Source organism: Mustela erminea, chromosome 7, assembly GCF_009829155.1.
Source record: "Mustela erminea isolate mMusErm1 chromosome 7, mMusErm1.Pri, whole genome shotgun sequence".
In the NCBI taxonomy this organism is placed as follows: Eukaryota; Metazoa; Chordata; class Mammalia; order Carnivora; family Mustelidae; genus Mustela; species Mustela erminea.
In genome coordinates, this window is record NC_045620.1 from 8,166,428 (window position 1) to 8,237,202 (window position 70,775).

The 70,775-nt window shown below is 46.8% G+C and overlaps 1 protein-coding gene across 9 annotated transcripts; it reads left to right on the forward strand.

The window, feature by feature from the left end:
• Positions 1-6,444: 6,444 nt before the first annotated feature.
• On the forward strand, positions 6,445-46,529 carry ZNF217 (zinc finger protein 217). 9 transcript variants are annotated; one of them, XM_032350308.1, is made up of 8 exons: positions 6,445-6,464; positions 9,940-10,032; positions 18,576-18,651; positions 33,101-34,878; positions 38,492-38,608; positions 39,375-40,793; positions 42,254-42,385; positions 44,327-46,529. In XM_032350308.1, exons 4-7 carry the CDS (start codon positions 33,483-33,485, stop codon positions 42,361-42,363), a joined length of 3,042 nt encoding a protein of 1,013 aa, XP_032206199.1. In that variant the 5' UTR covers positions 6,445-6,464; positions 9,940-10,032; positions 18,576-18,651; positions 33,101-33,482; the 3' UTR covers positions 42,364-42,385; positions 44,327-46,529. The 9 variants fall into 9 exon arrangements, with proteins under 9 accessions (XP_032206199.1, XP_032206198.1, XP_032206203.1 ...); XM_032350307.1 differs by lacking the exon at positions 6,445-6,464 and adding an exon at positions 8,404-8,498; XM_032350312.1 differs by lacking the exons at positions 6,445-6,464; positions 18,576-18,651 and adding an exon at positions 8,404-8,498.
• Positions 46,530-70,775: the final 24,246 nt, after the last annotated feature.

Here is a 70,775-nt window from a genome sequence, read left to right on the forward strand (position 1 = left end):
TATGTAATGCCTCCCTGGAACACGGGCCTGCCTATCTGCGGGCCCACGCCCACTTGTTGTTGCACAGGAAACTTGGAGGCAGGCCAGGGGTATGGGCAAAGAGCTGCTGTGCTAGAACTGGTTAATCACAGCCTCCCCCCAACCCCCCACCCCAGCCGGGGCGGGGGACAGAGGCCCCTCGGGCGCTCAGGCCTCAGGCTGCACGCCGCCACTTTCTCGCCTGCCTTTCTGGTGAGACAGTCACCCTCTGGGGCATCGGAGTCTTTGTTAAATTAGTCCCTTCTTCAGCTCCTTTGGCCGGCTCCCCGGATTTAGGCCACGGTTACTGGTTGGCTTTTCTGAGTCTGCTTTTGGCACAGGTAGGAAAGGAGGAGAGAGAGAAAAAAAAAATGGTGTAAGCAAGTTTCGAAATCTTAGATCATTTCATGAATGACTCAGTGTTTCCTTTTGGAAAAGCGCAATAATTGGCTTTCATTAGTAACTTCGCTTTAAAAAAAAGGTTCTAAATATTGAGAAGCCTTTTGTGCTACCTGAATACAGCCACCTTCCAATTTTCATTTTTATAGCTTCCAGAGGGATTTCATTCACTTGATAATGCAGGCTCCTTGAAAAATAAACTGTCACATACTTCCTCCTTCTGGCTTCCTGTTCTTTCTGAGAAAAGCATTGGGGTTGTCTCTTTCTCTCTCTCTCTCTCTGTCTTTCCCTTTTTTTTTTTTTTTTTTCCATTTGAGAAGTATTTCAGAGTATAATGTATCAAATCAACAGGTTGTACACCTTCACTGACACAATGTTGTATGTCAGTTACGTCTGGGGTGGGGATATTTACAGTATAAAGTAATTCCTCTGCTTAGACTAGTTACACTGGCCTCAAAAAGAGAAGTCTTCCATTCGCCTCTTCCCAGAACGACATTTTCATTTGCACAGAATATTCTGTTCTGAATATAGGAAGTATGTAACTGAATGTATTTCTAATATTATCTTTAATTCACTCGAGCACATTTCCATCTTCGAATTCAAAAGAAGGAAAAAAAAAAAAAAAACAACTAACAAACCCAAAAGCCAAATGAAACCTCTTTTCCTCTCTGTCTCCCTCTGCACGTAAACAATCCTGAGGTTTTCATACAGAAGATATCCATTCTTCCGGCGTCGTCCATGCTGTTGAATACAGCTTCCGAGCTATAGACCCAGAAGATGTCCCAAATGACTCATTACTGGAATAAATGTTTCTAATGTTAAAGGTATGCAAATAGAGCATAATGGGGGAAGGAAGGCTCTGTGATATGATAAATAAAGCTGAGACTAGGACTGTGGTCACTGTGGACTCTATTTGCATACAGGCTTATCTTGTTTTTAAGGCAGGAGGGGAAAAAAAAAAAAAAAGAGGAGGAAGAGAAAAATCCCGACTTTCACCACAAGGCTTTCAAATACAACTTCATAATAAGGCACAACAGGCCAAGCCATGTTAACGAGCAAAAAAGTGCTTAGTGCGGAAGAATCCCAAACCCATTAAAAACATTTTCTAGAATGTAGAAAGCAAACACGGGACTAGCCTCAGGTCATCTTACTGAGAAAATTGCACAATCAAACTTTTTGTCGCTGGAGTTGGCGGTGTTAGGTCAGGACTGATTCTGTTACGACTCGGGTTTCAGGAGTGGCCCCTGCTCGGGTGGTTGGGCTCATCCCTACCTCGGTCCCTGCCTGGTTCTCCAAGCCAGACAGGCCCTCCGATTAAAGGAGAGAAAGACAAAAAAGAGAGACGCCCCACAGTGGATTCTCTCGCTACATATCAAATTACAAATCTTGCAACATTTATACAAGCCAGAAGCACCTGTCATCATTTTGGAAGGGAAGCTCAAACTGTATTTTTTTTTTTCCTGTTTCACTTTTCAGAGATACTCTGTATGATCCTGCTTGACCAGGAGGAGTTGGGGATGGGGGGAGTGAATGGGTGACCAGGATGGGCGTACAGCATTCTTATTCTGTAAATTTTAAAAGAGGAAGAAAACAAAACGTGATTTAAGAATCTGACATTATTTTAACACCTGAGAGGAATCATCACTGTGGAAGAAAAGCAGGATACTACCAATACTGGGCCATTTTTAAAAAACTGCACGGAAACACACTGACATAGGAACCATGACTGTTATGTGTTATGTGAGTGTTGTGTGTTAACTTTAGGTGTGTTTTCTGCAGTTTTTAAAATTTTCTACAAAGAACAGGGAGGGGTGGCTCAGTTGGCTGGGCTTCTAACTCTTGATTTTGACTCAAGTCCTGATCTTAGGGTCGTTAGATCAAGCCCCGAATCAGGGTCAACGCTCAGCACAGAAATGCTTAAGATTCTCTTTATCTCTCGTTCACAAAACAAAACAAAACACCAAGCACTAAAAAACAAAACCAAAAAAACTACAATGAACAATAAGGTTTCTAATCATAAAAATAAAGAAGCATTTTTAAAGAATTGTCCACAGCATACTAAGAGTGTACCCTGTAATCTTCCCTAGGCGATATTGTGAAATTTGAGTATGCTTATATTGTAAAATAAGGCACGTAACTAGACCTAGTGATATTCTTTTAATTCATTGTGGAGTTATCCTGAATGATTCTAATTCATCAACTGTGGCTACTACTGTGTTCTATTTACATGTGTTCAACACACATTTATATGTAGTTTAATCATAGAGCTCACTGTCTTATCTATCTATCTGGAAGATTTTTTTTTTTAAGATTTAATTTATTATTTGACAGGAAGAGACACAGTGAGAGAGGGAACACAAGCAGGGGGAGTGTGAGAGGGAGAAGCAGGCTTCCCACTGAACAGAAAGCCCAATGTGGGGCTCGATCTCAGGACCCCAGGATCCCAGGTGGGATCAGGACCTGAGCCGAAGGCAGATGCTTAAGGACTCAGCTACCCAGGCGCCCCATGGAAGATGGTATTTTTAACACTATGCAGGACATTCTGTATCAGGTCAAAAACTATAAATTTGAATATTGAGAAGCTGATCAGTTTTTCTTAAAGGGCTGGTCCTGACCCCTCCAATAAGCCTGAGATAGACATTCTACCTAATATTCTACAAAGACCCCTGGCAGTAGGTTCCTGGCTTGATCACCTTAATGATTCAATTTATACTTGTAATATTATTTTTCAGTTGTATGCCTCTGTGTGCTTAAAGTAAAAAGGACAAAAATAAGTCTGAGGGGAAAAAAAACATTTTAATTGCTTTCAAATGTTCCAATAAACTCAAACCCATATATTCTTGCTCAAGAATTTCCTTGCCAGATTATTACACACTTGCTTGCCAACTCTCTAGCTTTCTCTTATTTTCCTAATCTTTGGAACTATAGACGATATTAAGTGTTATAAGCTGGTCGGAAAATATAAATATTTTCAAAAGACTTAAACATTCAAATGTCATAGGAAAGATTAAAAAAAGAAAATCAGATCTCTGCTCTTAGAAGGAACTAAAAGTTTAAGCGTCAGAAAATAACAGAAACAATCTTAAGCCCCCAAGAAGAAAGAGGTATTGTTGTTTTGTTTTTCACATGCATGTTTAAATAACCATTCTGTTATCGTCAACTGTAGTTCCTACTAAGAACGTCCCAACAAACGGCCAGTCTCTATGACTAAGGAAATACTCCAGCTCATGATCTCCTGATAGGCCAAGAAATATCAACCAGGCCAGGAGGCCTTGAAGGTCACTATCTAACAGACGGTGGCACCAGCAGTGGGCCCAGCGAGATGACGAGGTAGCAGTGACTGTACCCAAACCATCCCACAGTTTGCTAAGATTATTTCGGTCCAACCAACTCCAGGTGGTACATTCCCCTGGCTTCCCTGTAAACAGAATACGGTGGGATACCTTGTACGTGGTGGTTGTGCCTGCATGCAAAGCAGAAGCTTGGAATTGTTACCAGTTAAAATTCCAGTGTTTCTCTGATATATTTACAGTGTTTTGCTGCACACTTAGAAACATACTAAATATACTAAAAAAGGGATAAAATCTTTAATAACCGGGAAAAGTAAAGAGGAGGGAGGAAATGGTTTTCAAATGTACAGAAATGGGAGGAGACAGAATGTTTTAGAGTGAGTGCAGATATCTCTTTTTCACAAGCAAAATTCTTATGTTGATATGAATACTTTCCTCCAAATATTAATACAAAATTTTATCTCAATCTTGACTTCTTTGGAAATGAAAGAAGACTCAACCTCTTGAGTTCATGATCCTGTTTTACAATGTACTGTTTTTATAAACGTTTTTTCCCCTTTTTTTTTTAAGATTTTATTTTTAGGTAATCTCCACCCAGTATGGGGCTCAAACTCACAACCCAGAGATCAAGAGTCAATTTTTCCTTTGACCGAGTCAGCCGGGTGTCCCTATAAATCATCTTTTTAAAAAAAAATTTTCTTAAAAAAAAGATTATTTTAGGGGCGCCTGGGTGGCTCAGTGGTTTAAGCCTCTGCCTTCGGCTCGGGTCATGATCTCAGGGTCCTGGGATCGGGTCCCGCATCGGGCTCTCTGCTCAGCGGGGAGCCTGCTTCCCTCTCTCTCTCTGCCTGCCTCTCCACCTACTTGTGATCTCTCTCTGTCTATCAAATAAATAAATAAATAAAAATCTTAAAAAAAAAAAAGATTATTTTAGAGAGAGAGAGTGTGCGCAAATGGGGGGAGGGAGAGTCATGACCCCAGGACCCAGATATCATGGCCCAGATCCAGAATCAAGAGTAGGATGTTCAACTGACTGGGCTACCCAGGTACCCCTATAAACTTTATTTTCAAGAAAAAATATACATGACATCTTCAGGTCTCCAAAAAGACAATATCATCATCATCACAGGGCCCTTTTATGTCCCTCATAGTGTCTTCTGATGTAAGAAGGGAGTAGAGAAACTGAGTCAGGGATCAGTTCCAACCAAGATTTTACATGACCCAAGAATGCCATAAGGCCATTAAATCAATTTAATTTAAGCCAGTGCCCTTGACTCTGAATTCCACTTAACATATTTGTTAAACTACATTAATTTTAAAATATATTTTTCATCGTAATTATCGTGTTAAGTGTTATAAGTACACATTACTCTCTGGGGCCAGAAGGAAAGGCTTTTTGTTCTTAAAAGAACCTGTCAGTGGTTGGTTTATCCCACTAAACAACATCAGATGTCCTCAAATGACAGAAAATGTCTTCAGAAGAAACAGAATTCCCAAGTGGGTCTTCTTGGCTCTCTCTTAAACCCCCAAGAAGGCAGGTTTGCCACTGAGGCAAACATTTGCTTTCGCTTGGGGTGTAAGACTATGGGCTTTTCTATTCCCTACTTACACTTAAGGTCCTTAACTAAAAAACAAATATAAATCTCTCAACCTCGTGGTCAAAGAGGAGATGCATTCTCTGAAAAGACATAGTTTAAGGAAGAGAAGACTGAAAGGAAAAAAATGGAATAATGCCTCATAGAACAGATTTTTAAAATCCCTCAAAGGGCAAAAACCGTGTTTCCCAAATAGTATTTTTTAAGTACCCGTCAAATCTGTCATTCACCTGCTTAGGATTATATATTTTTTTTAAGATTTTATTTATTTATTTAACAGACAGCGATCACAAGTAGGCAGAGAGAGAGAGGAAGGGAAGCAGGCTCCCCACTGAGCAGAGAGCCCGATGCGGGACTCGATCCCAGGATCCTGGAATCATGACCTGAGCCAAAAGCAGAGGCTTTAACCCACTGAGCCACCCAGGCACCCCTGCTAAGGATTATTTTACATTTCTTCAAAACCTCTAAAGTTCAAAGTAAATAATTGTTACAACAATTAAATCCAATGTTTACAAGGAGAATGTTTCCCACGAATTTGACATTTCAATTAAGATGGCAGTAGTGTTGCCCCTGCCTTTTCAAAGATGATCAAATATATCGCATTGGAAAACCGTGTAATCTTGTTTGGAAATCTTCCTCATGCTCTTGTGTCCTGTATGAGCTCTGCCAGAGAACTTTAATACAAGTCAGAAAGTTAATTTAAGTCATTGGTACTAAAAAAGAAACTTCTGGCCCAGTACTTTGAATCTTTTGACTATTACTAACCGAGAGAATTGTATTTTCAAGTTGGTGAAGTATTCATTTGTTCTGCTCCCAACTGTGATCTCCGTATACACAGGGTGTCCATAAAAGTCTGGAGACAAAGAAGAAAATGCATCGTGTTATCATGGACATCATCGATCTGCAAAAATTAGAATACAATAGAATAGAGTACCAGAGAATAAAACAGGACAAAGGGAACAAAGGAAATTGTTAAAGTGCATTAAATAAATAACATCGTGTCTGTTTCCAGGCTTGATGGAACTCCTCTGTGGGAACCTGTGGGGGTGTGTGGAGCCTATGAGTAGCTGGCTGAAAAGGGAAACTCGGCTGCAGGAAGAGCAGCTTTTCTGATGCTTCTAATTAAGGAATGTGGAACCCTTCCTTCTGAGTCAGCTGGGAGGTATGTGGACCTCTGCTGCTTGCTACTTACATGATTATTGCATGAAACTTTGGAAGTAAAACCAGAGCATCTTGCCACTTAACATTTAAGAGGCAAGAGGTGATGTGTGTGTGTGTGTGTGTGTGTGTTTAAATGGTTCCTAATCTTTAAAATGGCCCATGGCAGCTGGGCTTTTTATCAGCAGATCATATTTACAGCATAGTCTCAGATGGCAGGGTGCTAGCCCAGAGAGAGGATTTGGACCATTTATGAGCTCACGTTAAGGTTCACGGGCTTATCACGGCATTCTGGGGATTCACTACTATTACACAGCAATAAAAACATCTCTGTGGACTGTCAACTCTTCTTATTTTTAATGTCTTTTTGGTAAGATAAAGGTTAATTTGTTTTATTTCAAGGGTAATTCAAGCATGTTATAGAAAATGATCTGAGAAAAATAGGAGGTGGAAAAAGGTCATCCGTATGCCATTATCAAAAACTGTTTAATTTTTTTAATTTAAAATTTTTATTTTTTAAAGATTTTACTTATTTATTTGATAGAGAGAGAGAGACAGTAAGAGAGGGAACACAACCAGGGCGAGTGTGAGAGAGAGAAGCAGGCTTCCCACTGAGCAGGGAGCCTGATGTGGGGGGCTTGATCCCAGGTCCCTGGGATCATGACCCAAGCCAAAGGCAGATACTTAACAACGGAGCACCCAGGCACACCTTAATTAAAAAAAAAAAAAATTTTTTTTTAAGATTTTATTTATTTAGTTGACAGATAGGGATCACAAGTAGGCAGAGAGGCAGGCAGAGAGAGAGGAGGAAGCAGGCTCCCTGCTGAGCAGAGAGCCCGATGAGGGGCTCGATCTCAGGACTCTGGGATCATGACCTGAGCCCAAGGCAGAGGCTTTAACCCACTGAGCCACCCAGGCACCCCAATTTAAGAATTTTTAATAAACACTTTGCAATGTACACAAAGGTAGAGAGGATAGTAAGATGACCCCTTCCATACCCAACACCCAGTTTTGCAGTTTCGAGTGAACCACATTGTCTCAATTCTCCTGTTTTTTAAATTTGCTGAAGTCTTATACATTCTAACATGTCATTCTCCTCCTATATGTTTCAGGATCTATCTCTAAAAAGTATATACTTTTTTTTTTTCCCCCCACATACTCTGCAGTGCCTTTATCACAGTTAGGGAATTAACAGTAAGTTCCTGGTATCACGTGATACCCAGTCCATACTAAAATGTCCCTTGATAAGAAAAGCAATTTAAACAATTTTGCATATACCTGTATCTTCCCTTTTGTCTCACTAATAAAAAGATTCCTAGTTTATTAAAACTGTGATTTTGTATCTTGATTTTTTCCATCGCTGTTATAACTATTTCCCAATGGCATATTTTCAAAACTTTTAAATTTCGAAATGGGCTGTGTGTGCAAGAGCCAGAGATCACTTGGAAGATTAACTATTTCTTTATTTGTACGTTTCCCCACATACATGGAGAGAGCATGTGTGTGTTTTTCTTCCCCTTTAGAGTAAATCCCATTGCCATGAATATCTTTGTTCCCAATACCTTTTCCTTTATTAGGGCTGTTTCCTTAGGACCGATTCCAGGAACATTACTGCTTCACCCAAATGTATGAACATTTGTAAGGCCCTCAACTTGTCTCGCTGAGTTGTTTACAAAAGGACTGTACCAATTTACACTTCCACTTACAAAGGATGAGAGAGCCTCTATTAAAATGCTTAAAGGCAGTGCTTTTCCCGAGCTCTTGTAAATCACTGGCTAAGGCTGGCTTGTGTTTGTCATATAGTCACAGCCGTCACAAAATAAATAAATACACATTTCTATAGCTGTAAAAATATGGCAAGCGCAGACTGCCAAACAACCACAGACTAACTTTGATTAAACGAGGAAACCGGTCTACTTGTTGAAAATGTGGTAATGAGATAGTTTCCACCCAGACGGGAAGCCCGGTTCTGGCGGGGGAGGGGCGCCTGCATTTCTTTTGGTCTCTGTCTGCCCACCGGGAAGGTAGAAATGACCAGGTCAGCATGCTCTCCCTTTACTTTACCTTCTTCTTCTTCTTCTTCTTTTTTTTTTAAAGGCTGAGGATCTTATTTGTTTCTATACGGCTGGGCTGATGATGCAGAAATACTGCTGAAAACTAGCAGAAACTTCTGGTGGCAAGCTCTTCCTGTCAGGGCAGCCCCAGAGCACTGGGGAACCGGGGATTAGGGGCCGAGCCATTTTAGTTTGGTCCAAATTCTACTTTGTTTCCTTGGGGACACGTTGTTCTTATTTGTTGATTCCCAATAAAACGGCTTCAGAAAGGGCTCATTTCTGTTCATAACATTCTTAGTTTCTTAAAAGAATAGAGCATGTCAGTTGCAAATCCTTGTAGAAAATTTAGTTGTATTGGTTTAGAGATATTTATGTGACAGGTTTTTTTTGGTTGGGCTTTTTTTTTTTTTTTTTTTTTTGAGACAGGGAGAAAGAAAAACTATTTCATTACTGTCCTGTTTATGGGGGGGGGAGAATAAAACAAGAAGGAAACTTGATAAGAAAACACTTAGCAAGATGGTCCTTAAAAGCCCAGAGTCTGAATCTTTAAGTCTTTCTTTCTTTCTTTTTTTTTTTTTTTTTAAAGTTCAGGAAAAAGGTTTTATTATCCTAGTTGGCTTCTCACTGTTTTCATCGCACTCAGTGGTGCAGAAGTAGTTCCTCAAAGTGACTGGGAACAAAATAAAATCTCTTAAAATATTTTTAAGAGGACATGCAGTCTTGGTATTTGTAAAAATATGTCAACAAAATGTGCTAACCACTTTTTTTTTTTTTTAAAGTTGTCAAAGAAGCCAAGGGATTAGTTAAGCTGAAGGGCTGTTTTAGAGCAAGGGACTTTCGGAGAGAATAATGACTCAGGTCATTTTGGCTGGTGTTTACTGGGCGATCGCTGTGTGCCAGGCACCGTTTTGAGGTTTGGTTGTGATTAGCTCCTGTGACCCTCCGAATCGCCCGATGCGGTGGGTGGCACTGTTACTCCCGTTGTACAGGTGAGGCAGGCGGGTCAAGTCCCGAGGCTGAGGTTTCCCACCGGCTGAGTCATGGAGCTGGGGTCTGGGTCCGCGCAGGTCGTAAAGACCATGTTCGGCTCCGGTCGGGTTTTCTCAGAAAACGTGCGCGTTCGTTTTGGGGGCCGCCGAGCCGCAGCCCACCTGCTCAAAGTCCGCGGGGAGGTACCCGGCTCTCCATCCGCTGTACCACTGGGCACCAGGGCAGTGTCTGACCTTCAGTCGAGACTCAGGATTTCTTGGTCACTCTACACCTCTCAGGAGAGTGACCTTCCGGGTCCTGTCCAGCATTTTCCCCAAACCCCAGCATCCTGTGGGAGGCTGTGGCTGGCGAGGGTACCCCTAGAGTCAGGAAGACCGGAGCTCAGCTTCCTCAAATCCTTCCCAGTGGCCACTCACCTCTGACTCTCTCCTTCAGGTGCCTCGCTTGACCTCCAGGTTTGGAGAAGATGCCCAAGGAACTCCGAAGGGCAGGTATCTCCCAGCATCTGTGACGGTCGCTCGGATTGAGGTATCTTTCTTCCAGGATTTCCGCTCGCTTTGTCCACGTTGGGCGGTCTTGCTGAGGATGCAGCTCTGGTTCTGGAGAGGACAGTCTTGGGTCCAGCTCCGCCGGGCTCTCTCCCTTCACGTACACATTCTTGTTTTCTTCTCTGACCCAGAATACGTACCCTGGCAAGGCCCCGCAGGGGTTGAGCACAGCACACAGACCTGATTCTGAGCGCTGGCAAGCTTCTGCGGCCGCGGGCGATGGTCTTTCTGAGACTGGCGTGTCCTGATTTGGTGTTTACTATGTGCCACATTCTCCCCACAGCATTTTACTAGTGAGGACTAATTTATTCCTCCGAATACACCTGTTAGTGAGTACTCGTACCTCCCTCTGTAAAAGGGGGCCGGGGGCAAGAGAGCTCCAGTAGGTGGCAAAGGCAAGAGCTATGTAGCCCAGGGTCTTGGTTTGAACCTGGAATCCAGTCTCAAGGGCTCAGTCCTTTACTCAGGACCCATGTTCTCACTCGGAGATGCAGTTTCTAATCTGGACGACAGGGATGGGGGTGGGTTGGGGGGGGAGTGGGGGTACCAACTCTGCCTGGTATCCAGAAAGGGTGCAAACAATGTACTCGGCCCATCATAAATACTTAATCAATGATTACTACTATTATTTTCTATTCTCCTGAGGCCAAAGTCAACCACTTACTTCAAAAAAAAGAATGGCATGAGTCAGCATGGGCCTTGGAATTCGTCCGGGCTAGAGTTCTGCTTCATTCTTATTGTAGAATCTCAAGTAAGTTAAAGAAGTTAGTAAGTCAGAGAATGAGTTAACCTCTGATGGCTACGGTGTCCTCATCTGCCAGACGAATTCAAGTATACAGCTTATCAGGACAATGAGATAGCACCACGATTTGATAAGTCGGGTGTGGAATTAAGACTATGGCACATAACAGGGGCTCAATAAATTGTTTTCTTTTTCTCTTTTTGTTCCTCTTTTTCTTCTCTTCTTACTGTAACTATTATCATTGTGGTGGTGGTTGTTGTGCTAAAAATATGGACACACTTAAATGTCTGAGTGATTTCAGCAAGGGAGACTATCTGGGTGATTATTTTAGGGGGACTCTTGGTTTTATCAATTTATCGGTTTGTTATCGAGACTCTTAGTGCCTCGGACAGGTTGTTTTTCCTCTGCTCGTACTTCACCAGCTCTCAGGTTCATTCAGGGTAATAGCCAGTCTTTACAATGCCCCCAAATTGTGTGTACCTCCTCCACCCTAATTTTCTGACTTGTGTCTTCTTACTCCGTGCCAGCCACAACACTGCTCTGCCTTCCTCACTGTTCCTCGAACCATGGGGCACATGGCTTCAAGGTCTTTCTGTGCCAATCCCTTAGCCGGGAATGCTCTCTCCCCAGAATACCACATGGCTCCCACTGTCACCTCTTCAGATCTTTACCAGGATGTGTCCACCTGGGATTCTCCGTACCTAGCCTGTTGAACATCACTGCTGGCAACTCCCTCTAATCCCTGGCCCCTTGCCCCACCCCTCATTTTTTCTCCATAGCACTTAACATTTTTTTTTTTTTAAGATTTTATTTATTTATTTGACAGAGAGAGATCACAAGTAGGCAGAGAGGCAGGCAGAGAGAGAGAGGAGGAAGCAGGCTCCCTGCTGAGCAGAGAGCCTGATGTGGGACTCGATCCCAGGACCCTGAGATCATGACCTGAGCCAAAGGCAGCGGCTTAACCCACTGAGCCACCCAGGCGCCCAACATTTTTTTTTTTTTTAAAGATTTTATTTATTCATTTGGGAGAGAGAGAAACAGAAAGAGCACAAGCAGGGGGAGAGACAGAGGGAGAGAGAGAAGCAGACTCCCCACCAAGCAGGGAGCCTGATGCAGGCCTTAAGCCCAGAACCCTGAGATCATGACCTGAGCTGAAGGCAGGCTTTTAATCATCTGAGCCACCCAGGTGCCCCAACATTTAATTTGAAAAAAAAAAAAAAAAGAATTTATTTTTAAGTAATCTGTACACCCACTGTGGGGATCGAACCTACAACCCTGAGACCAAGAGTCACAAGCTCTACCTACTGAGCCAGCCAGGTGTCCCGTGGCAATTACCATTTAATACATGACAGCATTAAGTGTGAACTCCACATGGATGGGCATTTTGATGGCTTGCTTTCCTGTGGTATTTCCAGGACCTAGAACAGTGCCTGGTATACAGTAGTTGCTTAATAAATACTTGTTGCGTGAGAGAGTAAGTGAATGAGTGAATGGAGGAACCCAGGGAGCACATTTACTTAATTCAATAGAGCAGCTAAATAATGGGATACTTTTCCTGGGTGCCAGCCACTGTGGGGTGACGTGGAGGAAACTGGCCTTACCTTTCCGTGAGGAGCCTGCTGGCCATTCGGACACACACACACAGCCAGGCAGGGCTAGGCATAACCCAGCAAATGTCATAAAGGAGGCGTCGAACAGAGAGAGTGACTGAACAAAGAGCATGGTGGCATTTGAGTGGACCGCGGGGGATGGGCAGGATGGCTGCAGATTGATTGTCGGACAGATGTGGCATGTGGGTTTGGGGAGGTTCAAAATGAAGGTGGGACAGGCAGTGGGCACAGAGTAAGGAGATGGGTAAGTAGAGTTCATTAAAAAGTTCATTAAAAAGCAGTATATGAAAATGCTAAGCATTTTACTCCCCATTTAAAAAATTTCTCAGGGTATTTAATATAGTTTGGAATTCTATGTTAATAGGCAGCTAATTTTTAGTAATACAGGCTGAATATGCTTATGTTTTACAAGTTAAAAGGTTAAAATATTTAGAGCTACCAGTAAAGGGTCCTGGATCCTTACCCATATTTGAGTATTAACCAATTTTTACTCATGCATTTGCATACGTATTTTGTATCATATTAGTATCAGTAGCACAATATAATCATTCAATATTTGGATATATTGTGAAATGAACGGCCTCTGTCTTTCTTAAGGTATGTGTGTAGCTTAAACATGTGTGTGTATTACATATACATATATACGCATATGTGTAGATTATGTCCATATACATATATTTCTTTTAGAAAGTATGTTATCGTATATGTGTGTCTAAACAAAAATGGCACATCTTTTGTGGCTTTATTTACATATTTACTCCACAGTGTCCTGGTGTTCTAGCCACACGAGCTTGCGACACTATTTTGACATTTTGATATCGTAGCTTAGGTGGCCATTTTCCTCCTGATGAACACACAGGTTGGGCTTATTTTTCACTCCTATAAACAATGCTACCATGAATATCCTTGTGTAGGCTTCTTTGAGCCCCTGAGTGATTATTTCTTTAAGGTGGTTACTGTAATTATATGCTTATCTATGTTTTCTAATGTTTTAATTTGTTTAATGTCTGTTTCTCCTACGAAAACATAAACTCCACGAGGGCAGGAATCCCAATTTGTTTTGTACCTCACTCTTTAATTGCTACCTAGCCAGGGCCCGAGACAAAGGAGTGGTCAGTAAATATGTATGGAATGAAGCCGGCTGAAAGTTTGGCTGGGGCCCACGTGTGGCTTTGCATCCTCAGAGGGGGGAGCTATGATTTATTTCGGTAAATTGAAGATTTTTGTACAGGAGTAGCAGGATGATTATTTGTCGGGTTTAGGAGAAAGTCTTTTAGGCTGGGGCGAAGACAGGCACTGGGCCTGGTTACGAGGTTATTACAAAGATCAGAAGGGAACGAGAGGCAGGATGGTAGGAATCGAAAGGAGAGGGTGTGCGTTTGAGAGCTGCCAGGTGATAGATCTGTAAGACTGACTGATCAGCTGTGAGGGGCTGTGTAAAAAGCATGGACAGTGGAGACCCAGTTCAAGACATATTTATCTCACAAATGTTTATTACCTCCCAGCTCTGTGCAAAACAAAACCAAAAACAAACTCTCTGTTAATTGCTGTTGGGACATAAATTTGCAGGACCTCTCTTCCCCACCTTGGAAGGAGGTTTGGATGGGGATGATGAGGGATGGCGGAGGACGAGTAAGCAGGTACATCAAGAATGCCCGGGAGGGACTGAGGTGGAAGGGACTAGCCCCAGGGCAACCAAGTGAAATATTGTTGTTCCAGAATGGGGGGCGGGGAAAAGGAGAATGCTGGGTGAGGGTGTTCAACCCTGCCCCAGAGACTCACAGGGCTGGCTGGTAGACATTCAGGAAATAGGATGTCGAGAAATGTGCATCAGTGGAGCTTTTTGGAAGGGAGGAAATGTACATGGGTGACGGAGCTGGGCTTTGACATGGGGCTTCAAGCGGCCCACTGGCCTCAGTGCAGTCTGGAAGGTAGGGAAACAGGGGGTTAGCTGTGTGACCTTGGGTGGGCTACTTAACCATCCTGAGCCTCAGTTTCCTCTTTTTAGAGAAAAGGCAGTACAAAGTAAAGGGGTGAAGACGGGTAAGGTTATGGCGAGTCCTGTGCCAGATGGGCTTATCAGTGACAACTCTCTCTGATCGTGCCCTCCACAAGGGAGAGTAAGTAGAGGACAGCAGTGGCCTCCGATTTGCCGTGTCTCCTTTGTTTAACCGGGATGAGATCTTGGGGGAGATAATCTCTCAAGGAAGAAATACTTACTCGAAGTTCAGTGGGTCAGTTTCGCTTGCATTTCTTCCCAGTGGCATCCCAGGGTCCCCGTGGCATTAAAAAAAAAAAAAAAATCCAAAGTCGTCAGGAGTCCCCCCCAACCCCCAAATCCTGCCTGCCACATTATCAGGGATTTTTGTTCTTATTCTAAGAGACATGGGGAGTCGTAGGCAGGGCCCTGATGTAATCAGATTTGACTTTTGAAAAGATCAGTGTGACTTTGAGAAGATCGATGTGACAGAGATGGAACTGCCTACGTTTCTGCTGGAATGGTAGCTCTGTAAACAGAGTCCCCTCTCCGTCCAGTTGGGTCCCAGGCCTGTGGCAAACAAAGCCAGGCACACGCTATTGGTTGGATGCATAGTTGGGCTCTCCATATTTAAAGCAAGACTAAAAATAGCCATTGTGTTTCTCGGAGGATATAATGAGATAATGGATGTAAAGTGCCTGGCACACAGTATCTATTTACGCATTTCTCATTCAGTCTTTAATGAGCATCTACTATATGACAGGCATGGTTCAAGGTCCTGGGGTGCACTGGTGAGGTGTGGGGGTGGGGGTTGGCCAGGTCTGCTCAGTAGAGGAGGCTGCGGCTTATTGCTTGTGGACCTTGGGAGAGCTACTTAATTCCTCTTTGCCTAGGTTCTTCCTCTAACAAATGGGAGAATATAAATCCTACCTCCCAAGGTCATTAGGGGGATTCAGTGAGCTATAAAGTGAAAAGCACACATTGAGAACTCAGCCAATGTTAGTGCTTACCAGCTAGCCTCTTGGCGTGCTGCGCCTGCTCTGGGCATGGGATCTTCCGGAACGATCGTGTTCTAGTCCACGTGACCCATCCCCGGCAGAGAAATGCGGGAGGCATTGCTGGGTGTGGGTTTGGACAAGTCCCTGCTTTTCATGGAATGAACAGTTTGATTCAGACCAGAAATAAATAAATAAAATAAAATGACATTTTTTTTAAACCAACTACTACACAGACACCTCACTGGACCCTTCCTCTCATCCAGTGGGGAGAGATGGGAGGAAAAGGACAGACGGGAGGCCAGAGACTCTGCGGGCTCCTCCCAGAACAATGAGGAACCTCAGGTTTCGGACCCGTGTAAAATGTGTCGGGGGAACTGAGGCTAGAGTTACCAGGTGTGCTTCCAAGACAGTCGCACGTAGAAGTAGAGCCCTTTGGGGAGTTGCTGCTCTGTATCTACAAGAGTCATCATAAAAACCACCCTTTGGTTTTGAATGACACCGGGCTCCCCTGTGCTTTGACATGGGCAACCTGACCATCTAATGAGGCGGCCAAGCAGAGGTTATAAGCCCTATTTTACAGATAAGCAAACTGAGTCAAGAGCCTGGTGCCTGGGCTCAAGACCCAAACCTCAGTTCCCTTCCCACTGGACCGCTCTGTGGCTGGGCTTTGTGTTTCACTGTTCACTTCTATGTGCATCTGCTGTGAGCACAGCTACTGGTCATGGCTGTGGCCGGCCATCTGAGAGGAGGTGGCCTAAGCAGCGGGAAATATGTTTGAAGGGTTCGGGGGAGAGGTCTGGGTGCAAGATGGATGTTTGGGAGTCCGAAACATCTAGATGGCCTATTGAGCCATCGGACTGGATGAAATCATCTAGGGAATGAGCAGGAAAGAGAAGACAAGGCGACATCCCTGGGCCTTGGGTGCTTCAAAGTCTGGAGGACAGGGAGAGGAGAAAAACCCAGGATATGGACTGAGAAGCAGCGTCCGGTGAGGATGGGGGTGGGGAGGTGGAAATCGGTAGAACGTGGGGTCCAAAGCAAGGAAAACAACGTTTCCAGATGAGGAAGGGGTCCCTTCTACGAAGTGCGGCAGGTGCAGTGAGTGACACGGGGACATGGAACTGGCCGTATGACATGTTGTCGAGACTGGACTCAACACCAGCCCTTGCCACTGTCTTTACGAGGTCCTGCCTTATTGCCTGACTCTCCCTTCACTCGCTGGACACGCCGGCCTCCTTGGCAGTTCTCTGCCCAAGCCAGCCTTTCTCCTGCCCTGAGCCTCTCCCCTTCTGCACCCCGCCCCCCCCGTATTAGTATGCTTTGCCACATAATGTCCTGGGCTTCTCTGCTCCTCAGGGAGACCTGATTTACAACCACACACTTCTTCCGCTCTCCAGGGACCCTTATGTTGCAAATATACTCTCTATGTGTTGTTTGTCTTCCTCTAAAGGGGCAAAGACTTTATTTTGCTTATGGCAAGCTTTGTCTCCCATGCCTAGAACAGTGCCAGGCTCTCCATACCCCACTGCAAAACTCTGGGTTTACAGCTCCGCAGTGTGCCTCATTTAATTCTCCAGTCTTGGGGCGCCCGGGTGGCTCAGTGGGTTAAGCCTCTGCCTTCGGCTCAGGTCATGACCCCAGGGTCCTGGGATCAAGCCCCACATCGGGCTCTCTGCTCAGTGGGGAGCCTGCTTCCCCCCTCTGCCTACTTGTCATCTCTGTCTGTCCAATAAATAAATAAAATCTTTAAAAAATAATAATTCTCCAGTCTTACAGACAAAATATTATTTACACAGATAATAATTATAGATACTACTTTTCCTAGTTTTATTGAGATACAGTTGACGTAGGACATTGTATAAGCGTAAGGCGTACAACATAATGATTTGATATGTCTGTGTTGTAAAATGATGATGAGAAGTTTAGTTGGCAACCATCACCTCTTATAGTTAGTTTTTTTTTTCCCTGTGATGAGAAGTTTTAAGGTCTTCCTCCTCCTCTCTTCTTTATTATCACCCCATTTTGTGGATGAGAAAACTGAAACCCAGAGAGATTAAGTAATATTCTAAGGCTAAGGCAGCTTTCAGAAGATGGAACTGGAGTATTTGAGGCAGGGCAGTTGGAGAGAAGACATGACTACACATTTTCAGAGGGGACCCACTCTCTCTCTCCTCTCGGAGGCAGATACTTGTGAAATTTAAACCAATTTCAGGAGGGACAGAAGCTGATATCTTGAAAGAACGGGAAGGGGAGCCTAGCAAAGGGAGCCACAGGTCTGAAAGCTCTAGGTCAGAGGGAAGGCCTAAAGGCTGAAGCTCAGAATCCCAGGGAAGGGCTTGCCAAAACTTGAGGCTGCAGAGGCAGGGGCCAGGTCTACAGAACTGGGGAGGCAAGCTCTGGAGTTTGTTCTTTTTTCCCCCTGGGGCCATAGGAAGCCATTAAGCTGGGCGGTGACAGGATCTGATTTACTCTGTAAAAAGATCTCTTGGACGTCGGGTGGAGCTTGTATTAAGGCAAACCTAGAAAGGAAGAACCTGGAAGAGAACTTAGTCCATATATTTGGAGGAGAGAATGAGAGGTCATGGTGCTGTGTTAGAGATGGAGGTAAGTGGACAAAGTTGAAATACATTGAGCTAGAAATTGCAGGACTTGATGGATTAAAGGTGCAGGTGGGGTGATGGGGATGAAATACCATTTGACTTCTGGGTTGTGGCTTGAGTGAGTGGGTGGATGGTCGATGGGTCCACTTACTGAGATGAGAACAGGAGTCAGACTTCAATAAACATGAGTTGCCTTTCCTTTCTACCGCCCCCCCTTCTCCCAGAGCTCCCCATCTGGGATATGGGGTGTGTGCCAAAAGCTTTCCAGAGGTGCTCCAAAAGTTCTGTGACACATGTGATTTTGAAAGAAAGCTTACATTTGCAACGTGAGTGAAGCCAACCTTGGAAAACCAGCCAGAATGTTGGCGGAAGACAAAAGTTGCCCTCGAAGAAGGCGGAGGACACTCGGCCACAAGTCGGACTTGCCGATGGGACCTATACAGTTAAAAAGGAACTACCCTCTTTGCGCATTAGCGAGGTCGATTAATTTAATCAAGTCGTGATTGTATCAAAACCTCGGATTTAAATTGAGCCTTCTGCTTGGCCCCTCCCTTTTCAGTTTGCTTGTGAAAACCAGCAATCTCGTCTCTTACAGTATTGTTCTGAGCAAGGTGGACTGGCAAACTGAGGGAGACTCTCCAGGCTCCAGACCCTGCCTCCGCTTCTAAAAGGTGACTTCTGCAATTTATTTTTATCATGCAGTAGGATGATGTTTTATAGAGGGCTTAAAATTTCGAGATGACTCGAGTGGGGATCAAGAAACTTAATAGAAAAGGGAGGAGTGGAGCGTTCCCTGGAGTTGTTGGTGATCCCTACTTAATTTAGTGCATTCAGTCGTGTTAAAAGGGCTGTCCCGGTTTCCTTCTCAAATGTCCTTTGTAGTTAGCAAGAGCTGGCAGGTTTGCCTAACTTTCTCATTTTCTTTTCCTGCTGACTCCTCACTGCAGTTTTTCGGGTTTTCCTGCTCTGCTCTGAACACTGGATTCTTTTAAGTCGAGTATCTATGTTGGCTCCATTTCCGCTCCAGGGGTTTATTTCCGTGCAGTTTCCAAATTGTTTCTCTGTAATAGTTCCACAGTAAAATAAATACTTGTGAAATAGGTAGATCCTATCACATTGTTCTTCTAATTAAGGCTAAGTCTCCAAAGATGATTCCAATACATGTTAAATGTAGCAAATTAGGAAGGTTTTTTGTTTTGTTTTGTTTTGTTTTGTTTTGTTATAATGATCTGAGAAGGCTGTGACAGGCAGCATCTGGAGAGAAAACCAGAAGTTAGCAAACGGAGAGGATTGAATCACGAGGATTGAATCAGAGATAATGGTGCGATTTTCTAAGCATACACTGGGAAATATATCTTAAGGAGGGCCGGTCTGTTTGGATAATAGTGAAAAACGAGCTGTAGCTGATGTTTGTCGCATGGAGGAGAGGTGAAGTGGGGCTTTTTCCGCCCTTTCTCTGAGTAACATGTACAGAGCATCGGTTTCCATTTGAAGGGACATCTCTGGTTCTATTCTTTCTTTGTTGCCAGTGTCTCTGCAGCACCTGACTCCTTTAGAGACAGTCTAGCTGGGGGGGGGGGGGGGAATTGGTGATGGCAAAACAGGATTATTCATGGGTGGAGCTAAGTAGATATAGACTATAACGCTTTGTTTTCAATTTTCATTTCATAGAATAATCATGAGTTCTGAGCTTTTACTACAAAACTACACGTTCCTCGTGTTCTCCCTTACTTTCGGAGTTTCCCTGTTTAATTGTTTTAACTGTGCATGGCTTCCCAAATAAATCTTAAGTAGGAGTCGTCACATACAAAGGGGAGAGTGTGTGTCTCAGGGATGCCCTGAACAGCAAATTCAGATCACTGTATGTCCATTTAAAAACACAGTATGTGTTTGCAACCCAGCACTCAGTCACTGGCAGAATTTTTGCAACCGACTTCCCAGTTTTATTGGCACACCTCCAGGAATAAGGTTCTTTGTAATTCTTTGCTCAAACCTAAGGATCACGTATAAAACTCTCAGCAGCCAGATCAGTTAATACAATTATCTTTCAATTTTAAAAGCTACAACATAATAAGGTTTTTTTGGGGGGTGGAGGAGAGAGAAATGGTAGCTAACCATACGATGCTCTTAGGGAGAAAAGCACAACCGTTTTTTTTTTTTGCTCAGAAAATAATTCAGTGGCAACAAGGTCTGAGAGCCAGAAGCCTCATTGTTCTTAGTGAAACGATTATTTGTCAAAACATTTGATTGTTTCCCTATCCCTACGGAAAACTTTGGACTTTTCTTTTTGCCCAATTTTGACACTAGAATTTTTAACTATCAGTGCTATTGTGTTTACAGCTTTCAAGGTTTCAGAGTTCAAAGGTTATCCATTAACATGTAGAGTCAGGCTACACTTAATGTTACAACTCAGCCTGGTCCCACTCCCTCATAGTATGTTTTGTAGCAATGCCCTAAGTCATTTGTTTTGATAAGTTAAATCAAGTTTCTTGTTTATGAAGAATGTCTTCGGATTGTGTTTTGGGATGTGACTATAAGGGTTTAAAAAAAAATATTTTAAAGAAAGATAGTCTCTTCCCTGAGAAAAGGAACCCTAATAATACTAGAAATAAAAATGATCAACATCAGTGTATTTGAGTGGGGGAAAAAACAAGTTCTGGCCAAAGAATTTACTTCTGGCACTGCTAATTAATTGTAAGTAATTGGTTCACTTCCTTTTTATAAAAAGACTAACCAGACCATATGTGGGGTTAGTAGTTCTATATAAAATGACAGCAAAACATCACACTTGGCAAATTCTTCACCTCTGCTAAGAAGCTGTCTCTCAAATTCCATTTTCTATTAAGAATTGCGCTGCTCACCAGGAGAGCATTTTAAATAGCCCCACCCCCGCCCCCTTTCATTAAATATATACTTTAAGTGCCTTTCTTGTATGTTTTAAGGTTTTTCCATTTTGGATACACCCATATCCCATTAAAACAAAACAAAACACTTGTTTTGTTTGTGGGGAGTTGCTTAGCGCTGTGTACATTTGCATTCGTTTGCATTTTGGGGCAGAAAACTTGGTGGTTTTGATTCTAGCTTCTAGGGCCCTCCCGGGGCCTACCTAAAATGAGGGAACGCAGGCCTTCGGAACCAAGCCCCCTTTCTTTTTGTGAGCAGGCCGGAGGAGGAAAGGCGCTAACTGCGTTGGTGGTGGGAAGGGGAGGGGGCGAGGCTAGCTGGATTCTCCCCGCCCCCCCCCCCCCCCCCAGTTTTTAGTTCAGTTTCATCCACGTGGATTTCTATCAAAGCCAAGTGGATTCTTGGAACCGAGGCCAAGTTTAGAAATCTCGAGTTATAAAGCGGCGCATGTCGGGCTCTTGTAGAAAAACAACCATTATTACAGGATAGCTTTATGCAGACTCCTTAAACCATTTTAATCGTGTCATCTGCTCGACCCCGCTCACGCTGGACGAGACTCTCAAAAACTGCGCACCGCCGCCTTCTAACCCACTCAAATGGGTGTGGAGGCTTTTTGCTGGTAATTCGGGGTGACCCGGGAGTTCGGCTGCCGGCCCCTCCCTCTCCTGGGCACACCTTGCAAGGGACGGGGAGGCGGCAAGGCCGAGGCGTACATCTGCGCCTGCGCGCTGCCCCCGCGGCCCCCTCCCCGCGTACCTGTCACTGGAACCGCCGGAGCGCGCGCGGGCCACGTTTAGCCGGATGGCGGGAGGCGGGGGATGTGGGGGCGGTGAAAGGCGCGCGTGCGCGGGAATCGCGGGCGAGAACGGGAGGGCGCGCGCTCCTCCGCGCGCTCGTCCGCTCGCTCGCATGCCGGAGGCGGAGTCCGCGGCGGTGGGCGGGGCAGGGGCGCGCCTGCGCGGACCACGTGCCCCGGGGGCGGGGCCTGGGGGCGGGGCCGCGTGGCCGGTGAAGACGGGAGGCGGGGCGTCTCCGAGCGGCGGGGCCGAGGGAGGGCGCAACAGCTGCTCCCTGAGCACTTTCTGACCCAACAGTCCCCCGGCGCCGGACGCGCCGCGCCCCGGCGGCTCTAGGGACCCCCCGCGCCTGCACTGTCCCCGCGCGGACGAGTAGGGGGCGCCCGCGCCTTTGCCCCCTGTGCGCACCCCCGCCCCGCTCACCTTAGCCCCGCGCCCGAGGTGAGCCCGGCCCCCAAATCCCCCGGGCGGGGGTGGGGTGGGGGCGGGGGGGCGCTCCCTCGGGGGGGGGGGGGCTTCAAGGCGCGGGGTCCCGAGGCGCCCTGGGAGATGGATTCGCCCGGCGGCCAGTGGCCCCCCGTCTCTTTTGGGGGGCCGGTGCGGGCGCGGAACCCGGGAGGTGTCCGCACAAAAGGCCGAGAGAAACTCCCCGTCGCCTCCCCTCCCTCCTGCCTTCCCCGCCCCCTCCCCTCCTGCTCCCTCCTCATTCAAACCTCGGCTCGCTCGTGTGGTGTCAGTTCAGTCCCGGCCGCCGCCGAGCGAGGAAATGGCCGAGGAGCCGGAGCCGCAGGTAAAGGGGGCGCGCCCCCCGCCCGCGCCGGGCCCAGGGGCCCCTCGCCTCGCCCTCCGGAGTCCCCCCGAGCCGCCCTCGAGTCTCCCGTGCTCGTTAGCTCGCCCCCCTCCCCGGAGGACCCCCGCCCCGCCCGGCCCCCGCTCCAGCTCTCTGTTCCGCTCCTCTAGGGCGCCCCCTCCCCACCCGGCTTCGGAGCGATTCCAGCGGCGAGGAGGTGCCGGGCGAGCCCCCGGTGTGTACAGTGTTTGACCATCACACTCACTCTTGGGGATAGTCAGGATGGCTTGGGGGCGGGGAGTCCCCCTTCTCCGGCAGGGACCGAGGGGCTGGCCGGAGGGAGCCGGGGGCTGCGTGCGTGCGTGGGTGGGTGGGGGGCTGTTCCGGAAAAGTTGGGTGGCTCCGCCGGGCGGCTCTCCGGGTTTGCCGGCTGGGCCGTGGGGGGCGGGCGGAGAGGAGGGGGCCGGTGCGGGGTCCCCCGCGATGGCCCGGGAGGGGCCGGGGCAACTTGGGAACAGCCAAAACAATGCGTCCTAACAGGCGTCCCCCGCAAACAATGGCCGGGACCGTCCACACGGGCCGGGCGGAGGGCGCGTCTACAGGGACCGAGGGAGGGGCTTGGCGTCGCCGCGGACCCCAAAGCGCACCCCAGCAAACCCCCCGGCGCCCCCAAAATCCGTCCCCGGGAGTCCTGTCTCCTGCCCATCCCTGAGCTGGCGGTGCACGGGCTGCGTTTCCTAGATGTGTGTGATAAGGTGTATTCCCCCTCCCCCTTTAATTTTAAAGATTTTTTGAAACTTTTTAAATAGCCCTTAAACGCTTAAAGAGTATCTGTGTAACTCTCGCTTCTAGTTGGCGTCCCGAAGCCAACTGGAAGCAGAACTAGTAACTAAAGGGCAGGAAGGATTGAAATGTTCGCCTCTAAGTGTTTCTTTCTTTCTTTCTTTCTTTTTTTTAAAAGGGAAGTTTCTGCCAGGAGGCGCTGAGTGGCGAAACGGCGCAGTTTCAGATGTAGAGCCCTCTTCTCTCTTGCTTTGGCCCCAAAATGCGAGCGGCACGGGATGGGGAGGGGGAGAGGAGGACGCGCTGCTGGGGGCCCTGGAGGCCGGATTTGGGGCGGCCTGGGCTGTCCTGCACGGGTGGGGGCAAGACCTGGCCTGTGGGGTGTGCAGGCAGGTACCTGCGCCTATGATCCGGACAGACGTTCAGGTCTGGGTTGGAACCCACATTTTTTGGGATTCAGGGAAGGGCCACCGAGGACGGGAAGCCGCATTCTTGGGCGGGTGGGATGGGGGTGGGGTAGGGTGGGGTGGGCAGGCGGGGACTTTTCCTAAAGGTTTAGTTACAGGAACAGGAAAGAGCCACCAGTGGCCACTTCTGGGACCCCCAGTGGCTTGCTTACACTTGGAGTAGAAACTTTATTTTCTCTCCCCCCCCCCCCCAAGAAAAGAGTAGTCACTTAAAAGTTTAAGTCTTTGGTGTGTTCTTCTTTGAAATTCCGTGAGTCCCAATTTATCTTTCTGAATCAGCCTATAGGGCTTGAGGCATCGGCAGGAACATTCCTAAACCTATATTAGATGCAAGTCTGTTGCGGTGGTCCTTGGGCCAGTTTGGGGTCGTGTAGTACTGACCACTACATGCTACATATTAGCTGGTTTCCTAGCTTTCTAGATCGTTTGGAACCATTAAGCTGTGTGTTTTAAGAAGCCTAGGTCTGATTTAGTTCAGGTTGATTCAATTATGTCTTCATCGCTTTTGAGTTGGTTGAATGAGTTGACATGAGATTAAGCTCAACAAAAGAAAAGGCAGGGTAACAACAGCTGCCTGCCAGGCCTGGCAACTAGGTAGGGGTCTTGGGAGGCCTCGCACCTTCTCTTTTGTATGTGTTAAAGAAGTACATTTAAAAATGTTCTTTTACTGTACTCCCCTCCTACCCCAGGATGGATGCCTTGATTGATACCAAATAAGAGTTGAAATGCTAAATTCTATAATACTTTGAGAATGAATAATCTAGAGTTTCTAAAAAGCCTTCAGTGTTTGCAGTGACAAGTGCAGAGTAATAATCTAATTGCTTTTTGTCTGAAAAATACAGCAGTCAAACCACTAGTTTGTGCTTGCTTAGTTAATGTGTGCTAAGAACTTTTAAGGTGTGTCCTTAATGGTAGATGACTTTTTCTGAGAAGTCATGTTTATTTTAGATACTGTTTTTGTTCAGTGTCCCAAAGACTCTAGTAGTGTGTGTTTTTAATCCTGGTGTTTCAGTGAGGTCAAACCCCTCCCACCCCAAATTGCTGCCACCCCCCCCCCCCATCAGTTATATAAGTATTAAGTTCAAAGAGGCAGAGTGATTTATTTAAAAATCCTGTTGTCAGTAGGCACGACACAAATTTACAATTTATTTGGCTTGTTTGTTGGAATAGGGTTAATAATCTGATTGTTTGGAATTTTAATTATTTGGTGTGAGGAGGAAGGCTGCTCCTTCAGACCCCACCTTGGTTTGCGTGCTGGAGGAGGAAGTGGAGGAGGATTATGACTTTTCCAGTTGAAGGACACAGACTTTTCTTTAGTATACAGCTTCATTCAGTCCTTTTTTATCTTCACAGCACCTTCTAACACTTTGCAGTTTGACCTTTGCTGTTTTTAATAACTTGTAAGAGTGAAGTTTAGCAGTTGTCTTGGGTTCATATTATTCCCTTTCACTTCCTAATCAAAAAAAGGAACTAATACACCACTTCGATAAAATTTGTAGAAAATACTTTGCCCCCTTCACCCTGAAAAATCTGTTGAGATAACAGCTTGTCCCCCCCCCCCCCCCCGCCCCCACCAGGTAGCGGAGGGAAGAGGAGGGAGGCGGGAAGCGAGGAGGGTTTGACTTTGCCTTTACTTTGAAGGTGGAGGTAGATTTGCATTCTCTTTGTAAGCCTCCATTTTTGGCAGAGGAACTTCTGGGAGGAATAGCAGCCCCTGGTTCCCTTCCAGTGGACCTTTAAAGAGGAAATCAGAAAATAAGACTTAATCATCAAGTCACTTACAAACTGATGAAATAATTAAGGGGTATAATGGCCTGGCAGTGACGGAGTCCCTCTCTCCTCATTTCAGATAATCACTTTTCTCTCTTTTAACAACGTTTATGATGAAATGGCATGTTTTTGCCACAGCAGGGCTGCCTTTTCCCAACCCTGGAGCACTCTTAATTCTGAGACTCTTGATTAGAGCCTTGGGGGTCCCAAAAGATGGGCTGTTTTCCCACTTTATAAAATTACATGCTTTTCTCACAGTTGTCACAAACATGATATTGGTGCATAAGAACTTTGGAGTAGTACTAATGACTCTTGACTGTGTACTGTCTACTACTTGAAAAAAAGAGATACTTTTATCGGACTCTCTGAGGACTGTAAATGATTGGGCCATTTTTATGTTCCAAGTGAAGCTTTGTTTCCATTTGCTCAAAGACCAAGTTCAGTTGAGAATGTTCCATCTCAACGTATGCTAAGTCTGGCCTGCATGTCAGGGTTTCTGAGGTTGCTGGGGATGACTTATTTTAAATGGTTCATTGCTAATTTCCTATTTGAGTGTAACCTCGTAGCCGTATGCTTAGCAAATGAATTGGAAAGTGGAAGCCAAAGTCCTGAACAATGGCTATATATTTTCAAGCTTCAGAATTGTACAGTAGGAACGGGACATCTGAGACCGTTGGATAAGCTGAGGTGTATTCCACTAGAATAAAATCAGTGTAATGAGATTTGAATTGAAACGACTACCTTTGGAACACACAGAACCGTTTTCAGGTTGCTGAGGTGTTACAAATAAAAACCTGGAAGGTGTTTACAGAACAGCTACTGAGCTGAAAGGAAAGAAATCCCAGTCACATTAAACGCTCTAAATAGGGAAGGGTTTAGTTACAGCATGTAAACTAAACTTGAGGCTGTGGGGGAGTCTCGATTTGTACACCCCATCTCCCGATGCGTGGAGGGGGGGCGGGCGGGGGAGGGGTGTTAACCAGTTTAAATGCACGTGGAAGAAAGAAGGAATTACACAAAGACAGCAGGAAATTTCTGAAATCCGGGAGAGGGAAGCTTGATCATTACAACCAAAAGGCCTCCTTTTTGGGGGGCAGTGTAGTCTGCTTCTCAAGTGTTGGCTTTTAGGAAAAAGGTGATCTGGAGTGTTTTTCTCCAGCCGGCAGCAGAGTTAGGCAAATTTAGAGTGGCCTGTGGGGCATGGGATTTTGAACTGAGACCGTGAGGGCAGAGAGAAGTCCGGATTCTGAGGAAGTGGGACAGGGACCATCTTTTCCCAAAATCTGCCCTTCATGATGAGCGAGCTCAATTCTTGTATAAAGTTATCTTCCAGATAAACAGTGGGGCAGCCCCTGGCAGCCAGCTGCCGCCACAAACTGCCCTTTTATGCTTAACATTGGAATGCTCATTAACAACTTTACATTTGAACATTTGTTGACTGACTGTTCTTAACATCCCCATTACTTCCTGCCCAGGGTAACTACATAACTGAGTTACTGGAAATTAGGGGCCAGTTTGGTAATTTTATGATAAAGTTGAGAAATAAAATTACTAAACCCGAAGAGACAGCTGGGTAAGTTAAATTGACAGAATCAGTTTAAATTCCTCAGCTTTTGTTCTTCAGGCTTTACCTAAGTTGTTTTTACCACATTCCTTCACTCGGTGCAGAGGAGCCCCAGGACCCTGGAGTCGGGTGCCAGTTCTGTAATGGCTTCGTTAGGGGTTTGTGTATTGTTTGTCCATTAGTTTCTTGCGTGTCAGGAAGCCTCGTGGACTTAAAATGCAGTTCTGGTTGGACTGGAGGTTGGGAGTCTGGATCTCTTTTGTTCTTGTATCAGCATTAGGAGAACTACGTGTTTTTCTTTCTCCTACCTGTGTCCAATCAGGATAACCTCAGAACAGGTCAGTTACACCAGAAGAAGTGTTTTGGGTTTTTTTTTTTTTTTTTTTTAAATCTGCAGATAAGCTGTGTTTTCAGTTGAGTATATAAGTCTCCTTAACGGTGATTATATGGATGAATTGAAAGGAGAGTTTTCCCCCTTAATTTTGAAAGCAAACAGGTGGCTTAAAACAGCCAGACCTACAACTAGAGTTATTTACTCAACAGAGATAGTGAGGGCAATATTTAAATGTTGCTAAAGAAAGAGCTCCTGCCGAAAAAGGCAGTGCCCATGTTTATATTTAATCTGGTTAGTTAAATGGGGTATAATTAAGAACACTCCCCATTGGGCCCTGTGGAGAAGGAGCTGTAGGTATGTAGGTTGGTGGTGTAGCAAGCTGCTTAAAAGTGTTTATCTGTATGTACAGTTATCCGCGCGTGTGCGCTCCCTCCTTGTGGAGGGCGAGAGAATACAGGTAAAGAAAGAAGAGTTTTCTGTTTCAGTTTGTGAAATCCCTCTTTGGTGCAGTTGTCCTGTGTGAAATCTTTTCAAAGCTTTAAAGGTAGTCCTGGTTAAGGAGCAGTAGTGGAACCTCAGAGAGAGCCGGGCTTCATCTTGCTTAATGAAAAGTCTTTTTTTATTCATTTCCCTTAGACTTCTCTTTTTCCGGTCAGGATGGAATTTTGAAAAGCCAGTTTACAGACCACAGTATCTGTTAGTATTGATAATACCGAAACTAAAACTAATATGTGGTGCTTCAAGTTCACATTAAGATCATTTAACTGACCTTAATTGATTTGGAATGAATCAGGCAGCGTTTTTAATGAGGACAATCAAATATACAAATGTGATTACATTTTTTTACAGTACTTTGGTCTCTAATCGTTTTTAGGACTGAGCTCTTTCTAAGTTTCAAGAAAATGAGTCTGTTCGGTAGGATCTGCCCCCAAGCTTTGCCTTTGAACAGTCATTTGCTTTTGGGTAGTTGAGATTGTGATGTTGAATGTAAACTTCTGAGTATTTTAATCTTTTTCTCTCACTGAACTTTTCAGCATCTTTCCACAGCTATATTAGGAAAGTTGGGTTGACCATTTAGTTCATGGGTGTGACCTTGGTGATTTCCTTGAAATAGGGTTGAAGGATTTAAAGTTACAGGTTTGGATTGCGCTGTGGCTTTCTATGTGCAGTTCTCTCCACTTGTTGGATTAAGACAAAAAAGGGTATGTGTGACCTTCAGAAGGAACATTTATAGAAAAACTAAGTTTCCTGACCAGATCTTGGAGATAATTTTGCTGCTTAAAGGGTACAAATGAATTGGCCAGAGACCAGCAGTTCGTTTGGGTTAAATATTTTAATGATCATTTATTTGGACACTTAAGTAACTCAGAGGGAGAATGTAGATTTGCAGGAATGCAGCAAATGACTTGATTATAAATGGGATTTTTACGTCTTTTTGTCAGTTTTTGAGGCCTTTGAATTCCTATGGCTCTATAATAGGGTAATAAATATGCCATATCAGAAAGATGTGAGATGACCTGTTCAGCTAAGTAGAGCCTGTGCAGTCTCTGAAGGTTAACCGCGTGAGTACATGTGGACGAAAGAACTGTTCCCAAGTCACAGCAGTCGTCAGCAAGGTGGCATTGACTTCTCATTTGTTGTGCTCCAGCACAAAGTGTGAGTTTTTCATTAAGCATTGTATAATGTATACTATTTCCTAATTTCAGAATCTAGAGGTGGTGCAGAATTCACAGGAGCTTTTACTTAAAAACGAGTATCTGCCTTAAAAAACAAAACAAAACAAAACAAAAACCACCACCACCAGGAGACATGGCCTAGAGAGCATTAGACTTCTGTTTCAGGCACTGATAATATGGTTCCTACCTTTTTTCAAAGATTGTGGTTGTCAATTTTTCTTTAAAAAGTCTCTTTTGAAGTGATCACAATATCAAGTCAGCCCTCGCATTCTTTCAGAATATGAGGCTATACTGGTTATTGCCTCTGGTGCCTGGAGCTTATGCCTGAAGGTTAAGTGCTATCATTTACCTGAGTAAAGGTTTAAGAGCATTTTTTTAAACATTGAAAAACATTGCTGCCAGCTGCTTTTCAGTTAGCCTAGTGTGTTTCCGCACGCTGACTTTTCTGCACTCTAAACGCATTTAGATTGTAGGGGTTGGATTATGATCTCGCCCTGCTCCCTCCTGTTCTTCCGCGAAGACAACTTCCCTGCCAGCATCGTCTTGCTGTGTGGTTGGCTTCTGTGGGCTCCCCCTGGAGACGCCGAGGGCTCAGGGACGGCTGTGTGGGTGCTCACTTGACTCGCCTGGCATGGTTGTTATTAACCGTAATTAGATCAGAATGTCTATTTTTTGGTAAGTTTTGTTAGTATTAAAGTCTTTGTTATTGCAATCACTCTAAAAGATTTTAGATTTTGTTAGCAGATTGGTTTTAAGTGATGTAGATAATTGGTTTATAGGTTAAGGAAGTGTTTAGTCTGCATTCAGTTTCTAAAGTTAAGAGTTGAAGGCGTTTGCTCTCAGAGATTTCCCCAGCTTGTCCTGCATTTCTGTTCCGGTGGGTCAGGAAGGAGAGCAGTTTTAAATCCGAATGATGCGGTGTTGCTTGTGCGGGTCAACTTCGTGGTGTGATTAAATACGATTATTTTTTATTATACCCTTGAAACTGCAGAGAATGGCGTATTAGATGGCACCAATAGAGAGCAAGCCAGGTGGTAGAAGGTCTGATGAACCCTCGAGTTAATTTTAATATCAGCCGAGTTATGGTTGGTGACTGTGGCCAGAGATGGGCAATATTGACTCTACCCCTGTGCTGACCACGTACACTGTTTGTTCATTTAGTCACTAGGGGCTTCTTGAGGGCCTGACCCCGTGCAGAGACCCCTTCTAGGCAGGAGGGGCTAGCAGCGAACATGGTCCACAGGGTCTCTCCTCCTGGGCTCTTACTCCAAAGGACTGGCCCAGGGTTTTCCTGTCTTTTTTTTTTTTTTTTTTTTAATTTTTTTTAAAAATTTTTAATTTTTTAATTTTTTTAAGATTTTATTTATTTATTTGTCAGAGAGCGAGAGCGAGCACAGGCAGACAGAGTGGCAGGCAGAGTCAGAGGGAGAAGCAGGCGCCCCGCAGAGAAAGGAGCCCGATGTGGGACTCGATCCCATGACGCCGGGATGATGACCTGAGCTGAAGGCAGCTGCCTAACCAACTGAGCCACCCAGGTGTCCCCAGGATTTTCCTGTCTTGAGCGAGCAGTAAAGATGGCTTTGACCCAATGCAGTCTAGTGCCCAGGACAGTTGTGTGCACACTTAATGACCATCAGAATCTGTGCCAGAAGCTTCCCTTGAGGGAGAAGTGCTTCCGTGGTGCCTGGCGCAGGGCGTCCTCTCCTCAGCTCCGGGCCTTCACCCGTCCCTCACCCACACAATGAAGGGCAAACTGAAGCTCTTCTTTCTGTGATTTTTTTTTTTCTTTTTTTTTCCCCTCACTGTGCCTCCTTTACTAATCTTTCAGGTCTTGTGCTAGAAGCTGATGATGACTTCCTTTTTACTCAGATATTGGAGCATTTCAGAGATAAAAATGGAAACTGAACTGTTTATCGAAGTCAGGCATTTCCAGTTACATGGCATTACCCTGGGTGGGAAATACATAATAGGGATGTACCCACATCATGTTTCTCATTCAGAGACTGAGTTTAGGATCGGTGTCTTTTTGGGAAAGATTATCTGTAGAAAACTGGAGTTCCCCCAAATTTAAAATACACAGAGTAGTAGAATTTCTTAAAAGAAAAAGATTATACTGAGGACTGACTTGGATTTTGGCAAATTAGGGTAGTAAAAAAACCCAAAAAACAAAAACTTGACTGCTCCCTATTGCCATTGTTTCATTTTTTAAAGAGCTATTTTGCAACCAAAAAATAGAAAGCGCCTCAAATGGAGGACAGCCTTTATTCAAATTGAAATTTATATGTGTACTTGGTGGAGAACTTGTTGAGCTGTTTCTGTTTTTCATATAGCTGTCAGCCGGTGAAAACAATGTTGTCTAGTTTGAGAGCTGGCTTTTCTAGAATATGTACTGTTAATTTCTTCAGGTAAAGTATTACCTGGTATGCTGGCAACCAGTAAATATTTGTATAATGAATAAATGACTGCATAGAATCCTAAATTAGGTCTGTCCATAATGTAGACCTACCCCCCAGAACCACAGAGATTTGGAACCCTCAAGGATGATCTTGTCATTTAATCATCTCCATCAAGTAGATCAAGATGGGCTATATGGTGGTGACAGCTTGAAGGCTGTGACTTAGGCAGAACTAGAACTCAGGTCTCTGGAGTGTTCTGTTATTTCCCACCAAGCTGGTAGCCAGCCCCAGTGTTTTATCCTCCATTGTGATTACAACAAAAGACCCAGAAGTTAAGATAAAACACTTCAGTATGTTCTTTCTTTGCCCTAATCTTTGATCTGCAGTCTTATTTAGAAAAGCTTAATGTTAAAGATCGGGTTTATTCAAAACTAAAGATAGCAAGGGGCATGAGAATTTTCTTGTATTATGAGTGTAAAGAAGGGGAAGAAATGTTTCCTTGTCTTCTGAGCCTAGAGGCCCTTGCTCTTTGAGGAAGTGGAGAGAAGAAAGTAAAGCTGAAGGTGGTGGGAGTAGTTTGCAAGTCTTTTTGTTTTGCTGGGGAGAATGAACAGACCTCAGTTAAAGTAGTTGAGAAATTTTAAAAACCAATTCTGTGCTTGCCAGAAAGGTGTTGGGGGGGGTGGTATTGGATTTTTGGAGGTTAATTCTTCTTCAAGAATGAAAATTAGCTTCTAAATCTTAGTCTGCAGAGCTAAATAGAGTCATAGTCCATTTTTCAGCGGGCCAGTGCGTACTGGGAAAGGTGGGTAAAAAAAACGGGAGGACCCGTTTTCTGATTGAAGACTGAGCCATGTCGAGCTGGTGGTGTGGAGGATTTTATTTAAAGTGTATATTCACAAAGTAGCTTTGTGTATGTATTTTCTTATTTATTGTGTGGACAGGGAAGCCCAACCCTGAGGTTTGTTGAAGGCAGAAAGTTGTTACAAGCAAACTGGGAATTTGGGCAGCCGGTTGGTTGAGGGTTAGAATATCTGTGAGCCAAAATGAGGAAGGTTTCTCTTGGCCAAGATGAGCATTATCCCGAGGTGTTCTGTAGTCATTGAACATGGATTTTGGGGAAGGTTCCTGTGTTTTGTGTGTGTGTGTGTTGGCAGGCGCATGCGTAAGCTTCAAAGGTGCATTTTGGCATTCGTGTTTCTTGACTGTAAGTAAGACAGTTGGAAGTTCTGGCTTTTAAAGTTTTACTTCAAGTGCTGTAATTGTCATTTTTCGCAGTCGGTGTCTGTTTATAAGGATACACATGTGACTGGTAGTGTTGGCATTTACTATGTATTCTGTTGAATTTAACAGTTTCTGCTCTGAATCTTTACATTATAGATTGAAATCTTCCAAGGACCACGTGTTAAGTTTCTTAACTGGATGAAAATCTAGCGATTTGCTAAGTGTACTGACTGGATAAAATGCTAATGATTTAATTAACTAGCGTGTGGGACACGCACTGTATTGGTTAACAGAGCTGCAGATGACCTGGGTGCCTTCTAACTGCTCCAAGCGGACCAGCTGTGACTCGTCCACACCAGGCTTCTCTTTCCCCTGGCTGCAGCTAACCATTTCTGTGTTTTTTTTCCCCCTCTAGGTTTTGGAAATCCCTTGTCTCCAGGTTGCTGGGGACTTGAATTGACTTCTTGCTCAATTGAATCACTCACTCAGTGGAGACAAAGAGAATTAATGCTTTGTGCTGACTCATATTTGAATCAAAGCGTTGGGGAGTCTGTCTGCCTTGTGTGTGGAAAGAACCAGTGAGAGGCTCTGTCACCGAGCTTCCTATGACTTCTGAAGATAAGAAGCTGCAGGAATATATACTTTCGTTTGAACTTTTACAACAAATATTTGTTCTAGTGCTAAGTGCAGGGCTGCTGGGGGTGTGAGTGACAAGTCTTACAAGTGGCCTTATCCCAATTCCAGAAATTCCTCCACCGGATTCTAATTTTATATACAATCCTAAAGTGCCAGGAAACATGCCAACTCAGTCCCTGTTGGTGTATATGGATGGACCAGAAGTGATCGGCAGTCCTCTTGGCACCCAGACGGAGCTGGATGATGCCGTGTCGATAAAAGGGACCAGCACCGTTCCTTTCAGAGCGACGCAGGAGAAAAACATAATCCAAATAGAAGGATATATGCCCTTGGACTGCATGTTTTGCAATCAGACCTTCACACACTCAGAAGACCTTAACAAACACGTCTTAATGCAACATCGGCCGATCCTCTGTGAGCCCGCGGTCCTGCGCGTGGAAGCGGAGTATCTCAGTCCCCTCGATAAAAGTCAAGTGAGAGCAGAGCCTCCCAAGGACAAGAATTGTAAAGAAAATGAAGAATTTAGCTGTGAAGTGTGCGGGCAGACCTTCAGAGTGGCTTTCGACGTCGAGATCCACATGAAGAAACACAAGGACTCTTTCACGTACGGGTGCAGCGTGTGCGGGAGAAGGTTCAAGGAGCCCTGGTTCCTGAAAAACCACATGCGGACGCACACGGGCAAGTCGGGCGCCAAGGGCCGCCTGCAGCAGGGCGCCGAGAGCCCGGCCACCATCAACGAGGTGGTGCAGGAGCCCGCGGCCGAGAGCCTCGCCTCTCCTTACAAAATCTGCATGGTTTGTGGCTTCCTCTTTCCGAATAAGGAGAGCCTCCTCGAGCACAGGAAAATGCACACCAAAGAGCCGGCTTCCGGGGCCGCCGCCGGGCCTCGCGCGGACGCCCCGCCGGGGGGGACGGCGCCCCCGGGGGACGAGCTCCTGCAGTTCCTGAGGCTGAGGCCCGCCTCGCACCCCGAGAGCGGCCGCAGGCCCCCGAAATGGATACCTCAGCTCGACCCGTTCACCACCTACCAGGCCTGGCAGCTGGCGACCAAAGGGAAGGTGGCCGTGTGCCGCGAGGTGAAGGAGCAGCCGGGCCAGGACGGCAGCACCGACAACGACGACTCGTGCTCGGAGAAGGAGGAGCTGCTGGAGATCTGGGGCGCCGGCAAGAGCCACGCCGACGGCTCGGGGAAGGCCCGGGCGGGCCGCGGCGGCTGCGCCGGCCTCGCGCAGGACAAGGAGAAGCCCAGAGCCGGCGGCGGCGAAGTGCCTTCCGCGGAGGCCGAGCCGAAGCTGTCGGGCAGCAAGGAGAAGCCGACGCACTGCGCCGAGTGCGGCAAAGCCTTCCGGACCTACCACCAGCTGGTGCTGCACTCGCGCGTGCACAAGAAGGAGCGCCGGGCGGACGCCGAGTCGCCCCCCATGGCCGCCGACGGCCGGCAGCCCAGGACCTGCTCCCCCGACCTGCCCGCCGGCCTGGACGAGGGCGGAGCCGTCGAGCGGGAGGGCGGCTCTGAAGACGGCTCCGAGGACGGCCTTCCCGAGGGGCTCCATCTGGGTAAGCCCCTGCGCCCGTCCCAGAGATCGCGGGCCGGGCCGGGCCGGGCCGGGCCGGCCGGGGGTGGGGGGGACGCCCAGGCCCCTGGGGTCTCCGCCCGTCGCGAGCCCCGCAGCTCTCAGGGCCGTGATTCTAACCCGGGTTTCTTCCCGCTCTGAACCTGCTGTTGCTCTGTCTTTGGTCCCGGAGGCCACGCCAGCCTCACAGCGGCCTCCCTCGCGCATCGGTCCGGGGCCGTGGTTCCGACCTGGGGCGGTTTTGCCCCCAGTGGAATCTGGCGGCGTCTAGGAGAGTTTTGGGTGTCCCGGGCGTGTTAGTGTGTGTGCGGCTGACACCCGGGGGGAGGGGGGTACCAGGGATGCGGAACCTCCGACCGCGGCCGGTCGGCCCCCAGCCCGCGAGTGTGTGGCCCCGGTGCCCGTGGCGTCCGGGGAGAGATGCTGGTCTTGGCTTCAGGGTTTGTCCTTACATGCGACCCGTAGACCCACGACCCTGTGCTCCGAGACCCAGCTCTCCTGTGCTTCCTCCTCCGCACGGTGCTCTCGTGGCCACAGAAGGAACCGGGAATGATTCTCAGCCAGAGCAAGGGTATCTTTAGAGAAACTGATGCTACCTGGTACCCTGTCCTCTATGTCTGATGGGCTAGTGTTTGTTAACAGCTCGGGAACTAAGAGCATTTGTGTGTAAAATAAAAGGACTGAACGCAGCAAAGATGGTTTAAAGGCATCTCAAGTGCTCAGTCAGATTTGTCTTGTATGAATGGCTTTTAGAGGACATAATGGCTGGAAGCTCAGGAACTTTCTTTTTCTTTTCTTTTCTTTTTTTTTTTTTAAGGTTTTATTTACTTATTTGACAGAGACAGCGAGAGAGGGAACACAAGCAGGGGGAGTGGGAGAGGGAGAAGAAGCTGCCTGCTGAGCAGGGAGCCTGATGTGGGGCTCCATCCCAGGGCCCTGGGATTATGACTTGAGCTGAAGGCAGCCGATTAAGGACTGAGCCACCCAGGTGCCCTGGGACCTCTCATCTCTTGAGACCTGGGGACTTATCCAAGGCAGAGGATTCCCCCCCGCTGTGTTTTAGGTCTTGCCTATCTGCACTTGAACCAGAGGTGCTTCTGTCTGTTAAATAATATTTTGTTTGAATAAAGGGCTTGGCTCCTTGAAGGCAGTTAAAAGAGTCCTTGCACCAGTTGAGGCCACCCAACTGAATGGTGGGAACGTGACTCAGTCTAAGAGGGATGTCACCATTCACAAAAGTGGTCTTTGGTTGAAGCAGACGCCGCTGCCTTCTTTGACTGTAGCTTGATGGTATGCGGCTGGCTTGTGCGAACTCAGGTGTGAGACTCAAGGTGAATTTGACCACGTCGTACCCTGGACTCTTCATGCTCCAAACAGTGTCAGGTCCTTTTTGCCATCACACAAAGGATGATGTTCCTGATGAGGATTTAGGATGTCTTGAGTTTCAGGGAACACAGGAAACCTTAGCACTTAGGATACTGCAGTCTTCAGAAATCTAGAAAACCCCATTATAGGGTCTTCATGATCTCATAGAACAAAGGCCTTGAACACAGGCCTGTTGTCTTCACCGTGGTTCCTAGTAGTGTCATTCCCGTTCAGGGACATGCGGTAATGGGGAGATGGTTGGGTCTGTGAGCTGCCCTGTTGCCCTGAAAGAAAGGAGATGGCTGGTCTCCTTCTGCCAGTAGGTGGTGTGGGCAGAAGAATCAGGTGGCAATCTTGGTCGTCAGGCGGATAGAATGCCCGTAGCTGGGAGCGCCACGACTTGCCCTTGGTCTGGTTCTGCCACTGCATTGTTCTGTGGCTGATTACATGTTGCTTAACCTTTCTTTGCCCTGATTTCTTCTCTCTGTTTGCAAAATTGGTTCATGGATAATTGGTTCAAGGATAATTTCAGCAGCCTCTTGATAAAAAGTTTGCAGTCCTCGTAGGAACTATAAAATCAGAGGCAATGCCCAAGGAGCAGGGACCAGGTATATGTGGACATTTTATGTCCTTTATGTTCAAACAGATGTATTTCATAACTTTCTGGATATGATGCAACATAACATAAATCCTGACACATACTAGGGAGTAGGAAATTGCAGTAGGTTCAAATTCAGCTCGTTGGGTGTGATTGTAAGACAAAGCTGGGCCTTCTGTATTTAGAGAATTGATTTTCTAAGTTCATATTACAATGTGGTGGTTTAGATTTATCTTCCTTTTACTTACTATCAACCTGGCTTTCTTGAGATTGACTTTTAGGATCAAAAGACAATTGTTTTTATTGTTGTATATTTATTGTATATTTATAACAATATAAATTGTTATTTATATGTTCAACTTCATAGTAGGTTTAATAGTGGTTGTTCATGTGATTGTTTTTTAAGTCTTCGCCATGAGTGGTTGTCTCTGCCTGTTTACGGTGTTTAGAGGCGGTTAGTGGTGGATGCCTTCTGTGGGGGGAGTTCAGTGAGGGATCATGCAGTCCTGTCTGTTGTATTGGAGGCTGCCCATGGTTGGCTGCTAAGCTGCGTTTTAAAATTTATAAACTAGATCTACATAGTCTAGATGGGGGAAGGAACAGGGAAGAGAGGCCTTTTTAGTTGGAATTAACAGTTTTCAAGGCAAAAGAGCCAGTTTGGTTTTGCTCAATTTTAAGAGATGACTCCACTTCCTGGTCCTCGTTGTGGTGCCTGTCATAGTCTTCGGTAAGAGGAGGTTTATCTAGAACTCTAAACAAGTCATTTTTATGGGAGCGGGTATCTTCACTGTAGCAGATGTCATGGTCTTTCGGAGGCTGGTGGTGGGCGGTGGCGGGTGTAATCCTCCTGTCATTAGTGTCCCCCACGGGCCTTGACTGTGTTGCAGCCCAGATACACCGGCCTGGTTGTTGCAGAGATTGAAGTATATGGTTTAGGCCTTTGTCATTTGGGCACAGATTTTGATTGATCTCACATATATTTTTGGCCATGTGAGTGCTTGTGAATGATACACTTTGCTTTCCAAAACGTGCTAAATTTTGACAAACTTTCTTAGGTATTTGACCTAGAGCCCAGACCTTTTATTTTCTTTAAAGATTAAGTTGTGCTTGCTACCCTCTAGTGGTAGCTGGCCCAATCTTAAGACAGACTTCTTTTCCCTGGTGGTTGGGGAAATTGGCAGTTTCAATTGGCTGAGTTTTCTAACTCAGTTATCCTGAAGCAGTGGGTTATCCCAGCCAGTGTCTGTAGGTCCAGCTTCAGTCTGCCGGTTCCTGCTTGTTGCAGACATGGCTGGAAGAACAGAAAGTTGCCCTTGCATGTCAGTCTGTTATGATCTTTCCTGTGATTGAGGCAAAGGAAGGACAGAACCCGGGACACCAAATTCTGCCGTACTCAGAAAACAAAAACAAAACCTAGAAACAGGGCACACATGTTATAAAAAGCTTCCAAAACTTCAGTCAGTCTCAAAATAGCATGTGGTGTGTTCTGTCCTTTCTGATGTACCCCAGCACTGATACAAAAATTTTCTGCTTTCCAAAAAAAAGTTTCCATCAAGAACACTTGATGTCACCTTGTCTTACTTGTGTACTTGAGCTGTCTTCTTACAGAAATATTTTTTGTTTCTGCTTTAAGATAAAAATGATGATGGAGGAAAAATAAAGCATCTTACATCCTCAAGAGAATGTAGTTATTGTGGGAAGTTTTTCCGTTCAAATTATTACCTCAATATTCATCTCAGAACGCATACAGGTAAGGAACTTCCTAGATTTTCTTAATTCTTACTAGCTCAAAGAATTACGATGTAGCTTTGTGTCTTGGCTTCTTTTTATATTGTTCAAATATTCTGTTAGGCCTCTGCAATAGTTTAATAGTAAGTGTGTAGTATGTTGATGGCAGCTCTCATTTTAAGTCTGTTAGTGTCTGTGTAACTTGAACTGTTTCTGTTTTGAAGTTAGTTTCATACTTAGTTTCTGACTACTGTATCCTCTTATCTTATTAAAACCTCTTCAATGTTTTTTAATGCCACAGCTTCTTCTATATTAACTGTTAGGATTTAGAAGGCAATGAGAATGTATTCAGTATTTTCTTTAGGTTTAGAAGTGGCTGTAACATAGTTACGGGTCCAGAGGCTGGGCAGACTTGAACGGTCTCTCTTCCACTCACTGGCTGTGCAGCCCTGAGCAGGTCCTTAAACCCTTCTGTGCCGGGTCTTCTAGCTGTAAAAGGATAATGATACCCTGTGCCATAGGGCTATGATGAAGATTAAGTAAGTTTAAAATGTGCTATGTTTAAAAAAGTCGAAGACATGTATCTGCATTTTCAAGTATTCAGTAGAGTAAGGGTGATTAAGTGAGCAACTTGAGAAAAATCCTGGATATGCAGATTTGTAGAGAGAGAAGGGAAAAGTTAAGACCCTATATTATATTCCCTCCTGGCAGTTAATTTTAGTTTCCAAAGATGGATTTTGATGTTTTTCATGACCCCTTGTGTGACACAGCGGCATTTCTTGTTTCAGGTGAAAAACCATACAAATGTGAATTCTGTGACTATGCTGCAGCGCAGAAGACGTCTCTGCGGTATCACCTGGAGAGACATCACAAGGACAAGCAGATCGATATTGCCGCCGAAGTCAAGACCGATGGGAAAAACCAGGAGACCGAAGATGCACTACTAGCCGCTGATGGTGCGCAAACCAAAAATTTGAAAAGATTTTTTGATGGTGCCAAAGATGTTAAAGGCAGCCCACCTTCAAAGCAACTTAAGGGGATGGCCTCTACCTTTCAGAATGTTCTGGGCAACGCTGTCCTCTCACCAGTACACCGAGATACTCAGGATTTCAATAAAAATGCAACTGATGACAGTACTGAGAAAATGGGCAAAGCGCCTGCCCCCTCGTACTTGGACGTGTTGCAGAAGAGGGCGTCAGGTGACCCTCAGCCCCCGGAGCCGGCGTGTAGGGCGGAGGCGGGGGTCCCTGCGCGTGTGGACGGCAGTGCGGCCCAGGGTGCTGACGGCAGCCCCAGGGAGAAGCCGGCGGGGACGGTGGCCGACGGCAAGCACAAGCCCGGCGGGGACTGTCAGGAGAAACCTCTGAACCTGTCCCTCGGAGCGCTTCACGGCTGCCCGGCCATTTCTCTGAGCAAGAGTTTAATCCCAGGGATCACCTGCCCGTTTTGTACCTTCAAGACCTTTTATCCTGAGGTTTTGATGATGCACCAGAGGCTGGAGCACAAATACAATCCCGACATCCACAAAAACTGCCGGAGCAAGTCCCTGCTGCGCAGCCGGCGCACGGGCTGCCCGCCCGCGCTGCTGGGGAAGGACGTGGCCCCGCTGGCGCACTTCCCCAAGCCCCGGGCCCGGCCCGCGCCCGTGCCGCCTGCCAAGGCCGCGCCCGCCGACCGAGACCGCGACCGCGGGAAGCCGGGCCCCGCCGCGCCCGCCAGGCCCCCGCCGCCCCCGGGGCTCGACCCCAGCACTTTAGCGCCCAGCAACCTGAAGGCGCCCCGGCCGCCGCACCAGCACCTGCACCCGCAGCCCGGCGGGGCGCAGGGGGCCGCCCGGCAGGCCGAGCCCGCCCTCCCGGAGAGGGGCAGGAGGCCCGAGGCCAAGCCCCGGGTGCCCGGCGCCTCCGCCCCGTCGGGCACCGGCGCCGCCAACGGCTGTGCGGAGCGCCCCTGGGCACCGCGGGGCCGCGACCCCCAGAGCGGACGCCCCGCCGAGCCCGGAGAGCCGCTGCCCAAGCGGCCGCGACCCGACGCCGAGCCGCCGGCGCCCGCCTTCCGCCGGGCCTTCGAGCTGCCCAAGTACCACGTGGTGCGCGGCCTGCAGTCGCTGCTGCCCGGCGAGTGCGTGTGCCCGCCGCCCGCCGCGCTGCCGCCCAAGCCCCGCGCCTCGCCCGCGCCGCTCTTCGGCTGCGGGCCCGCCGCCGAAGGTGAGCCCTGGCCCGGAGGGATGGGCCCACCCGGGCCTGGGGACTGGCTTTCCAAGCCCCCCACGAGCCCCCGGCCTCACTGACCGTCCCGGGCACGTCCGGTCTGGGGTGGTCTATTCTGGGGTCGGAGCTGGGGTGAGGTCTCTGCTCCCCACGCTGAGGTCCTTCGGAGCCGGACGTCGGCTCCTTGGCCCTTGGCCGTGTATGCGGCTGCCAGTGTCCGTGCTAACAGGTGGCACCTCGCAGTGACCCTCCTGCCCCCCTCTTCCCAGGGAGCATGGGCCCTCCACCCACCAGGAACAGAAAGTGTAGGAACCCCAGTGAACAGTCTTTTGACCAGTTTGGATGTTCTAGACTCAACGCTGCCTTATTTTTAGCCTTTGTTAAACATTAAGTGCATTTGAAGAGGGACACCCTATCCCTGAAATGGATAAATTGTTAAAGTAGATTTACTTTGGAGTTCTCCGCGTGGAAATGTTCTCAGAGCCCCTGCTTCCTCCTGGCTGCACTCCCTCCAGGGTGTGTGGTGCGGACCTGGGCATGTAAAGAGGTAGATCAGGGTGTCCCAGGACCTTTCCCACTTGGCAGACTTGAAGAAACCACTTCCTTTGTCGGATGTAAGTCCTGCTGGTGTGTGCAGCTCCAAAGAGAAATCTGTTTGAAACCTCTCAGTTTGTATTAATTTCCAATTGAGGGTTCTGTGGGTGACAATACTCTTATCAAGGATAGCTTGATGCCATTTGATCTGGCAGGGACAGCAAATTAAAAAAAAACAATTGCTTTCACACACACCAGTGAATTTCATAAAAATTGTGATAGAATACTAATTTTTGCAGTTTTTTGATTAAAACTATTTTTCTTCTTACCAGATCTTAAAATGTTTAGGAGTCAAAACTTAGCCTTAACTTGAAGAGTCTGGGCTCTGTGTTGAAATCAAAATTCTTTTTTATTTATTTATTTTAATTTTTTTATATTTTTAGAGAATTTATTTTTAAGTATTCTTAATCTCAGATTCATAGCCCCGAGGTTGAGAGTTGCACACTCCACTGACTGAGCCAGCCAGGCGACCTGGAAAAACCCTTTTTTAAAATCAGCATTTTTTTCTCCTTTTCCCCACAGTTTTGGTTTCTGATGCACATAAGTTTAAAATACTTTATGCTACCATTTTTTTCTTTTTCTGTACCTAAACCCTAGGTCTTGACTTTTTAGTTCTTACTAACGACGGGGTAGGACTTAGCCCTATTTTAGCTTTAGTGACTTGAAATTTTGTATTAGCAAATATTCTCAGGGCACTTAAAAATGTTTCAGTGGTAATTTGCAACATGCACACAACTGGTGTGATCTGGTCCCATTACCAGTCCGGAATTGTCAGAGTTGTCTGACGTCTGACAATCCACAAACACCTTCTCAGTTACTGAACTTTATTCTAAACACTTTTTCACATTTTTTTTTCCAAACAGGAAAAAGGCCTGTGTCGTACCAACACTTGTCTAGCAGCATGCTACAAAAGAGAAACTATGAGAATTTTATTGGGAATGCACATTATCGACCAAATGACAAAAAAACCTGATTTCCTATTTTGGGTAAGAAAGGTGAGCCTATATGATGTGTTGATTTTACTTAATTGAAATAAACCACCTAGTTTATCGTGTAGAATGTAGAGTAAAATTACCTTTATTTATATACTTAACAAGATTTATTTATCTTAGAACAGGAGAGCACAGTGGGGAGGGGTGAAAGGGGAGGGGGAGAGAATCTCAGCGGAGCCCGACGTGGGGCTCGATCTCGTGACTGAGACACAACTTGATCTGAAACCAAGAGTCAGGATGCTTAATGGACTGTGTCACTCAGGTGCCCCTAATTTTAATTTTAAAGTGTTTCCAGACTTGGAGTGGCTCGGGGTCTGTGGGTGTCTGGGATGATGACAGGAGCAATAACATCAGTAGCAACTGGGATTTACTAAGCATTTATTTTATGCTCTGCCTTGAAGGGGTTTATAATCCTGACCTCACTCAGGCCTTCCCACAGCAGGGGGCACCAGGCCAGGCATTAGCACCCGGTTCTGTCTAGGAAGCCTTACTGGTACACTGCTGCATCCGTTCCTGTACTGTTGGCGGCTTCGGTGCCGCATTAGCAGAGCTGGGTAGGTGTGACAAGGAACTCAGGGCTTGTAAAGCTGAAAATAATGACGCTCTGGCCCTTTACAGAAGGTGTTTGCTGACCGTTGGGCTAGGAGGCCCTGCGTGCGCTTCACAGATGAGGGTACCAAGGCTTGGAGGTGTAACTTGAGCGGTGCCTACGCTGTTTGGTTCTGTCCTGGGTCTGCTGAGCCAGTGCCTGGGTCCCTCTCCCCCAGCCCTCCTGTTGAAGCGCTCCTTCAGAACCTCTGTGCCGCCGCCTCCGTGCGGAGGGGAGGGGGCCGGGCCAGGAGTAGTTGCGTTCTCACTTGCTGATTCCCGCGGCAAACGTCTGTAACTGTAGAGACGCGGAAAACTGGAGCAGCAGCGTCACAGCCGTGCGCGGGGTCGTCTAGTCCGTTCCGAGTGTGGCCCGAGTTTCACAAGACCTACTCGAGGCCGCCTTTACCTCTATGTAGATTGAAGAGATTGGGGCTCATGGATAGATCTGAGTTCTCTCTCGCAGAAACCCTTGTCCTGTCATGTGACTGCCAGCCAGCCTCCCGGGCCAGGGCAGGATTTCTCCCTCCGGTTTTTAGGGGGGCACTCGTGGGGCCCGTCAGCCTCACGTGGGTCTCTACTCACTTCTTTCCCCTCAGACAGTGAAAGTAGAACGAGAGTCAAGTGTTGGCACAGGAAGGGGGTTAAGCCCGTTCTCCATTAAAACAAACGAATGATGTCTGGATTACAAGGGACCGCTCCTTTGTCACCGGTTTCCTGCACTGGACGGCACAGTCCCTCGGCAGCAGCACCCTCCAGCCGTCCTGTTGGCGGTTTCCCTCGCTTGCGTGTCGGCTTCACTGCCTGCCAAGCTTGAGAGGAGACGCCGGTGTTTATTGCCTCACCCCCTGCTGGGGCCATCCCTGATAAAACTTGTTAGATGTTCGGGGAACAGACGATGTTAGAAACTTTCGGTTTCTCTTCAGTGACCGTTGGCCTCTGCCAGACTCCATGTAACTGCTAGGAATTCCGAGTCTCTTAAAATCATCTTCATTAGGTCACTGTCCCGTATGGAGCGGGTGTCTCTGAGACGGTACAGCATCGTGTAGAGTCCTGGTGTCCTGGTATTTTCACTGCCACTTATTTTTTTTTTTTTAAATAAAGATTTTATTCTTAAGTCTCCTCTACACCCACCTCGGGACTTGAACTTACAAGCCCGAGATCAGGAGTCACGTGCTCTGCCCATGGAGCCAGGTGGGCGCCCCTTTGTGGCGACATTTGAGCTCAAGTGGGAACTCTCTGTGGGCCTCGATCCCCTCCCACTGCCTGTTGTTCTGTTGGTGGCGCTCGTTTGTTGTGGATTCTCTCAGCTGTTCTCAGTTTCATCCTAACCGTGTTGACCCTTTGTTTCCGCAGCTCGCGATGGCCGTGCGTGCGGACTGTCCGGGAATCGAGTTCGTCCATCGTTTGGGAGAGCTGGCGGTGGAAGCCGTGAAATATAAGCTTGACGGTGCCATGCATGTAACATACCAGGAACACTACGGTTGTGTAAAGTTGTCCTGTTCACTTTTGTACCAAATAGCAATAAAAACTATAGTTGGAACAGTTGGGTTGTACACAAATGGAGACTGGAAATCTCTATTTTGCCCCTGAATCATATTTTTTTTAGAACCGACCAAATAAGAAGAGGAGTGTCTGGCCTACTTGAGCGCTGCTGGAAAGAAACCGTCTGGGTTGGGGGGTGGGGCGGGGAGAAAGTCTATGATGTTCGCACCTCAGGTAACTGTACATATTGTAAGTTCTAGACCTGCTTGTTGGGATACTGTGTGTGACTTTCCCTCTCACGTAGCTCGTCACTTTGAGCGGTTCCTGCTACTTGTGCTCTTTTCGTTTAAAATGTATGTTTTTAAAGAAAAAAAAATGTCTCCAATGATTTGTATTATGTTAAATCCGCCTCAGTCTCTCGTCTTCACAAAATTGTTAACGGAAGTATTGACCCTCTGTGACTGTGTGCTGCTTGTCCTGAGGTCGGCCATTCTGAAACCGGTGCCCTTTGATGGCGAATTTCATTTTGTCAGCTGAGGGAGAGTCCAGAGCCACGAGCCTTTCCTGAAAGAATTGGTGTGCTTTGTCGGGGTTTGAAGTGTATGTGTTTACAGAGAAGCGTGTCCTCTGCAGAGTGGCCACATGGCCAGTAAACACACCAGATTTGTATGTGGAGTTACTTCCATTTTCTATCTTATTAATCATTTCTGTTGGAAAATTCAGGTTGTTTGGCTTTCAGTTAATAGTATGTAAAAGAACAGAAGTGCTGAATGATACATGCGAATGACACATTGGAAGCAGTTTTAAAGGACAGGAACTTTGGGGGCAAATTTTAGGTTTGTATCTGGATGTCTTGCTGTGCCTGGCGTTGGGGTGACCTGTGGACGTATTCGAGTCAATTACAGACACGTTGATTCTGAACAAGGAACTGCTGGCTGAGCCTTCTGGTCATGGGGAAGATGGGATCTTTGCCCGACCTCAGTTGTCTTCCCATTTTTGGTTGTTCTTTTGAGCAGCAACGTTTTTCCTCCATGCATCTGCAGTTTGGGTTTTTTAAAGACGGGATAGCCACCAGCTGGCTTGCTAGGTGTTTTAAACTTTGGTTCCCTTAATACTTTGTCCGTGGCTGAGCTTTTTCAGCAGTACATTGGTTTAGCAACCGCAAAATAGTTTATTAAGAAAACTGTTTCAAAAATAAATTTGCACTGTTAAATTTTCTTGCCCTGCCCTTACGCGTTAGAGCGAGAGTAAAGTCCTAAAAGAATCCTGATTTTGTTTTGTTTTGTTTTGTTTTGTTTTCATTATGCACCACGAAGCGTATTTGACAGAGAAGTCTTAACTCCCGCGTTGAAGGGAGACCTGATTAGAGATCGGTCTGCTGGCATTGCAATGAAGTGCTTTGTATCAGGAAAGTGTACACTATTTACCTTTTTTCCTGTTCACAAGCTGAGCCATATGTACATAATCTAGATTTTTGTTTTCATAGTTTTGCACTTTTATAGTCTATTTTTGAAGATTAACACATTTTGCAAGATGATTGACTTGATCTTTGCCTAATCCGATGAGTGTTGCAGAGGGCTTGCTGTGACTATAAATGTAAATCTTAAAAGGGGATACGAGAGAGGGCTGAAATTTAAACCTGTACTTTAAAAAAAAAAAAAAAATCACCAAATCTATTTGAAAACAAGTCAATTCATGCCATGCTGAAATTTTGGGGGCTTTCATATTTCTCCTTTCTTAACTACATTTCTGAATTTCTAAATGCGTAAAATGTCCTTTTTTCCACAGCCCTTATACTCTAAAATTTTTTGTTTGTTTTTGTTTTTGGTCTATCAGTATTAACTATTGGGATACTACTGGTTTTGTATTTTTTTTTTTCCTTTGCAACAACAGTACATATAATAGAGGTACAATCCGTTGGATTTTTGTTTATGTATTTATTTCATTCCAGTTTGATTTATTTTAATTGTTGATACTTGTCAAACAGTAGACATTACTTGTTTTATTTATGATATATTTCAGCTTAAAGTTATGTTATTATATGTGGATGTAAATATAGATTTGGTGTTTTGCAGTCTTGCATTTTGGTCTTTATTGTGTCACTGGTTTCTGTTTTTATACAATTTTTTATAAGTACAATCTTAAGCCTCTGGGGCAGTAGAGAGGTTAGTGTTGCAGATCCTCTATGCTCGCCAGCAATATTTTGCATCTCCTCCCTCTTCGGCCCTGGCGTTTGAAAGCAAATCTCAGACGTGATTTAGTTTTATCCCCGAAACACTTCGGTATGCGTCCCTAACGGGGCAGGGCTTTCATGATCACGTGCGGCTAAATGGACAATGATTCCTCGTAACCAACCTCCACGACCACATTAGGTTGTATTACAAGTGGCTTCTCCCTGTAAGTTGCAATCAGGACCCAAACAAGATCTACTTAATTGGTTTAGAAGATGGTGTTTTTGTTTTTTTAAGATTCACTTAAAATCCTAAAACCTTAGAGATGAGTGCAGTGGAGGCGGGACAGAGGGAGAGAGAATTTCAAGCAGACCCCACACTAAGCGCACAACCCAATGCGAGGCTCGATCCCATGACCCTGATCAGGACCTGAGCTGAAGCCAAGAGTCAGACGCTTAGCTAACTTGGGCACCAAGGCACCCCTAGAAGATTAGTTTTTTAAAGTCGATTGTATTCTACCTCCCCCTCCATGCACACAACATTTAATTTATTTGAAGAGGCTGGGTCATTCGTCCTGTAGAAGTTTGCACATTCTTCTTTGGGCTTGTTGCATATTTGTGGTTTCATCTAACCCGTTTTCTCCAGTCTCTGTATGTCCTATGGATTGGTGAATTGAGTTGAGAGGTTTGAAGTAGGTTGGAGCTGAGGTGTGGGGGGAAGGGTCTCTGCGCTCCCAACTGTATCATCTCTGGACACGTCCAACACTTGGTTTTCCAACCTGTACTCGTGTTTGATCAGTGGGTTGAGCTGTCAGACTGTCCAGCCATAATGAAGTTCTCCACCAGACTCTCCCCTTTGGGTTTTAGCAGCCATTGATGAGCATTAGGAATATTGCAAAAGGTGATTTTTTTGAAGTGCTGTCCTTCCCTCTGCATTTATTATTGGACAGAAGACCTCACTCGTGATTATTTGATTGTCTTGAAATACAGCTTGAATAAGAAAGGATAAATAAAACTTGATTCTCCCCCCCTTGATTAACCAGCTTTGAAATAAAGTCTGGTGCCCAGCATCCTGTCTGGTCCTAGACATGGCTGGTGAGTGAACTTGAGAGTTTTTTGTGAGGAACTCTATACATTTGATGAGTTTTAAGCAATTGTAGGCATCATTTTGATGATTACAGTCTCCTGTCTCCTGTCTTTGACCGTCAGGGGCTCCTTCAAGTTGACTCCGTGTGTTTTAAACAATAGTCTGAAGGCTTCTTAGCTTTTTGCCATAATAAGATGTCCTGAGCTCATCTTGACCATTTCCTGACGAAGACTTGGAGAGTTAACTTCTCTGAGGATCCTGGGTTCCTTTTACAGGAAATGGTAATTACAAGTGGTGACTTGGGGATAAGGATGCCCATTACTCCAGGCTTGCTTCAACCCCCAGGGCTTCTTAACCTAGAGAACAAAGACATACATGTTTTTTGAGGGGGGAAAAAATACTTGAATGAATCACTTTTTTAACTTTCTATTTTTAAGTAATCTCTGTGCCCAACTTGGGCTCGAACTCACAACCCCAGGATCAAGAGTCACGTGCTTTACTGACGGAGCCAGCCAGGTGCCCCTATATTGCTGTTTCTAAGTCAAATTTTAAAATATGGTCTTTATTTTTTTTGATTTTGTACTTGATTCTCTGAAAATGGGGGTTCCTGATAACACAACAACCTTTGTCCTACTACGCATAGCAATTAAGTCATGATGCCAATATTAGCACCATTCTAGGTGGAGATTTCAAATTTTTTAATAGTTCCACTTGTTTATAACTGGTTTTCAACTTGTGGTTCCAGACTAGCAAAATCATCATCATTGGGAAATTGCTAGAAATGCAAGCCATCAGGTTCACCTTAAAGTTGCTGAGTCAGAAACCACACAGGGTGGTGGACGGGGTTAGGGAGGTGTATCTAGAAGTCTCTACTGGAGACTCTACTGAGTAAATTCCACTCAAGGAACCTGGGTTAGAGAGCCTGAAGTTACTTATCTGTAGATCTTTTTTTTTTTTTTTACTTAGCTGTAGATTTGACAACAACTTCATATACTGTTAGTTTCATTGTTTTCCATCTTTGGATACTGCCTTGCCTTTTTTTTTCTCTTTAATATAATTTTGTTAAATAAAACAGTTTCTTAGTTAAAACTCTAAAACTGGGTATGTTCAGAGAAGACTAGTTTCTCACCTTTCACACTATTCCCTCCTGTCTCTAATGTTTTAAAAAAATAGGTTTTATTAATTTTTTTTAAAGATTTTTATTTATTTATTTGACAGAGATCACAAGTAGGCAGAGAGGCAGGCAGAGAGAGAGGAAGGGAAACAGGCTCCCCGCTGAGCATCCCAGGACCCTGGGATCATGACCTGAGCCAAAGGCAGAGGTTTTAACCCACTGAGCCACCCAGGTGCCCCTAAAAAAATGTTTTAAATTGATCTTTCCTTTGTTTCTCCCTTTGCAAAGATAGGTGTATTTGTATGCCCTTTTCTAAAAAGGAGCACGGAATACTAAAGCATGCCGGCTTGAGTGGTTTTACTCCTTTTATTAAGAGCGCACTTTTCTGAAAACCAAAGGATTCAAAGAACAAACTCGGAGAGGTGAAAGTTGGTGGCCTCGCTGCCTGTTTTTAGTCACTCAGCAGATCTTTGTGGATGGCGAGCGGGATGCTGGGCGCGGGGACCTGTGCCCCCGAGCCAGAGTTGAGCGTGGAGCCCACCTATTCCGCGAGGGTGCAGAAGGTGGGCTGAGAACTGGTACACAGCCCCAGTGAGGAGGCACGCTCGAGGAAGGAAAGCAGGAGACAGAGGAGCGTGAACAGAACGAGCTGAGTGGCCCCGATACAGGATGAAGGCCGCGGCCTTTCCTAACGCGCGCGAGGATGCGAGTCACGCGGCGCGATTCACGCACAAAAGCGCCTGGAGTCTTCCATCGGTCAAGCGCCCGCAGGAACGAAGGCTCCGAGGCAGGAAGAGCTCGTTGTGGTTAAGGACTTGCGTGGAGACCCGCTCCGTTACAGAGCAGAGCTCTGCATCTCGTGGGTGTCGACCTTTGGGGACCACATCCGTCTTTGTGGCGGGGCGATTCCGTGCAGCCCCGCGCGGTCAGCTTCTCTGGCCTCCGCCCACTGGAGGCGGGGAGCACTCGCTCCCCTACCCTGGGGAATAACCACGGACGTCTTCGGGCGATCCCAAATGCCCCTAGGGCGCAAAATGTCCCCAGGGGAGAGCCACGGCTCCTGGAACAAATCTGGGAGTTCGGGCAAGAATCCCACGTATTACGACTCAAGGATTGGGGGCCCCTGTCTTAAGCGCAGGGGGAGCCTTTGAAGCTGTTCGGGCAGACGGTGGTATCAGATTTATGCTGTGGATAACGATGGGGAAAATAGGCCCGAGAGGCCCGGGAGTATTTTCAACCCGTGAGTTTGTAAAAAGTCGTATCAAAGAAGAAAAAAAAAGTCACTTTTTAAAATTGCCCTTTAGCCTTACTCACCCAGTGAGAGTCCATCATCACTTTCGCACACACATCTAAGGCCTGAACCTCAGAATCACGTGGCTGAACACCGCCCCCCCCCCCCTTGGATTCTGCCCAGGGGGTCTGGAGGAAGGCCCAGAGCCTGCGTCCCCAACGGGCACTATTAGAAATTCTTGTTTACTCCAGTATAAGAAATTACCTTAAACTTCCCTAGATTGTCGATTTGGAATTCTGAGTGACCTCAAATAGCTTCAAACTGGCAACTGTGATCTCATTGCAATGATCGTGAAAATGTCCTTGAGCTAAGTGCCCCCCAGGCACCCTCTCCTTCGCCTACCGACTGATTGCCACCCTCAGCCCCCCGGGGATTTTCCCTTTAATCCCCCAGCAACCCCCTGTGGGGATTTGAGGAACAGACGGATCCTTTCCTTCCACACCTCTGACACGTCAGAGCCCTGGGGCTCGGAGATGGGGTGCGCTTTGTCCCACCTCAGGATTGCCCCCAGCACTGCCCCTGAGCCCAGCTGTGCTGCCACCAAACCCGTGCGTGCATAGCATAAACCCCCAAATCCTCTCCCCGGCTTGCTTTCAAGGCCTGACCCCTGGCCTCACATATCCTTGCTCCCTAATTTTTTGTGGCAGCCACAGAGGCCTTGCTTCTCGTTCTAGAAACTTCTGGGCATCTTTCTTTTTCTGCAGTGGCACCCTTGCTGTTTCAAGGCCTGGTAACACTTTATCTCAGGTTAGCCCGTGCCTCCCCCCCACCACCCCCAACTTCACCGTGAGTGCTCGCAGGTCACTTACCCGGAAGCCTTTCCAGTCTCCTCACGCTGTAGCTGGCTTTACTTTCCCTCAAGCTCAGATTCCCCTGCCGTTATGGTTTGCTGGTCTGTTAGTCTGCCGGACTTCTTTGCTGGTCTTGCCCACTTGAAGGTGGGCTCCCCAGGGGAAGAAATTTATCTTATCGATGTTTCCCGTGGGCGTAGCACTCTGTTGGTAGGATGGATGGATACCCATGGTTTATTCCCGCCAGCAATTATTGAATGACAGAGAGATGGTCTCTTAGAATGTTCTCAATAACCTCTTGCCTATGAGATTATCTACGGAGTCACTGCACGCAAGCGTTTCCATCTACCTGTGGCAATAAAGGTACCGCACACTCAGCTCTTGTTCATTTATTATCCCTTATTTATCCTTACACCAACTAATACAGTGATACGGGCGGATGTGTGCGTGGGTGGGTATCTTAGAAGAAGAAAAGGCAATTAGGATCTAGAGAGTTTAGGTCTGGAGTCTTTGAATGGTTTCCTGGGCGTGTGTGAAGGTGGGTCGAGTGGGTAATCGGATTACAGGAGGCTGGAAGCCTGGAGACGAGTGTTACCTTTGAGTCACTGACACATGGAGAAACACTGCCTGTGGCCCACCCTTCGCCAGAGGAAAGGTTAACATCAAGTGGTGGTTCTTAAAACTCGTGGCCTCAGAACTGTTTCACCCTCTTAGAAATTATTCAGGGTCCTCAAAAGTGTTTGCTTGTGTGGGTCATGCTTATCAGTATTTATCAGAGTAGAGTTTAAAACAATGAAAACACTTATTAATTTGAGAGTAAGAATGATAAGCCCACTGCATGTTAATATGAAGAACATTTATTTATTCCTTGTAAGTAACAAGATTCCCAAAGCAAAAGAAATGTTATGAGAAGACTGGCAATGTTTCACCTTTTTGTCAACTGTCTTTTGTGTCTTCATAAAAGAGAGTGGGACGGTCATCTGTGCCGTTCCTTCAGTCTTGTGTGACATTACACATCCTGTGGCCCACGGGAAGCAGGTGACTTTATTCGGTATTCGGTCTTTTTGACCCTGTGCACCCCCTAAGGGGGCTTGAGACCCTCAGAGGTCCCTGGACCCTTCTGTCAGAGCTTCTGGTATAGTACGGTGAGCGAGGGCTTCACACGGGGCAGAGGGGTGCTCTAGCACCTCTATTTTCCTCCACTAAAAACCCAAATTTTGCACAAAAGAACAGATAGTATATGATTCCATCTGTGTGAGGTTCCCAGAACAGTCCAAACCACAGAGACCGAAAGCAGAATGGCTGTTGCCTGAGATAGGGCAGGGGGAGGTGGAGGGTTTCATGGGGACAGAATTTCAGTTTGGGAAGATAAAAAAGTGCTGGAGGTGGATGGTGGTAACGGCAGCGTAACAGTGTGAAGGTACTTACAACCACTGAACTGTACACTCAAAAATGGTGACAATGGTAAATTTTATGTTATGCCTATTTTACCACAATACAAAAAAACCCCTCTTAATTTAAAAATTTTAAGCACAATTCGTCACAATTTACCTCAGGTAAATCTATAGCAAAGAGAGTGCAACTCCCTCCTCCAAAGAGAAATACCTTTAATAATTCAGAATCTGTGTCTTCTGATTTTTCTGTATGTGTGTGCTGGTACTTACTACGGTTAACAAATATGGGATTATTCTATAGCCTTTTGAAAATTGTTCCTTCCCTCCCCCCTCGATTCAACAGAGGAGAATGGATCACTTACTATGTGCCAGAGGCAGTACTAAGATTTTATGCGCATTATCTAAGGTGATGATTTATCCCCACCATTTAACAGATAAGGAAACTGAGCCCCAAGAAAGTTAGGTTGCCCGTGGCTGATAAAGAGGTTGAGCTATGTCTATGCTTTTAACACGTAGATAAGCAGCTGGCTAGTTATACATGAGTTTTGTAAAAGGTGGGTGTTTCTGTGCCTAGCCAAGGCAGTAGCTTGGATTTAATTAAATTTGGAACCCAACTGGTTTCCCATTAGGATGAAGGTGGTGAGCAGAATATCCTTCTGCCAAATTGCGTGGGAGAAGTGCATCCTTAAAGACAGTCAACAGTGGGACGCTTTGAATGATTCAAGACTATTTTTCCCATAGAACCAACCCATCGGCTTAAGGACCCCAGACATTTTATCTCACAAGTGAACCTGTTCAACTAACCGCACCACCAGGTGGCGCTGTTGCAAACAAATTTCATTCACTGGGTGCACCAGCCTTGACATTCAACTATTTGGGACGATTTTTCAAAGACAGATTATTTGGGTTATTTTACATCCTGCACGAAATATGAGCCCCTATTAATGTGGTTTTATGTAAATATATAAAATGTTTATAGCTCGGCATTCCACGAGCTAGCCTTTATGTTCATTACCCAGTTTAGTCCTTGTACTTAGTGATTATAACACTGAAGCAAAACACTCTTATTTTGGTGTTCATTTCCAGGAATGCTCCCAACTCAGTTTACATTTTTTTAAAAGATTTTATTTATTTATTTGACAGAGAGAGAAATCACAAGTAGGCAGAGAGGCAGGCAGAGAGAGAGGGGAAAGCAGGCTCCCCGCTGAGCCGAGAGCCCGACGCGGGGCTCGATCCCAGGACCCTGGGATCATGACCTCAACCGAAGGTAGAGGCTTTAACCCACTGAGCCACCCAGGCGCCCCCCCCCCCCCTTTTTAAAGAAAGGAACTCTGGTTTTCATTGTCCTCTGTACTGTGTCCTCAGGGGCTTCTCAGGGGGAACCCCGGGCAGGAGGGAGGGGTCTTGGGCTTCTGCTTTGCTGGGAGGTTATAAGGCAGATAGGTGCATGTTAAACCAATTATCCTGACAAGGGGTGAAGACCTAAAAGAGAAGGAAATCTAGTCCTGGGGGAAGCAAGGGCAGCTTGATGCTGTGGTCTTCCTGCCTCTTCCTCTTTCTCGATGGCCCCCACACCTTCCTCACCCATCTCCCCGCTTCTTGTCCCCCCACCCCCCCATTCTAAGGTGACACCATTAGGAACTTCAGAAGTGGATCAGGCTTCGTGTGGGTTGCAGACCTCAGGAAAACGAAGGTGGATAAATGCTCAAACTCACCAGGCTCCCCCAAACAGGAATTAAAGCCACAGATCACAGTGATCCTAAGAGTTTTTGAATTTCTGGTCAGAGACAAGTTGAATGTGACAAATATTCTCTTGGCTGTGCCTTGTGCTGCAAATAATTCTGATTTCAGATTTTTCAAAGTACAGAGATACTGGTATTGCAGGATCAATAATATCAAGGACTTGGTGCCAACGGTAAGAATATACCAGGATTCGCTCATGCTCTCTGTTCTTGGTAGGTGTCTATCTGCACCTGTGCTATCTCAAACTCCCAAGTCATCGTGCAGATAGACACCTACCAAGAACAGAGAGCATGAGCGAATCGTGGTGTATTCTTACCGTCGAATACTATACAGTAGCAAAAACAAATGATCTACGATGACACAGAGTAACAGGAATAAACCTCATAAACTTAATTTTGGGGGGAAAATGCCAGGCACAACAGAGAACATTCTCTACTATTTCATTCACGTCAAGGACAAAAAACGGCAACACTAATCTATGTTGTTAGAAGTCAGGATGCTGGGTGGTGTGGTGCTGGTGGGGGCTCACGGGGGCTTCTGGGATGCTGGAAATACTTCTCTTCTTCGTTTTTGTGCTGGTTTGTTTTGTGAACATTCGTTGAGGTCTGTATGTGTGATTTGGGCACTTTTATATGTATGTTATCCTTCAATTAGAAAAATGAAAAAATAGTACAGTAAAGCATTTGGGAAGACCCAGAATATGAAACCCAGGAACATAGGAAGGCTTTGGCTCACAATGTGCCTTTTATGGTCGGCACCGTCTAATGTCATTCTCTGATCAAGAAAGCGGAGGCTCGGACGGTTAGGCACTGGGTCTCTGGGTGCAGGTAGGGATTCGGACCCAAATGTGGCTGCCTGCAGAGCCTTGGATGCCTCTGGGTCTGCCAGCTACTCCTCCCCGTTGTTCACTGCTTGCTACAGTGTCGCAAGCTGAGCCAGCCATCTGGAACGTGGGCCACAGGCTGACTCTCGCGCAAGACTGTGAGGTCCATGAAGGCAGGTCAGGCTCCTTCATGCACTCATCATTTATTTTTTGAGGGCCTATCATCTGAAAAGACAAAGCTCGTTGGTCTCATGGAGTAATAAATAAGTATATTATATAGTACGTCAGCGCTTATAAGAACGAGTAGAAAATCACTGGTAAGGAGGAATCAGAACTCCGGCTGAGGGAGAGAGTGCAACTTCACATATATGATGGTGGAGAAGTCCTCACCCAGGAGATGAGATTTGGACCAGAGGGCGTGTGCCATGCGGTTATTGGGAGAGAAATATTGCAGGCAAAGGAGACAGCATGTGCAAAGGTCCTGCATGACTCAAGGACAGTGAGAAGGTGCAGGAGGCTGAGGAGAGGAAAAGGGATATAGTCTTTTTGGCCTGTTGGAAGGCTTTTGGTTCTTGCTCCAAGTGTGATGGGAGCCACTCCATGGGAGCAGGTTTGAGCAGATGATTAACACGATTGGACGTTAGTCACAGCTGTATTCCCAGCAACCAGCCCAGCATCTGACCACGATGGGACACGGTCATTGAATCACTGAGGGTATCTCCAAATAGGGTTGAATGTTCACGCAGCGGAGATGCTTGACAGGCGGAGCAACACACTATGTTGAACTTGACTTCCATTTCTGGAAGACTCCATCTGTTGCTGCCTCTGACCCCCGTGGGGAGGGTCTGGAGGACTTCCTGGTGGAAACGTCATCTAATCTGAGATCTGTGTAGAGCGCTGGGAAGGTTTGCACTTGCTGCTCCCTCTGAACTTCCCCTCTGGGAGGCGGAAGGCAGCACGACCCACTTCGGGGATCATGGGCAGGTGGGAAGCACCTGAACAGAGTTTTCTGCCAGGGATGGATTTGAAGAGGCAGAAGAGCTGCCGGTTAGCTGGCGGGGGAGGTTCATGTCATCTCGTGGCCAATGCAAAGGCAACGTGGGGCGCGACACTGCAGAACCAGACCCACGGTTTTATCGACCGGAGGCGGAAAGGCGACGTCAAAAATCAACGGCAAGACTTGAACTTTTGGTTGAACGTGTATTAAGTCTCCCTCATTATTATCGATTAGATTTTGAAGGTGAGCAGGCCAGTGCAGCCAATTGGAAAATAGAATCCTCTAATGACTCCCTTTATGGCTTTTTGTTGATCCTGAATATAAAACAAATCATCACAGATCACGGCCGGCTCGGTGGCCTCCTTGCGTCTGCATGTAGAAACGACAGGTACGGTTAAGGCGCTCAAGGAATTTTCAGAAGTAGCATCAGCCTGACGCAGGGACCCTGGCTGGCGCCGCGAGGTCCTATTTTCTGCAGGTCTGAATCATGCAAATCTGAAATTGTGAATCAGACGCCCGGCAGATGGAGCTCCACGGTTGACACCAACCGTGCAGGAATGTGAACCCCAAGAAATTAGAAATTCCCCGGGAGCCTTACGTCAGCCGGCGGGAGCCGGAGATGGCGGACACGTCTTTGCCACAAGGTGGCGCCCCCTCATCAGGTCAACGGGCATTTGGGGCCTCCTTGGCTGGGATTAAGCTGGAATTAGGCAGCGTCGGAGCATGTCAGGGTTTGGGGTTTTCTCTCCCTGAAGAACCTGCAGCTGCTCTCTAGTTCCTGGAAACCGAAGCCCATTTGGCAAAAAGAAAACATTTCAAAAAAACTCAAATAAAAGAAGTAGCTGATCCCTTAACTGAATAGTGATCGTGTCCTTTTAGGTCAGGGTCCTCTCCATACTCTCGAAGTTGCCCTCTAAATAAAAAGGAACAAAATCATGTATGCAAGGAGTTAAAACAGTCAGATAGTATATACAATGGAGAACAAGACCCTTGCGCATGCCGCCGTCTGCCCCGGTCCTGCTCCAGAGGCAACACCTCCATCTGGGAGAGCTTCTAGCTGGTTCCGCCAGGATACAGCTGCACTTGCCTCTGGAATCCGCTCCAATCCCTTGTGGCGTTATTTTTAGTTCACCCATTGCGGTGCTTCCCAGAGGAGGCACTGTCGGCATTGGGGGACCCGACAATTCATGGTTGGGACTGTCCAGCCATGGCCAGATGGAGCCTGGCGGTTCTGCCTCCACCCAATCCCCCAGTTGGAGGGTCTGCTGGTTCTGCGAAGAAGATGGTCCCTCAAAGCCCTTTGGGCGGGTGGGGAGCTCCTTGCATTTGGCAGCGATGGCCCAGCTGACCTCGTGACTCTACGTCGTGGTGACTCAGTACTTCCTGCCTCCCCCCATTGTCCAAGGAGGGTTATGGTCCGCGTCTTGCACATCTCTACTTTCACTTCTCAGTTTCTGTCCTTGTGGCTTCTTCTGTTTCAAGACTTGTGACATTCATTTTGGGTTCTGGAACCATCACGATGTTGTCCACACTTACCTAGGCTGATTGTAAGTGCTGGAAAGTCTACTGAGGTGTAGCGACGGACGTGCTGTTTATGCAACCAGCCAAAGGCCGACCACGAACGTTGCTGCTTGCTTGTTTGCTACAACTTCCAGATTTTAGCATTCGGGTATGCCTTTGCTTATCCCGGTATCTGCGGGTCCCCATGCCTGGCCTGACATTCGGAAGATATGGGAAGGAAGGTAGAGGTAGGCTTGGTTGGCGGTGAGGAGGCTCAGGGCGCGTGGCGATTTTCGTGGGACCCTTCCTCTGGGAGGGAGGCGTACACAGGTGTAGGAAAGGAAGAGAGGAACGGAGGTAGGAAGGAAGGCGAACTCTTTCACCCCTGCATGGGTGTAGCGATGAACAGAATCCAGGCTGGGTTCCTGGTCGTTTGTTTATTATTATGTTTGTCTTTCTTTTCTGATTTTTTTTTTTTAAAGATTTTATTTATTTATTTGACAGAGAGAAAGATCACAAATAGGCAGAGAGACAGACAGAGAGAGAGATGAGGAGAAGCAGGCTCCCTGCTGAGCAGAGAGCCCAATGCAGGACTCGATCCCAGGCCCCTGGGATCATGACCTGAGCCGAAGGCAGAGGCCTAACCCACTGAGCCACCCAGGCGCCCCTCTTTTCTGATTTTAATAGAAATGAAAATGGTTTGTCTCCCTCTCTGACTCTTGACTCTGGAAAACACACAGGGTTGCTGGAGGGGACGTGGGCGGGGGATGGGCATTGAAGAGGCCGCGATGGAGTGAGCAACGGATGAATCACTGGACGCTCCCCCTGAAACTAATAATACACTAGACGCTAATTAATGGAATTTAAATAAAAATTAAAAATTAAAAAAAAAAAAAGAAAATGAAAACATTCTATGGGCCCCAAAGGCTCACGGACCTGGCATGGACCGTCTGTGCCCAAGGGAAGGAGGGAAACAGACCAAGCAGGATGAAGCAGGAAGTCTTCCCGGGAAGAAGCCTGGCCTCACGAGTCCCAGCACCTCCCACCCACCATGTCCCTCCTCCCGGGTGACACGCAGTCCCCGCGAATGTGGGGAGGGAGAGCTGAGGGGCCCGCCCTGCTCCCCAACCCAGTCTCCCCTCTTCCTGGGACCTCCCTGACCTCTGAGGCTCTGCCGGTGCCCCCTTCTGTCTCTGAGACGTTCCTCAAGATGCCTACCTTCTTCCGCAACACTCCCTTCCTTTTTCTTTCTTTCTTTTTTTCTTTCTTTTTCTTTTTTTTTTTAAGATTTTATTTATTTATTTGACAGACAGAGATCACAAACAGGCAGAGAAGCAGGCAGAGAGAGAGGAGGAAGCAGGCTCCCGGCTGAGCAGAGAGTCGGATGCAGGGCTCCATCCCAGGACCCTGGGATCATGACCTGAGCCAAAGGCAGAGGCTTTAACCCACTGAGCCACCCAGGTGCCCCTGCAACACTTCCTTTCGTTGCCGGTCCCGCCGGGGGCCTCTTCTGAGCTATCCACTGCTCGGAGCGCCCACATACCCCTCATGGCTCTGACCATCGATTTGGCCCTTCACAGCCCCCAGTGGATCAGAAGCTCCCGGAGGGCAAGAAGGGAGTTTGCTTGGTTTAATCAATAACTCTGAGCCCAGGGCACAGCCTCCTGCCCCCAGTGTAGGAAGGGCTGGAGAAAAAAAATGGAAGAAATAAAATTATGTAGATTACAATTGAGTTAAAAACGTTCATTTTTGGAAGAATTAGGCTGATATGCTATTGGTGAAATTGGCAAGAGAGAGCTAAACTTTACAAAATAATAAAAAAAAAAAAAAGTAAAAGATATCACTCAAGAGAATGCGACAGACCAGGGAGAGCCCAAGCAAGTCTATCGTGCAGAGAAAGCTGGGGTTTTGGTTAAAAACAGTCGTGCTTCAGACGGAAATGTTTTGGTTTGCTTAGATTTCAATTGTACCAACGTTACTCCATTTTTAGGGTTTTTCCAGCAGTTTCTCAGCATCTCAAGCTTTGGTTAGTTAATATTCAGACAATCACATTTCATAATCAGTCACAAATTTGTGCTTTGCTATTAAAGCTGTTGAAGTATCTCTGTTTCATTCTTTTTTTTTTTTTTAAAGATTTTATTTATTTATTTGACAGAGAGGGCACAAGTAGGGGGAGCTGCAGGGAGAGGGAGAAACAGACTCTCCGCTGAGCAGGGAGCCCCGTGCAGGGCTCGATCCCAGCACCCTGGGATCATGACTTGAGCTGAAGGCAGACGCTTAACCCAGTGAGGTTCCAGGTGCCCTAGACTTTGACAGTGTTAAGAAGTCAACGGTCAATGTTTTCTGAAATGTCCCCCAATCCGGACTTGTCTGCTTAGCCTGGGGCTATGGGTTTTGGGGACGTACACGACAGAGGTGAAGGGCGCCCGCATCGCCCATCACATATTATCAGCTGTATAATGACATCCAGAAGCCCACACCACCCGTTACAAGTGATCAAGATTACACGTGTATTTTTATGTCGTTATATCTCTTTGATTGTCACAAGCCCTGAGACACATAGGGCAGCTATGATTCCAGGCATCGCTCTGCCCCAAGTGTTGCGGGCTTCATAAGGAAGGTGAGGCGTGGCCCTATCTTTAAGGAATGGGAAACTGAGAATCCCAGAGTCTCCACACTGTTGCCGACGTGATCCAGCGTGCCGACAGCAGAGCCAAGATTCGAACGTGACTCTAACTCCATATCCTTGTTTTGTGGTTTTTATTAATTTTTAATTTTTTTACCTTTTTAGTAGGCTCCATCCCCAGCACAGAGTCCAATGAGGAGCTTGAACTCACAACCCTGAGACCAAGACCTGAGCTGAAATCAGGAGTCGGACGCTTAACCAACAGAGCCAGCCAGGGGTCCTCTTGTTTTGTGTGTGTGTTTTTTTTTTTTTTTTTAAAGATTTCATTTATTTATTTGACAGAGAGAGAGAGATCACAAGTAGGCAGGGAGGCAGGCAGAGAGAGAGGGGGAAGAAGGCTTGCCGCTGAGCAGAGAGCCTGATGCAGGGTCCTGGGCTGATGACCTGAGCCGAAGGCAGAGGCTTTAACCCACTGAGCCACCCAGGGGTCCCTGTTTCTTGTTTTTTCCTTTTGTGCCAGTGATTCCAAATAACAAAATTAAAAACAAAAACAGTAAAAGCAAACACATTTCTTTTTGCTAAGACTTACTAAGACCTGGCTGTGAGCCTGGTACTGTGTGGTGATATCAGCATTATCTTGTTTAATCTCTAAGACTGACTCATGACGAAGAAACCAAATATTCCTGTATTTGTCAGATGAAGAAACTGAGGCTTGGGGAGGGTCTGAGGCTGTCAGATCACTGAGCTGGTGCGGGAACCAACCCTTCCGTCACACACGTGGAAAACTGTTTTGGAAAAATATCTGTCTGTCTGTCTATCATCTATTTATTATATGGAGGTAAAATTTACAAAATGTAAAATTAAGCATTTTAAACTGTACGTTCAGGAGCTCTTAGTATATTAGGAGTGTTGCACAACTACAACTTCTTTTTTCTAAGTCTTTTTTTTTTTTTTTTTTGGAGGATTTTACCCATTTATTTGACAGAGAGAGGTCACAAGTAGGCAGAGAGGCAGGCAGAGAGAGAGAGGAGGAAGCAGGGCCCCTGATGAGCAGAGAGCCCGATGCGGGGCTCGATCCCAGGACCCTGATATCATGACCTGAGCCGAAGGCAGAGGCTTAACCCATTGAGCCACCCAGGCACCCACAACTACAACTTCTAACAAGTTTCAACACATTTCCACCACCCCAAGAAATCCGTATCCATTTGGCTGTCACTTCCCATTCTCCCTCTCCGGGAAACTCCTGGCAACCACGAGCCTGCTTGTTCTTTCTACTGATTTACCTGTTTTGGATATCTCATAACAACAGAATCATATAGTATGTGCTCTTTTGTGTCTGGCTTCTTTTATTTGCTGTCCTGTTTTCAAGGTCTGTCCATGTACCGCCGAGTATTAATACTTCATTCCTTTCGATGGCTGGACCCTGTTCCTCATCTGGAAGGACCACCCTTTGTTTATCCTTCACAGACAGACATTTGGGTTGTTTCCACCTTTTGGCTCTTAGGACCAATGCCGCTATGACCATGACGTACACGTCTTTGTTTGAATCCTCGTTTTCAGTTCTTTTGTGTATGAAATTTTTTGGTCCTATGGGTCATATCCCATGACTTATGGGTCATGTCCATATCCCACACATTTGCTTTTCCTTTATTTTATTATTATTATTATTTTTTTTTAAATTTATTTATTTGACTGAGAGAGAGAGAGAGAGAGTGTGAGAGAGGGAACACAAGCAGGGGGAGTAGCAGACTCCCTGCCGAGCAGGGAGCCCAATGCATGTCTCAATCCCAGGACCCTGGGATCATGACCTGAGCCGAAGGCAGCGGCTTAACCCACTGAGCCACCCAGACGTCCCGCCTCCAGATTTTTAATCTAAATGATACAAATTGCACTTTCTTAGGATTGCTTTGCTAATGTTTGAAACGGTGACTAAAAAACAGGAGGCCCTAAATAAGTGTAAGGTCAACCCTTAATGACAACGACCACCAAAACCTTTTTCGTGTCAGTCAATGAATTTGTACCTTATTAATGACGACATTTGAAAAACTGTCATATATATAACATATGTTCTAGGCATATAATTAATCGAGAGCCGCGTTATACTGAATGCTGAGGGAGCTCTTATTCATGCCAAGGAACACAGGTCGTATTTTGTTTTTAATCTATCTCAATCTCACAAATTAGATGTGGGGCCCACTGTTCCATTTTATTGATTAGGAGACTGAGGCCTGAGGGAGTAGGCCTCAGAAGAAAAGTCTGGATTCACACCCACTTCCTAGAGCCGTCTCTATTTAATTGGATTACATTCTCTGTCTGGAAGACTCTGGAACACTCAGAACCCACTCGCAGGTGGAGACCCCACGTTAGTTTTATTAAAAAAAAAAAAGCCCATTAGAGGAACCTCCTTAAACTGGCGTGGGGGGGGGGTGTGGTGTGCCAGAGAAATTTCCCCCAAGCCATGGTAATGCAGCTTCTGGCCACACGGGGACAGTCTTAGCTAAGAATAGCAATTGTTGTGCCCTGGAAACAAAGGCCGGACTCCCCAACAGGAGAGCTGGCTGCGGCATTTCTAGGCCAACTTTAGGAAATTCATCAGCAATTGTAGAACTCTGGGTAAACAAATATAAAACAGATCAGGCATTAGCTCAGAAAATCACAGCAAGGGCTCACACCTGTTTGAGAGGAAGGACACTTCCTTCGCCTGCTGGACAGATGTACCCAGCCCACGTGGGAGCCGGGGTTTACTCCCCAGGATTCTGCTGCTGCAGACTGATTACCACCCCAAGGAGAGGGCACCACCTAGCCGCCAAAGAATGTTCTCAGCCTTCTTCCCCGAGAGGGCAGGCAATTGCATGACGCACTTATTTCGAAAGCAGATATAAGCAAGAGTCCAGGGTGACCTTCCGTTTTGGTGGGGGGCAGAAGTCCTGAGATTTTTGGAATTCATTAGCCAATAACACTGAAAAAACTGGTGTCGTCATAGGGATGGATATCAGGTTTGGATCTTGCCAGTGAAGGGTATTAAAAAAATACAGTTGGCATGTACGATTGCCGTCACTTTATAGGCAAGGCCGTTGGAAAAAATATAACTGAAGACCTAAAGGAGGACAGTCCTTTAAATTGACAAGACAAAAAAAAGCCTCATGAAAAACAAATCAGTAAAAACTTCATTAAGACTCGAACAAAGATCCGCCTTGGGAGGCATTATTCTAAACGTGTTAATCCTTTTGGTTGGAGAGGAATTTCTTAAGGAAATCAAGATAGTAAAGGACAAGGAACTTGTTTGAATTTCCCTGAAGGCACTGTGCACTTCCACCAGACAGGGACGAGTTCACCTTTCCTGAGCCAATGCAGTGGGCCTGGTCCCCGCCAGCCCTCACTGTCTCATTTAATTCTTGGAGCTCCCCTTTGAGATAAAACTTTGTATCCTTCGCATTTGGAAACCAGCGCTCGTGGAGTTTCTGTGGCCTGCAGACAGCTGGGGGGACTTCGGCGCTGAGATCTGAAGGCAGGCCGTGGCAACAGCAGAGCCCCCCAACTAACCATCAGGCACCATGGCTTTTGCGTGCGGGTTGATCCAGGTTCCTTTAGAAAGAAAAGCTGTGGGTTTCCTGATAATTTAGAAGCAGCCACCACCCCAGCTGGCCATCAAGGAAGGAAATCACTCATCACCCTTCAGTTTCAAGGCAGCTAAGGTGTAAGCATGGTTCTCTTTGTTACCAAAAAAATGGGGGGAGGATTTGAAGGTTGAACTCTATAACCAAATTTGCATCCCCCTAGGCTCCCATGATAAAGCATTTCCCCCAGTTATTAAGATTCTCCGGAGCCATACTTCGTGAGGTCCAAACATATTTGGACCCTACTATTGTGTAGTTAGCTGTCTTAGTCCGTAACACAGAGCCACAGGCTGGGTGGCTTCTAAACAAAAGAAATTTATGTCTCACAGTTCTGGAGACTGGAAGTCTGAGACCAGGCACGGTCATCATGGTAGTATGGTCGTCCCTCTTCCGGGGGACAGATTTCTTATGATGTCCTCACACGGTGGGAGGTGCAGAAGTCAGTGGAGTCTTTCTTAGGAGGCATGGTCTTACCCAGAAAGTCTTCACCCTCTGGACCTAGTGGCCCCCCAAAGTCCCCCCTCCTACTTCCATCACACAAAGACAGAGACCGCAGCACTTCAAGTTTCCAGTTCACTGTTTCTAGAAAATACTGCATTGGACATCTTTGTGCATTTGGTTTTTTTTCACATTTCAGATTTCTTTACGGTTAGAGTTTTCAGAAATGGGCTTAAGGGGGCAAAGGCTAGAATATTTAAAAACTTCTCAGAACATGTGCCCAAGGAACACACATTTTGATGTAACAGAGGCCGGGTAGAAATAGCCATACTGGTTGTATTGCTTACACTGTGGGCAAAGTACCAATTGTTTTTAGATAGTATCCTACGACTGGCTTTGCTGAAGTCCATTAAAAGATGGCTTTTACACTTTCCACAAAAAAAAAGTTGCTCACATTCTCTAGACTGTAGAGCAGTTGTTCTCGAATGTGGGCAGGTACTGTCTGGAGACTCTGGGTGGTCATCGCTGGGGGGAAGAACCTTGTAAGTGGGTGGCTGCCTGGGAGACTGCTAAACATCCTACAGGACAGAGGACAGCCTACAGCAAAGAAGTTTCTGGACCTAAGCATCAATGGTCCCATGGTCAGTGAACCCCACACTAAAACCCAGAGTTGTAGCTCCGCAGGATGTTATGTGGTACTTCCTGTGGCTGCTTTCATGTCACAAGAGCAGAGTGAGATGGTGTTAATGTGGGTTGTATAACCCACAGAGCCCAAAACGTTTACCGTCTGGCCCTTCAGAGAAAAGGTTGGCTGATCCCTGATCTAGGATCTCTTAAGAATGTTGATATGTTCCCCTGAAAATACAATTCTCAAAGAAACTCTTTGAATAGTGTAGTAACAAAGCAGAGTCTCTGTTAGTCATTTCCAGAAAATATGTCCAAATTTCTGTTTTAAGTCTTTTGTGAAATGAAGCAGAACATAAACTTTAAAATGGCATAATAAAAGGCCCTATGACTTAATCTAATATACACAGAGACATCATTTGTTAATGTTCTTATGAGACAAGAAAAGTATTTCTTTCTATTTGGTCATTTCTGCAGCCTGTCTAATCATAATGTCTTTAAAAATTATATTTTATTTTGGGGGTAAATAATCTGTATGTAGAGAGAAAGGGGCTTTTTTTTCTTGAGGTCCCACCATTCCAAGCCAGAGATCGTCTTAGTCAGCTCTGGTTGCTGTAACAAATATACCCCAGTTCGGAGACCCAACCCACGGATGGCTTTCTCACAGTGCTGGAGGCTGGAAGTCCAAGGTCAAGGTGCTGGCAGATCCAGCATTTGCTGAGAACCGGCTTCCTGGCTTGCAGACGGCCATTTTCTTGCCATGTCCTTGCCTGGCAGAGAACAGAGACAGGACAGAAGCTCCAGTGTCTCTTACAAGGGAACTAGTCACATCATGTAGGCTTTACTCTCCTGATTTAATTACCACCCTCCAAAAATCGTGTTGGGGAGGAGGGTTTCCACATAAGAGCTCGAGGGGGGCCATGCACACAGTCCATAATGGATTCTTGCCCTTGTCTTCTAGATGATTATTATTATTATTATTATTGGCTATTATTTTTTAAATGAACATGCTTTTTACATAATCCAGATCATTCTGAATAGACAATGCCAAGTCTTTGTTTCCTCCCCTGTTCCCATCAGATACACTTTCGTGATGAGTTCTCCCCGGGGGGCTGAGCAGGGCTGGGAGTGTGCGGACCTGGCCGCAGAGGTCAGAGGAGGGTGAGATAGCAGATCAAGGTCGGGGTGGGTGAGAGGGTTCAGGAGAGAGGGGAGGGGGAGCAACGAGCTTGCCTGACTCCTCCGAGCCAAGCAGACGAGCCCCCGCTTCCCATTTAACTTCCTTTACTAAATTTCCAGCTTGAGATATAATTGACATATAACATTGTGTAAGTTCAAGGTGTACAACGGTGGTGGTTTGATACACTTACATAGTGCAGACTGACCACCGCACCAGCTGTGCCTTTCCATCATGTCACATAATTGCCATTTCTTTTTTGGTGAGAACATTGAAGATCCACTCTCTTGGCAACTTTCAAGCACTTAACACAGTATGGTTAACTGTGACTACCAGGTGGACAGGAGGTCTCCGGAGCTGACTTGTCTTTAAGCCTCTGGTCTTGACCTACATCCTTTCTCTGTCCCTCCACCGAGACACACCGCACGGTCGGCAATTCACATGACAGTGGGTTTGCTCCTTACCCTGCCTCCGCCTTGAGCCTGGGCGCTGGGCGAGGGCAGCGGTCAGTGGCCTGTGTCCTGGGTGCCTGGACATGCTGGACAGCCCGTCTCCATTGAAGGAACAAAGAAACACCTCTAGGCTTTACTTTCTTGCTGATGCTCAAATCCTGGGTGGTTTCTTAGGGTGACGTCTTACCCGTACCTGGGGTGACCTCCCTGCCTCCCACAGCCTCCCGGGGAGTTCCCTGGGTGGTTCTCCGTGGGGCTCCGGGGCAAAGCTGACATGGCCCCCTCATCTCAGCGCCTGACCCCTGCCTGTGGCAGCAGGTGCCCGTGAAGATGCTGCCATCTGTGGGCAGATTCTGCTTTGCCAGATTCCTATGGTTGCCTGTGCTGAGGGGCCAGAGCGATGCAGCTTCCCCGTAGAAGCTTCAGGAAGGTTTCTCTCCCTGGATCATTGATACATGCTATCTCCAGGCTTCTCATCCTGTCTTTATTCAAAATGTTGGTATTTGCTCCTCATGGTTTTTTAGGGGGAGGGGGCGTTAGTTTTGATTTTTTAAAAAAATGCATTAAAACATCATTCACCTTGATGACTGAGGTTTTTGGGGACCTTTTGCATTTTGTTCTCGACGTGGATGCTTCACCTATTTCTTTCTAGCCTCAGCTCTGTCCCAGCAACCCTGCTAATGCTCGGAGTCTCTTAGAAGCTTCTCACTAGTCAAAGCCTTTTGTTCGTGTCACCTCCCTCAAAGCAGTCCGGAGGGGGACAGCTACGCCATCCTAGACTGTCCCTCTCCCTTCCAGCTCATGCCCCGCGCCATCCTTCCTCCAAAGCAAACGCATCGAACACACACCCACGTGCACACGCACAACCAGATCCCCCTCCCCCAAATGCTGTCCCCTCCTTCATCTAAATCAAAGGCTTTCAGACCCATCAACATGGGCAGGGAGACGTCTGGAGGTCACCGGACTACGAGTTAGCTCTGCAAACAGCTGAGCTCTGAGTCTGGCTGGGCTGGCCAAACTTTTCCCGTTGGAGAGGGAGGAGTTTTCTTCCTTAAAGAGAAGGCGGTTCAACTTGGAAATATCCCACACTCCAAAGACAGAACGGGCATCTCTGGAAGACAGCTAACACCCATACCCCAAACACTCATCTACAGAGAGGTTTTAACATCAGAGAAAATTTAAGGCATCCCAGAGATGTGCTAGCAGAAGCTGAAATGGTAAGTCAAAGGGGAGGAAGCCCGAGGGGCCCCTGGAAGGCTGCTGGGCTCCAGAGGGCCCCGTTGTGTTCCAGGGCGAGCCTTTCAGAGATCCTGGGCCAGCCCTGCCAGGGGGCGGCTGCCCGCGGAGGTGGTTCAGGTCAACCGTCTTCTCCTGGAGCTGCACCTGCTCCCCAGGAAGCCGTCCTCCCGGAGAACGGCTGCCCTGCTGGGAGGATTTCATGGGTTCATGAATTACAGTTGAAAGAGGGCTGGCACACAGTAAGCACTCAATAAAAGCACACTCTTATGTAAATTATTTTGTTATTTCTTAAGGTGGAAAAGCATTAGAGATTGACTCTTGCTTTTCCAGATGGTTCTTCTATTTTTTTTTAAAGTTTTTATTTATTTATTTGAGAGAGAGAGAGAGAGAGGACACAAGCACCGCGAGGGACAGTGGGAGAGGGAGAAGCAGGATCACCGCTGAGCAGGGAACCCCATGTGGGGCTCAATCCCAGGACCCCTAAGATCATGACCTGAGCCAAAGGCAGATGCTTAATGCCTGAGCCACCCAGGCGCCCCTGTCCTTCTAGGTTTTGATCATGTATTTTTCCTCTCTGAGTTAACGATTGTTGGTCCTTGAACAACAAGACTGAGCTGCACAGGTCCTGCACATAGATATTTCTCAGTAAATACAATACAGCACTGTCAAAGCATTTTCTCTCCCTTACAAATTTCTTGATAACATTTTATTTTCTCTAGCTTCCTCTGTTGCAAGGATCTAGTAGAGAATTCACATAACATACAAAATATGTTTTAATCGACTCTATGCTATCAATGAGGCTCCCAGCCGCCAGTAGGCTGTTCTTAGTTAAGGTCTGGGGGATTGAAAAGTTATATGTAGGTTTCAACTGTGTGTGGGGGTGGGCACCCCAGTCTCCGTCTGGTGCAAGGTCCGCTGTATATCCCGTCTGGGAGTTTTGGGGAAGGGCATTGCTTTTCTCTGCTTGTATTTCCTCTTCTCCCTTCCTGCCATTGGCTGTCAGCTTCTGCCCCTCGACGAGCGGACAGAGCATCACAAATGTGCAGACCCGTTTTGAAGGCAGGGCAGCTCCGTCCTGCGTACCGCTCGCGGGCCCACAGCCCTTCGTCACCCGAACCATCATCTCCTCGATCTCCTGCAGGACGCTCAGTCCGGGCGTTGCGGGGACAGGAATTAGCAGGTCTGAGAACTCGCCTAGGAAAAAGTCACAAACATTTACTTTCACCAAGTTTACTTCTAGTAGAGCAACACAACTCTGCCACAAACGGGGCCACAGATACCTTCCTCTTCCATCGTAGTGGCTGTGGCTCCCCGGGAATACCATTTGCTCATCGTGACCCTGGAGTTAAGGGAGTTCTTAAGCTCCACTCTGGGTCTTGCTGCTCATTCGTTCATCAAGAAGCACCTGTGTTACAATATGTCAAATTGGGTTTTGTAAAATGTCAGAGACTTTATCTCAAAATCAGTGATTTTGCTTGTGATCCTCTGGATTTTATGTGCTTTCTGATGTTCTTCTGAGCATGCTTTTGTGGACTCCCCCAGACTACCCCAGGGGTCTTGGGCACAAAAAAGTTCCCGAACCCCTCCTTCCGGCCAGCTGCCATCGTTTGGAAACACCCAGGCTGCACGGGAGGCAGGAAGAGAAAGCAACAACTTTTCTATTTCAATCATCTGAAAGCCATGAGCGTGGTCGTCCTGGCAGCGGGCGGCCTGGAAGCCTGGGGTCCAGTTCCAGTCCCACGGCAGCAACTCCCTGGATGGCCCCGGTTTGCTGCAGAAGCTCTGTGGGCGTCAGCTTCTCCTTGGGGACCTGTGGGGATGGGGCTAGAGCAGGGTGGAAAGCTCCAAAGCCATCACAGCCCGTGGGCCACAGGGGGACTCAGGAGTGTGAGTGGTCATGTGCGCCTATGTGCTGGGAAGGGGGCCTGGGGACCTTCACCCATTTCAAAGGAGCACAGGTCCCATGGTGGGAGTGCAGGTCCGATGTTCCCATCTCTTCACATTTTTTTTTTCTTAGAATGGCCGGAAATCTGGATTTTTATGTGAACTCGCCTTCTTAAAAATATTGGTTCAAGGGGCAGCTGGTTGGCTCAGCCAGTTAAGCGTCTGCCTTCGGCTCAGGTGATGATCTCGGGGTCCTGGGATCGAGTTCCGCATCGGGCTCCTTGTTCACGGTGAGCCTGCTTCTCCCTCTGCCTGCTGCTCCCCCTGCTGTGCTTTCTCTCTCTCTGACAAATAAATAATAAAATCTTTAAAAAATATTGGTTCAAAATTTAAAAGAGGTATGCGGGATAGATGAAACACCTTTGCAAGCTTCCGACTGATGTGCTCTGGTCTACACAGCTCGGCTAATGATGGAGATGATGGTGACTGACGCACACACGGGCACCTGCTCTGGGCCCGGCACACAGCCGTGCACTCAGCGCTTATGAAGCTTTTGTGAAGTTGCTACTACTATTATTCCTATTTTCAGGTGAGGAAACTGTGTGCAGAGAGGTTAAGGAAGTACACGAAGTGGTACAGCAAGAAAGCGTGTATGTGAGGACTTGAACCCAAGCTACCTGTCCTCAGAGGCAGCCCCTGAGCAGGGGGCAGGTGCCCCTGACGGCGCATGACTCGGGGGTGCAGGAAGCATGGCGCTCTCTGGCACGGTGACTCTGGGGGCCCCAGAGAGACGAGGGCCATTTTCTGGGTTGACCGAGGACTGAGGACCAGCTGCTCCGCCTTCACCCCACACCTGAGTCTTGGACCCCAGACCGTGCGAACCCTGAGAGAAGCTGGAGATCCCGGGGGGCTCGGGTGAAAAATTCCAGGGGACCAGTGGCCTGCAGGGTCAAGGTCTGAGGTTAGAGGAGGTACGGGTTGAATTGTGTCCCCTGAAAAGATGTGTCCATCTGGAACCCCAACATATGACCTTTTCTGGAATAACAGCCTTTGCTGATGGGATTCAGGTAAGGACCCCAAGATGAGGTCATCTGAGACCAGGGTGGACCCCAGAGGCCAGGGAGAAGGAAAGATGACACACACCAGACACAGGGTGAAAGCCGCGTGCACACGGAGGCCAACACTGAAGGGTCAAGGCCATGAGCCAAGGGGTGCCGAGCGGCCGGGAGCTGGGAGAGGCAGCCAGAGTCCTCCTCGGAAGCCCCAGGAGGGAGCTCGGCCTGGAGGAGGCCTGCCTTTCAGAATGGCAGCCTCCAGCGCTGGGAGAGGACGGGGTTTGCTGTTTTGAGCCAC

What these genes read in the sequence shown, in the direction of transcription:
- ZNF217 (XM_032350308.1), top strand. Translation starts at nt 33,483, where the DNA reads ATGCCAACTCAGTCCCTGTTGGTGTATATGGATGGACCAGAAGTGATC. An exon ending in TCCCGAGGGGCTCCATCTGG is followed by an intron (nt 34,879 to 38,491) that starts GTAAGCCCCTGC and finishes TTCTGCTTTAAG; the next exon opens with ATAAAAATGATGATGGAGGA. An exon ending in TCATCTCAGAACGCATACAG is followed by an intron (nt 38,609 to 39,374) that starts GTAAGGAACTTC and finishes TTCTTGTTTCAG; the next exon opens with GTGAAAAACCATACAAATGT.